The 69496-nt window shown below is 50.5% G+C and overlaps 7 protein-coding genes across 10 annotated transcripts in view; 3 read left to right on the forward strand and 4 right to left on the reverse strand.

Annotated features, from left to right (window-relative positions):
• The first annotated feature begins 1323 nt into the window (after nt 1-1323).
• LOC130123434 (T-cell acute lymphocytic leukemia protein 1-like) lies at nt 1324-7363 on the forward strand. 3 transcript variants are annotated; one of them, XM_056292597.1, is made up of 4 exons: nt 1324-1406; nt 2686-3286; nt 3773-3891; nt 5006-7363. In XM_056292597.1, exons 2-4 carry the CDS (start codon nt 2763-2765, stop codon nt 5533-5535), a joined length of 1173 nt encoding a protein of 390 aa, XP_056148572.1. In that variant the 5' UTR covers nt 1324-1406; nt 2686-2762; the 3' UTR covers nt 5536-7363. The 3 variants fall into 3 exon arrangements, with proteins under 3 accessions (XP_056148572.1, XP_056148571.1, XP_056148573.1); XM_056292596.1 differs by having other exon boundaries at nt 1331-1406; nt 2607-3286; XM_056292598.1 differs by having other exon boundaries at nt 1331-1406; nt 2607-3286; nt 3773-3861.
• A 3764-nt stretch (nt 7364-11127) lies between these two features.
• otol1a (otolin 1a) lies at nt 11128-17202 on the reverse strand. The gene is made up of 4 exons (XM_056293917.1): nt 16764-17202; nt 14255-14344; nt 13151-13222; nt 11128-12011 (listed from the first exon to the last, which is right to left on the reverse strand). Exons 1-4 carry the CDS (start codon nt 17200-17202, stop codon nt 11128-11130), a joined length of 1485 nt encoding a protein of 494 aa, XP_056149892.1.
• Nucleotides 17203-31740: 14538 nt separating this feature from the next.
• Nucleotides 31741-39939, forward strand: ppm1la (protein phosphatase, Mg2+/Mn2+ dependent, 1La). Its single transcript, XM_056292599.1, has 4 exons — nt 31741-32139; nt 36998-37172; nt 38584-38745; nt 39410-39939. The coding sequence occupies exons 1-4, from the start codon at nt 31741-31743 to the stop codon at nt 39763-39765; spliced, it is 1092 nt and encodes a 363-aa protein (XP_056148574.1). The 3' UTR covers nt 39766-39939.
• A 7142-nt stretch (nt 39940-47081) lies between these two features.
• Nucleotides 47082-48357, forward strand: arl14 (ADP-ribosylation factor-like 14). The gene has a single exon (XM_056292606.1). It carries the CDS (start codon nt 47114-47116, stop codon nt 47687-47689), a length of 576 nt encoding a protein of 191 aa, XP_056148581.1. The 5' UTR covers nt 47082-47113; the 3' UTR covers nt 47690-48357.
• Nucleotides 48358-49563: 1206 nt separating this feature from the next.
• On the reverse strand, nt 49564-53686 carry LOC130124464 (uncharacterized). Its single transcript, XM_056293918.1, has 8 exons — nt 53333-53686; nt 53110-53225; nt 52921-53024; nt 52592-52769; nt 52365-52482; nt 52119-52204; nt 51709-51941; nt 49564-50291 (listed from the first exon to the last, which is right to left on the reverse strand). The coding sequence occupies exons 1-8, from the start codon at nt 53684-53686 to the stop codon at nt 49564-49566; spliced, it is 1917 nt and encodes a 638-aa protein (XP_056149893.1).
• A 2817-nt stretch (nt 53687-56503) lies between these two features.
• On the reverse strand, nt 56504-59507 carry LOC130124465 (interleukin-12 subunit alpha-like). Its single transcript, XM_056293919.1, has 7 exons — nt 59489-59507; nt 59232-59389; nt 59045-59131; nt 58432-58473; nt 58023-58139; nt 57517-57561; nt 56504-56662 (listed from the first exon to the last, which is right to left on the reverse strand). The coding sequence occupies exons 1-7, from the start codon at nt 59505-59507 to the stop codon at nt 56504-56506; spliced, it is 627 nt and encodes a 208-aa protein (XP_056149894.1).
• Nucleotides 59508-64990: 5483 nt separating this feature from the next.
• LOC130124141 (schwannomin-interacting protein 1-like) overlaps nt 64991-69496 on the reverse strand; it is a 16095-nt gene continuing 11589 nt past the window's right edge. Inside the window, exons 3-7 of one of the 2 annotated variants that reach the window (XM_056293575.1) lie at nt 68991-69108; nt 68110-68316; nt 66458-66581; nt 66204-66297; nt 64991-65042 (exon numbers count right to left, since the gene is read on the reverse strand). In XM_056293575.1, the coding sequence (XP_056149550.1) occupies nt 64991-65042; nt 66204-66297; nt 66458-66581; nt 68110-68316; nt 68991-69108 (595 nt within the window). The remainder of the gene's footprint in view (nt 65043-66203; nt 66298-66457; nt 66582-68109; nt 68317-68990; nt 69109-69496) is intronic. The other variant, XM_056293576.1, reaches the window with a different exon arrangement.

Below are 69496 nucleotides of genomic sequence, written 5' to 3' on the forward strand. Positions count from 1 at the left end.
TATCTATCTATCTATCTATCTATCTATCTATCTATCTATCTATCTATCTATCTATCTATCTATCTATCTATCTATCTATCTATCTATCTATCTATCTATCTATCTATTTTAGCTAATTTATTTACCGCGCGCGCCTTCCTCTCAGCACAGCCTCATCTATAATTGCATTTATTAGGCAGATCGTGGCGCGCTCTCATTTGGGGGGGGGGGCGTCGAAAACATCCTGTATTATTATTTTTACAAAAGGAAAAGTATCCATATTTGACTGAATTGGTACTGTGTGTTTAGAAACAGAATAATATCTGGGTGTGGAAAATCCGTTATTAGACACTACCTGCGCCGTTTAGCCTATCCAGAATGTGCGCTGATAGCGCGTCACCATTGATCCCCCCCCAGCTCCTTATCTGATGGCGCAGAGCCGATACACGTTTATCTGCCCCGGCCATGTTGCCCCAATGGACCTCCTAGAATGCCACCGTGCCTCCCATTCCCCACCGACCCCACCCCCTCTGACAGGATATCATCCTCTTTTTTTTTAAAATTATTGCTATCATCGTTTTATATATTCATCAATATGCACGTGTCAGTAAATATTTCGTATTGATCTTAAATCCAATATTGAACAGTCGTCCCGGCACATTAAAATTAGAAATATGTCCCGTTTGATTCGGCCATCAGTATCATCATTGGGTCTATTACCGTTTCGTCCTTGGCAATGCAATCAGCAGACGTGCCATCATTATTTTATTGATGAGGATGCTTTGCAGAGAGAGAGAGACGAGAAAAAAAAGAAGTAGGCTACAGCAAACGCGGCCCTTTGTCATCGCCAGTTCTCGTATTTCAGGATAAACAGGCTTATAGCAAGGGCCCCTTGTCGGAATTTTTTTTTTAAAAAGGCCAAAAGCTTAACCTTTGCAATTGTTTCTTTCATCAAGAATTAAAAAACACCTCCACCACAGCTACCTTAACGTCGTTACAGGGCCGTTGCGCGGTGCTTGTTTGCTTCCGTATCGTTTTTTTTTTTTTATGGCTTGCCCTCCACGAGCCCATATAGCCCACGACAGCCAAATAATAATGAATCATTTCATAAATAATGGGTTTAGGGGCTTATCGGGAATGAAGAGGCCGCTGCCGCGCGCTTATCTCGCCCGGCCACATTGCGGCCTGGTGTTCCGCTCCCCATACTGAGCGAGCGAGCGAGCGCGCGCGCGCTGGATGCGGCGGAGGAATAACTCCAACCTCACTTCCTCAACACGCGCGCGCACGCGCGCGCACGCGCGCACACACACGCACTGTTCCACAACCGGCGATAGAAAAAAGAAAAAAAAAGAGAGCCTCAGACATGGATGACCCACTCACAAAATGGCTCCACTTTACACAGTAACATCAACAACACGGCAGCAGCGGTGAGTACAAAACGCATCATTTTCTCCCCCTCGCTGCCTCCGGGACCGGCGGCGGGGCCGCCGTCTCGTGAGCGGTACCGGTACCGGGGCCGCGTGCAGAACCGTGGCTGTTATTATTCTCATCGCTGTTATTTAGGTTAGGCTTGGGCGTGCAGAATAACGGATGCAAGGCCTGCATGGAAGACATTCCCGGGAGTGGGATTGCGCTCGCGCGTCGCCTTATAGGTGGTCGTTCTTATTATTATTATTATTATTATTCATTTGTAATAACATTATTCGGAATAATCCCCGACCCGGACCCGATGTCGGTCTTTATTTTACACCCTCGGTACAGCGGCTGCCGTGTGATGTGGGCTGTGTCGCCCGCAAGGCCCACGATCGAACAAAACCCGAACCGAAACGGCCGCACGCTCGAACCCGCGGCCAAGCGCTCGTGGCCGGCTCGCGATACAATTGTAGAGATCTGAACCGTCTCGAGCTCGGTTCCCCGAAGGCTCCCGCGGCTCCGGATGAACGAAGGGGTTTCGATACGACCGCGAATGGAAGCGACGCGCCGCCGCGACCTCTCTTAACAAGACGGACCGTTCCGGCCCCTTGAAATAAAAGCGGCCCGAAACTGTCGTTTACTGTTGTTAATTGTGGGTTAAACGAGCGCGTGATGTCGACCTCGTCGCACGAGGCAGACGTCGGTTGCGACGCGCGCTCGCGAATTTATCCTGAAGGTCAAAGCGTCAGATGTAGAGGGGAAAAAAAAACAAAAAAAACTTGCAAAACTCTGCATCATTATTATTATTATTTTTTTTCTTTAATTAGCCTAGCTGTACTCCCATGTTTGAATCACTGAGCTGCAATGTCGACAGTGCAAACGCTCGTCCGGTCTAATTTGCGGGCTAATTGTACCATACACACAGCCCACATGCACGTGCGGGTCCCGTGTCGGTCTCCCTGGGGCTGGTCGGTGGTCTGAATTTGCACGAAATATCATTGAACGCTGCACGGGCTGCTGCACGGGCTGCACGGGCCCGTGCAGATGTCTCTGTCGGGAGTTTGCACGGTAATTTAACGTTCATTTGCAGAATAATGTCGTTGTGCTATTTCTTCTCGGGAAATGTTGGAAAAACGCATACGCACCCGGCACACCAAGTATTTTTTTCTTTAAGCTTATTTTTTCTCTCTCTCTTGTCTCTCCTCATTTTGAAGAATATTTGACCATTGAATGCAGCTATCAGTTCAAACGATTGACTAATTGAGCAACAAAAAAAAACAAACCCCTCCATAGGACATATGGACTTGAGTGTGTGGTGAGAAAGAAAGAAAGAGAGAGAAAGGAAGAAAGAGAGAAAGGAAGAAAAAAAAATGATGGAAAAACGGCAGCCCGACGGGAGTCCCGACGCCGAGTCCGGTCCTCGAAAGAAGAAGGACTCCATCTCCAGACTGAACGGATGCAATAAAGACGAGGAGCAGGAGGGGGGAGAGGAGGAGGAGGAGGAGGAGGAGGAGGAGGAGGACGACGACTCGGGGGAGGCGGGGAACCTCGCCGGGGAGGGGGCGAAGGAGACGGATGACGTTCCTCTGCAGAACTTGAGCAACGGGGCCGTCAGCATCAACGGCGTTGCCAGGGAAACTGCCTCTCTCGACGCCCTTGACCTGAAAAGGGAAGTGCCCGTGATCGAGCTCTCCAGGAGAGACGCTATAAAAGCGGCGGAGCGGAGGACGGAGAGCCATTTGGTGCCCATCACGGAGCTCCGCCGCCCTCCCGTGCCGCTGCCGCTGCCGCACCGAGACGACGCTCGAATGGTCCAGCTGAGCCCGAACGCGTTCCCTCTGCCGGCGCGAGCGATGCTGTACAACCTGGCGCAACCTCTCGCTGCCATCAACAGGTAAAAGTGGGACAATTCATTTTTTTCCAACCTCCCCCCTCCCCTCCCCCCCCCAAAAAAATGGTTTAATGAGTAATCTTGTCGGTGTCTGTTTTGCCCTCCCCCCTCTTAATTACAATTAGAAATGAATGACGTACAGTTGACCACTGACAATATAGGAAAGCGTGGCTGAAGGTGCCAAATGGTGGTTTCGACACCGTAATTGACGCCGACATGTTGTAGCTTAATCCTGCCGTGCAATTTGGGTGAGTGTGGGTTGATGAGTAAGAGATAGGACGATGCAAGTATGCGAATGGGTCGTCCTATATGGGATTTTTTGTGTGCCTATTTTAGTGTGAGTGTGTGTCCATGAGAGGGAGGGAGAGGTATGAGTGTGCAATTGTGTGCGTGCGCGCGCGCGCGCGTGTGTGCGTGTGACAGAAATAAGGCATGGCTGAGTTCGTATTATTTACCTGTAAACCATCTGTTTGTCTCTTGTCGGCACAGTCTCGGAGGCGAGTCGGAGCAGTACGGCATGTACCCCAGCAACAGGGTAAAGCGCCGCCCGGCGCCTTACGAGGTTGAACTCGACGAGGGTAGGCGCATTTTAGATCTTTATAAGTATGGTAAGACGCACTTCTGCTGTGTCCTCCTTCTGCCAATGACAGTTCCCCCACCCCCACCCACCCCCCTGAATCTCCTCTCCCGCTCCCCATTGTCATCACATCACAACCATCCACCGATGAACCTCGTACTGTGTTGTCATTTCGAACCAGTGTCCTAGAAGACGGCTCTAAAAACAACAACAACAACCCCCGCGCCCGTGGGAATAAATTCGTGATGGGTTTGGGGGCGTACGTATGAGTGGTACCTCGACAGGAGGTACTAATGCAAAGCTGAACATCAAATACTTGCACCTGCATCCCCCCCTTTGAAGGAGGTTCTTTTCTATCATATTTGGGGTTTAGACGATTTCAAACATCCTTTCCATACTGCCCACTCACTGCCACATGTAAGGATGGAGGGTGGGGGGGGGGTGGTGGTGGTGCGGGGTGGGGGGTGCTGCTGCTGCATCCATGCCAAGGTTTTACTGCAGAGTGGGCTGAAGGATTAACATAGACTGGGTGTGTTCCAAGGGCGACAATAGCCTGGAATACACCACCGTTGAGGCATGGGGGGGTAATGCTTTCCTAGCTACTTGCACTTGAGCGTCTCTGACATACCTATGTGTGGAGGAAACGGATTTGAAATACCTAGCGAGCTCCCTCGCCCGATCCTGCGAGCAAACGGTAAAACCGGGACGTTCCGAACTTCTCGGGTCTCTGACAACAACTCTCACAGGCGACAGAGATGGCGCGCCACGCTCCACACATGCTGTTGCATGTTATGCAGGAATGGCCTTTAGTTCCTGTGGCCATATTTAGGTACCTTCCACCCTGCAAGCAAACCTCCCCCCCTCTCCTTATCCCTGTCTGTGTGTTTTGTTAATGAAAGACGTTACACTAAATACTACTGTACCCCCCCCCCACAGCAAAGTCTTAAAGTTTGTTAAGTTTTATTTTGCATCTAAAAGCCAACTCCCCTCACAGAGTACGCTCCTCTCGCCGCCGCTGTCACATCTGCATCCCTCATCCCTTACCGCTCCACTTCTGAGATTGTTTCCTTACCTCCCCGTATCTCCTCTTGTTAAACTCTTGTCACCTTTTCTCTATCTCACCCCCCCTCCCCCTCCCTCCTCAGCTGGACAGCCGAAGATCGTGCGCCGGATCTTCACAAACAGTCGCGAACGTTGGCGACAGCAGAATGTAAACGGGGCGTTCGCGGAGCTCCGTAAACTCATCCCCACGCACCCCCCTGACAAAAAGCTGAGCAAGAACGAGATCCTGCGGCTGGCCATGAAGTACATCAGCTTCCTCTCCAACCTCCTGGAGGACCAGGATGGAGGCCGCAACGTCGGCGGCGCCGGCGACGGGGAAACGGGGCTGCTGGTCGGCGTCGGGGCGCACGAGGGAGGACCCCAAGGCGGGCCACATCAGGACACGGTGGTCAGTTTGGCAAGGGACGATCTTCTGGAGACCATGTCACCGGGGTCCAGTTGTGGGAGTCTACCCGACGGAGATGGGGAGGGAAGCCCTGAAAGCTTTATGGAGGACCAGGACTCCCCTCCGGCTCCGAGGACTCTGCCGGCCACACGCGGACCCCCACTTCATCTGAGCGCCAGAGACCTGAGGCGCAATGGACGGCCATTAGACGGCCCTAACCGCCGATGATGCCGACGCCGGTGACACAGACGGCAACGGAACAACACAAAACACTTATGAAATGCAAGTGAGGCGGAGCGGGGGAATGGCGTTTGAGACGCTCACTGCGTTATTAGCGTTGAGTCTGCGGCGTTTGAGCGGAGGTTCAGATTCTACGTAGCAAAATAGCGAGGGAAGGAGCGCGCACCCCTGCCGTGACACTCCATCTGACCAGCGTATCGGCGGATGTAACTTGGTGTGATTCGGAAAGCTGATCCGAGAACAGACTTGTAAATTCTGCATGTCTCCTGTCTTTGACTGGCCTGCGGATCAGAACTCCCAATATTCTACGATAAGAATAGTTGATGTAATAAAAAAAAAACTAACTAAAAAAAACAAAACAACAACAACAACCACAACAGGCAAATATCAGAAAACAAAACAAGATGAGTTTCAACATTTTAATAACCAATGCAACGGTGCTGCTTTTACCATTACTATGAGGTGTCGCAAGGAGAGACCATCACGTTCATCTATCCTGAAAATGTCACGAGCCTCTTCTGTGGTTTTCCTTTTTTTTTCTCGTTTTGATATTCGATATGATCTGAAATCAGTTCTAGAGATCTCGAGACATACTCCCAACTCGATTACAGCTCAGAAATCTCACGCAACCCCACCACACAGAACCGGTCTGAAGGCCGCCGGTGGTAAGAACTGTGCTACTGAGTCGTAACCGTTCGGTATTTACGTACTGTAAATAACATTATAACCCCACCACACCGAGTATTAACAGCGGGCCGAGGTCAAGCAACGTGGTTAGGACGGTGCGCTTGTCTAAGGGCCTTCTTGCAAACGAAAGGAGGGGAAAGGGGACCAGCTGATAGAAACTCAAAATGTTAACTAGCCAACCATCCTCTTTTTTTTTTCTTTTTTTTTTTTTGCATCTTTAGTGGTACCACGGTGTTTACTTCTGTTATGCTTTGGTGATGAAAAAAAAAACAAAAAAACAAAAAAACCCCACACCAAACAAGGCTACAGACAGTCAGACGAGATTTCACAGCCTGAAGGCAAAATATAACATTCTGAATTTGCTGCGGAGGTACATGACATGCAGTGTTTCTTAGAGTGTACATGATGTGGGTCATCTGAGACGATGAAATGACTCATGCAGTCCTTTTTTTGTTTTGTTTTTGATGTTTTTTTCTTTTAATATGAATGTCTATGTTTCAGTGTTTTTTTTCAAATTTTTTAATGTAATGCAGTTGTAGTCTAGTAAGGTACACAAATAAAGCCCTTCATTAGCCAACTTAATAACTTAATACATTCATGCGCGCTCACATGCTCATATGCACGCACGCACACACACACACATACATGCAAACGCACACGTGCATGTGCACACACACATACATGCAAACACACCTGCAAGTGTGCACACGTACATGCAGTACACACACGCATGTGCACACACACATACGTGCAAACACACATGCAAGTGTGCACACACATACATACACACATGCTTGCAAACACGCGCGTGTGCACACCTACACACACACGCACACACACACCTGCACGTGCACACACACACACACAGTGTTAATATCATAAGGACACCAGCAGTTTTTTGAAAGAGACGGTCAAGATATTGCTCACTGTTTGTTGGTTATTCTGCCTTTTCAGCAGGACTTCGTAGCCTATATTGGTACATTTGTTCACTATGGTATTTTATGAATTGAAGTAAAGGGACATTGTTTGGTAATAACACCTTTGTTGTATGATAGATGTATCTATAAATATATCCAATGTTCAGTCAATGGATTTTATACAAAAAAAAAACCCACCCGAATAAAAGGCACAAGAGGAAAAAGACGTTGTATTTGGGTCTCACTCGAGCATGCCGCGGTTCCGATTTAATTAAACGGGCTCTTCTGCTGCATCACGGATCGTTTTAATAATTTTACATAATCCTATTCAAACGTTACGCAATCGAGACAACCCGAACTGAAGCGGACGGCGAGATGCCGCGCGGACGACCCCCCCCACCCCCACCCCCCCCTTCCTCATCTGCGCACACGGCGGCCGACGACACGAGCTCCCATGAAATCCCCCCCCCCCCTCCAGTCGGAGGCTGAAATCCTCACTTCCCCCGAACAAGTGACGACTTCCTGTCGAGGTTGGTATTGCTCGGTGACCTACAGGATATCCTGCCATTGTGCGACGGGCCTCGGCGAGACCTCCGCGGCACTCGGCTGCTCGCCGCGGGCCTGCGCGCCCGGCGGCCATTTAACACGCGCCCGGCTCTCCCTGTAAACCCACTCCGGCAACCTTCTGCTCACTCTCGTCTCTCGGCCAAGCATATGGACCGGACTTTCCGGAACTCGTGCTTGTGAATTTCTTAAAAAAAAAAGAAAAAGTAAACGCTTCCCCAAAGAGCATTTACAACCCCCCCCGATCCAGATGTTGAGGGACCTCTCTCCCCCCGCCCCCCGCGCTCCGGGCCGTGCGCGAGACTTCGCGGCGAGCGAGGCTCGTCGGGTTCAAATGCACGCCAAACATTTACCTGCCTCTGTAACTCCCCCCCTCCCCCTCCCCCTCCCCCCCAAATAAAGACACCGCGGTCTCACAAATCAAGGCGGATGCAGCGAGTGTGTACGACGGATTGAAGGGACAGAAAGGAGAAGTGTGTATGCGAGGACGCGTGTTCGATGTGCCTCGGTGTGCCTTTGAATGTGTGTGTGTATCCGTGCACATCTGCACGTTGCATGCATTTGTGTGCACGTGCACGAGCTCGCACGTGTGTGCGCATGTGTACGAGCGTGCACGCACGTGTTTATCAGCTCAGTGCAGATGGGTGGCAGAGTGGCTCTTGCAGCCAAATGATTCAGTATGCTAATGAGTTGTTATCTGCGCTGCTGCAGGAACAATATACTGTCTCTCTCACAGTGGGGATCCAGCCTGCTGGGAGCAGATTACACTGCACACAACGCCAAGGTAGTTATTTATATTTTCACACAGAGTAGTGCAAAACACATAAATGCACACACACACACACACACACATGCCCATGCACGCACAACACACACATGCAAATAAACAAACAAAAACCACACACGGCTCTCTTGTCAAACACACACTCGTGCGCACACACACACGCCGACAGTAGCACACGTATAGTGTGTGAATTTGAGGTACAGGGGACAACTTTCTCCCCTCACCAGCAGATGGAGACGTCATTCGAGGGGGGGGCCCTCTTGTGTAATAGGCCTCAACGCTGTGTACGTCAACTTCACCGCTGTTCAGACGGAGTAAGGACCATCTAACATTAACCCGAGCGTTTCACTCGAAGATCCCCCCGGCTGGTCGTGCATACGGCGCGGCGGGTGAACTCGCCAGTTTTAACGGGACGTTTTCCATTTCTGAAAACGTGCTCGGAAACTTGCGTCGCTGTCCAAACGGCGACGCAGATTCCGGGGGAAAGAAACGCTGAAGTGTCGTCTCGTGTGAAATGAAATCAAGTCGTGCACTTTTGGATTAATGAAGCCGGGGCCTGAATCAACCTGCTGGTACCAGTATGCTGGCATTTTGCTAACTCACAGCAAAGTCTGGCGCAGGGGCGTCCAACTCCAGGCCCCGAGGGCCGCGGCGTCTGCAGGGATTTGCTGCAACCGTGCACTACACCAGCTGATTTCACTAATTAGCTCACCTCCTGGCTCAAGGAGGGGGAGGAACTAGTCTAATCAGGCGGTGTAGTGCACGGTTGCAACAGATACCTGCAGACACGGCGGCCCTCGAGGCCTGGAGTTTGACGCCCCTGGTCTAGTCCATCCATCCATCCGCTATCCGAACCGCTTACCCTGCTCTCAGGGTCACGGGGATGCTGGAGCCAATCCCAGCAGTCACTGGCCAGCGGGCGGGGAGACACCCTGGACAGGCCGCCAGACCATCACAGGGCCAACACACACACACATTCACACCTAGGGACAATTTAGTACGGCCGAGTCACCTGACCTACATGTCTTTGGACTGTGGGAGGAAACCGGACCCCCGGAGGAAACCCACACAGACACGGGGAGAACGTGCAAACTCCACACAGAGGACGACCCGGGACGACCCAGCAAGGTTGGACTACCCCGGGGCTCGAACCCAGGCCCTTCTTGCTGTGAGGCGACCGCGCTAACCACTGCGCCACTAGTCTAGTCCACATTGGGGGGGGGGGGGGGAGTAGATTCGCCATGTTGTAAACTGGGCTCGTAACATCCACTTGACGTCACATGTAAATGAGTGTGTGCTCAGAGGGATAATGAAACATTCGCGCACCCTGGCGGGTCGACGAGCTACCGCTCAATCAAATTACTCTTAAACTGGCTAATGCGATGATGATAAATGGCATCGGCGATGAGACTCGAGTTAAGGTCCAAGTTCGTCTCTCTTGTGTTTCCTCAGGGTGCGTATATTGTGCCGGCGGCGTATTTCTCGGGGGACCGTCGCCATTTGTACCTCTCACATCTCCTTTCACCGTCTTATCTGCAGGAGCTTGATTCCCTGACACCGCTATCAATCTGCCGCGGTGTCTGTGGGGACGAGTCCCTAATATCTCCCTCATTCCTCGCAGGTAATTGGGAAGTATGAATAGGGGGGGGGTTGCCCTCTTTCTCTACTGAGCTTTTTGATGGAGGGTTCCAGGATTTTATCGTATTTACGTTCCGGGTCAGGGGTCATGAATATCACTGTTGAGCAAGCTCAGAGACTGCAGCCAAAGTGGGCCACGAGAGCTCCGGGGCATTTTGCATGCTGCAATGGTGTCAGTGCTATTCTCCATTGGGATAGAGGACATCTTGCTGTTCCCCCGCCCCCCCCCCCCATCACCACATGGCCAAGATCATGCTGAATGTTGTTTCAGGTATTGGACATATTCTTCAACGAGAACGTCACCTTTTCGGGGAGCCTGTTGTCCGTCTTGATTTTTGCCTTACTTCCTCGTCGACCCTTTTTCATCACTGTTCTTCCCTCCGCTGATCAATTACACTACCGCCTCCTGGTCTTGCTGTCTAATGTGAATGTTGCCTTCTGAGTAATGACTTCTATAAATAATTAATGAGGGACAGGCTCAAACCTTCCCCCGTGCCAGTCGCTTGATCGCTGCAAAACACAAGCTTGCTCTGCCCTCTAGTGTCAATTGAGTGTAATGACTTTTTTTTATTTTTCTTCCTGAACACAAGTGCAAAAGAAATTCAAATTATTATGTTATTTTTTTTTCAAAACTAAATACAGGCCACGTGCTGTTTCTGCGGTGGTTACTGCGTTGTATTTATAACAGTGACACTTACAGTAGCGACCCCAAATACACCCGACTCCAAGGTAGTGCATTGCCAGTACTTTTTATTGCATCGATAGAAAGTGTCAAAGTGTTGCGTGAGGTGGTGTAATCTTACTCATGTTTTAATGAGGCTAGTAAAGCACTTGATTAGCAGAAAGCAGCAAGCAGGAACACAAGCGGCAGCGAGTAGGTATCGAGCGGCTCGGGTGGTGCAAATAGTCTGAAGGTGGGGGCGTAGGGTCTACGGGAGGTCAAAAGAGCAACGCTAATTCCGTTATCGAACATCTCGGTTGCAAATCGTGTCATACAGAAGGCATTTCCTTGTTATTGGGGTAAAGCAAGAAGCCGGAGAACGTGCTGTCGTCCTCGCTGCTGGAGTAAACGCCATTCCAATCCCTCAGTGTCTCCAGCCACACCTGGTCACCTGCGCTCAGCTGCAGCAGGGCGAGGTTGGACGCCTGATCGATATCTTGGCCATACAGCGAATCGCGTGTACGCAGCTTCCGTGTCCCGTTAACAACCAGGGCGGCCCGCAGAGGCCGATTTCGTACGGTGATGTGGTAAGTGAACACATACACCCCTGTGTGGGTAACGTTGAACTTGCTGAGAGTTGGGTCCCAGTGGCCCTCCCCGTTGTAAAAGATCTTATCGAACCTCACGGGCACGCCAGGTGGAGGGAAGGACCTGCTGGGGAACAGCCCCACGCTGAAGGCAGAGGAGACCTGCATTGCCTTCTCACCGGGCGAGCCTTTGGGGCCTCTTGGCCCCCGTCCACCTTTAGGACCTCTCTCTCCCTTCAGCCCTAGCATGCCTCTCCCTCCGGGAACACCCGAGGGTCCTCTGGCCCCAGTCTCCCCCTTTGCCCCTGGAGGCCCTGGCTCCCCATCTGGTCCCTGTGCACCGTCAGTTCCATTCATTCCTGGGGGGCCTGCATCTCCTCTTCGACCAGAGAGCCCTTGCTTACCCACATCCCCTCTCTCCCCTTTCTCACCTGGTGGACAATCCCCCCTCTCTCCTTTTTCACCCTTCTGACCCTTTGTTCCAGCTAGCCCAGGGGTCCCTGTTGGCCCCTCGATCCCTGGGCTGCCTCTTATCCCATTCTGACCTGGCTCTCCTTTGTTTCCCATGTCCCCTTTTAAACCAGGCAGTCCAGGTTCACCCTTCTCTCCTTTGGGACCTAAGTCACCTGTGTGGAGAAGTGTAATTCACTTGGAAAATGATCCTTTGAATATTTGGTCAACAAAACCATGCATATTTCAAATGACAACACCTAACTCAGCACACAAGCAAACGCAGCTCTTAATCAGATTGAGTTTAGCTACGACTGATTTTTGAACACCACCTCCTCTTAAAGGGAAACGATAATGATTTTCATTATTTCATTTTCATCATTATTCTCGTCGATGTTGTAAAACGCACACTCCAATCGTCCGCTAGTGACATCACTGCCGCATAATCGGTGAATGCGAAAACCTTTTACACCGCCTAACTCCCTGGTTTGCTGACAGCCCGCACTGTATAAGAAAATGTGAAGGACTACACTACGCAACACAGCTGTATGTGGCGTTCTGATGCATGCTCAATAATCCGGGTGAGAAAATCAAAGAAGGTTGAATCAGCTCATCTGGACACAGCGTTTACTGTCGGATACGTTTCATCGCTCCACTAAGTGACCTCTGCAGGTGTCCCCACCCTTATAAACAACACGCATGCACAGCAACCGGAACCAACGACCATATGCAAATACGGGTGTGACCAATAACTGGAGCTTCAAAGGCCATGTGAACTATTTACCGAGGACTTGGGAAACTCTAGTTAATGGTCACACCCATATTTGCATATGAAGCTGGTCATTGGTTCCGGTCGTTATGGAACCGTGTTGTTCATAAGGGTGGGGACACCTGCAGTCAGCTTAGACTGAAGAGGTCACGTAGTGGAGCGATGAAACATTTGTCAATAAACGCGGTGTCCAGATGAGCTGATTCAACCTTCTTTGGTAGACGTATGTAGCGTTGTTATTCGATTTCACATTTTTGTTATAGAGCTTTAAGTAGGGTTGATATTTGTCATTCGTTATACAATAAAGCCTATAAGCAAAGCAGGAAGTCATTTTTCATGCTCACGAATTGTCCAATAGTGACGTTACTGGCGGATGCAATATCAGCAACGTCTCAGAGACACGGAGAAGACGGGTCAGTATCATGGCTGCAAACAGTGTTATCCCTACAATATCCACACACACACACTATATATAAAGTTGAAAACAGAGGTTATTTCCCTTTAACATCAAATGTAGCTGGCCAGCTTTGGTAGAACATTTCATACCTTTTTCTCCCTGTTTCCCATCAGCACCAGGAGTACCAGGGAAACCCATAGGTCCTCGTTCACCGTTTTCACCTGTTCAATATTAAACATGCGAGTGACATAAGGGGGCATTTATAGATTTTCTGTCACCAAGGAGGCATTATCATTTCATTGTAGGTGGTGCAATTCCATACAAATAACATTCAAGTATAATTCTTATTGACGGCCAAGTAAGGCACATACTAGGAATTTGTCTTGGTGGGAAGCTCAGCATAAAGTTTCAAATCAGGAAAAAAATAAAAACTAGGCATGTCACCCTTTGGAAGAGTATCCACATATCAGTACCTAAATACAGTCGGGTGGCAAATGAAAGGAAAAACCAACATAAAGTGTCTTAGTAAGGTGTTGGGCCACGAGGAGCCTCCAGAACAGCTTCAGTGCTCCTTGTCATAGATTCTACAAGTGTCTGAGCTCTACTGGAGTGATGGAGCACCGTTCTTCCAAAAGATATTCCCTCATTTGCTGTTTTGATGATGGTGGTGGCCAGCGCTGTCTAACATGTCGGTCCAAAACCTCCCACAGGTGTTCAATTGAGTTGAGATCTGGTGGCTGTGAAGGCCATAGCATATGATTTACATCATTTTCATCCTCATCAAACCACTCAGTGACTCCTCGTGCCCTGTGGATGGGGGCATTGTCATCCTGGAAGAGACCACTCCCATCAGGATATAAATGTCTCATCATAGGATAAAGGTGATCACTCAGAATAACTTTGTATTGATTTACAGTGACCCTTCCCTCTAGGGGGACAAGCGGACCCAAACCATGCCATGAAAATGCCCCCCCCTCCCACACACAGCATAACAGAGACCCAGGACCCCCTCACTGTAGGGGTCAAGCGTTCAGGTTTTTCCTTTCATCTGTCCCCTAAATATGTTATTTGGCAAGTAAGGATTTCAGAGATAATATGAAGTATTAGGTGAAATCTCTATATATGATAGCTCACATTTTCAGTATTGTACTATTAATTAAGAAACACATTTATGTTCACAAATTCATAAACAAACATATTTAAGAATCACTCACAGCAGCCCAACATCACCATCCAGTAGAACCCAATTTTACCTGTGTCGCCATTGAGTCCATTGGCTCCATGGAGCCCTGGTATACCTGGAGGACCCCTGAGGCCGGGCTCCCCCTTTACCCCTGGTACCCCTGGAATACAAAGAAGGGATCAGGAAACGGTAAAAATTGTGACCAGGGTCATTCAAAGGAGCATTTAGGCATTTTTGAGGTCTATCCCTATTTTATACACTACATACAGTGCTGCTTGAAAGTATGTGAACCCCTTGAGCAGTTTAGATGTTTCTGTTGTTTTACCATGATTTTCTTATTTTATCATCACCAGTTTTTATGTATGAAATGTCAGATATATGTTTATCAATTTCATGTACTTGTTTAGTGGGACTTGTTTAAGTACCCCAAAAACTACATGAAACATGGAATTAGTCTATGTGCAAAAGTAAGTGAACCCCCAGCTGCATTGGTTAAGTCAAGCAGGTAACAGACTGTGGTGAAACACATTTGGGTGCTTAATTAATCATTTAAGCAGACCAATGAAATGAGACATCCTTGGGAAAGGGTTTGGCCTGCACTAATTAAAAGAGAGAGGAAATCAACCAAACCACTGTGGTCCCATACAAATCAACAATGCCGAGAGCAAAGGAGATATCCGAGGACACGAAGAAGAGGGTAGTGACAGCCCATCAGTCTGGGGAGGGCTATAAGACCATCTCCAAAAGATTCCAGCTCCATCCATCCACTGTAAGACAAATAATTTACAAATGGAGGGCCTTCAACATGACAGCAACTCTGCCTAGAAGTGGACGCCCATCAAAACTATCACCCAGAAGCACCAGAAAACTAATAAATCAGGTAAAGGCCAACCCACACATCACCTCTAGAGAGTTGCAGACCTCTCTGGTAGCATCTGGGACAAATGTGCATGCATCTACAATCAGACGGAAATTGAATAGCCATGACATTCATGGGAGGGTTGCTAGAAGGAAGCCTCTGCTCTCAAAAAAGAACAAAGCTGCCCATTTCAACTTTGCCAGAGAGCACTTGGACAAACCAGAGACCTTCTGGGAGTCCATTCTCTGGACAGACGAGTCCAAAATAGAATTATTTGGTCACAATCAAAACCAACATGTTTGGAGAAAAGCCAACACTGCATATGAAGAAAAGAACCTCCTCCCAACAGTGAAGCATGGTGGTGGATTGGGGAAGGTCTGGGGCTGCTTTTCTGCTTCTGGACCTGGACGACTCCATATTATCCAAGGAACCATGAATTCTCCAGCATATCAACAAATTCTTGACCAGAATCTCCTGGCATCAGTCAGGGAGTTGACGCTGGGACGAAAATGGATTATGCAAAAAGACAATTACCCAAAGCATTCCAGCAAAACTACAAAGGAATGGCTTCAGAGAAAGAGGATTCGTACTCTGGATTGGCCCAGTCAAAGTCTGGACCTTAATCCAATTGAAATGTTGTGGCGAGACCTGAAGAAGTTGGCACATACCAGATGTCTCTCCAACCTCTCTCAACTGGCGGAGTTCTGCAAGGAGGAGTGGGCAAAAATCCCCGTAAGCAGATGCGAGTGACTGGTTAGTGGTTACAGAAGACGTTTGGTTGAAGTAATGGCTGCAAAAGCAGGAGCCACAAGCTACTAATACAAGGGTTCACATACTTCTGCACATGTTAAATTTTCAGTTTTTGTGAAATAAACCACCTGTGTTGAATTAAATAATGAAAATATATCTTTTTTGTGTGTGTGTGTCCATTATTTGGAAGGTGTGCTTTACAAATTGGGATTTGGATGTATGTGTAATAAGCTTATCTTAATGTTTTTTTACAAAAACATTGACCATGTCTGGAGGGTTCACAAACTTTCAAGCAGCACTGTAGGTGGGTTTCATTTTCACAGTCATCAATCGTTTTCCTCACACTGGGCATGCCGTAGCTCTCTCTAGATTGCCATCTATGGTTCAATGCAATTAATGGGAGATAAATCCACCATCCAGCCAAAGCTAACGTGACGCTACAGCAGTCTATAACAGCAAATTTGAGTGGTCATTCTAAAAATTTACAGTTTTGCTCAGTTCCTGCCCTGCAGCTGCTTGGAACACAGCCATAGCAGAAGCCACTCCGCTGCGGCACAGCAAACGCTAAGAGGGAATTTGGCAATAATATGACTGTAAATGTCTACTCAAATTCACTGTGATAGGCTGCTGTGGCATTATGCTAGCTTTGGCTGAATCATGCAGTGTTTTATTGCACTGAAAGAGGATTGTATATTTGTCCCCCATTAATTGCACTGAACTCCACAGTATAAGGCAAGCTGGAGCTGGAAGAAAAAAAATGATGGATGACAGTGAAAATAAAACCTACCAATGTACTGAATGAGTAGTGGGTATAAAACTGGGATTGACTTCAAAAATTCTGAATCATTCCTTTAAGAGGAGACACTTCACACTGATTGATGTAATATGGCACTTCAAAATATAACTATCTCATAGAGCTCCAGTCCTTTCAGCATATCAGCAATTACATACTTGAGGGGTCATTCTTTACCTGGAGGGCCCTTCTCTCCTGGCGATCCAGGCAGTCCTCTCTCTCCCATGGGCCCTAGAGGTCCCCGTTCTGGCGGACAGCACTCACAGAAGTTGAAGAAGCATCCGTTGTAGTCCAGAGTGTAATTTCCACCGTTAACCCCGGGGGGAGGCATGGCCTCTGTGTGGAACTCGGTGGGGTATGTGTCACTGGAGTATGTGGTGCTGTCTGTGGTCGACGAGGAGTAAGCGTCCGTCGTGATGTCAGTGGTCTGCCCTATAGGCATGCCAGTGGAAGGGGCTGGTGTTGGCTCTCCGAATCTGTCGCTGCTCCCAGCTTGAGGAGGTTTCTTTGTTCTCTGGGGTTTGGGCCAGCGTGTGGTTCTGGCACCAGAAGTCAGGGTGGTCATCAGGACCGCAAGGAAAGTGGTCAATAGGAGGACAAGGCGAAGAGACAGCATGCTGATGGCTTTGGGCACAGGGGATCTGTGAGAGAGGGGACTGGTTTTTAGCAAAGAAACAGAAAAAAGGATGAAGTCTGGAAGACAAAATGATTACACTCAGCTACATAGTGCAGTTGCATCAAAAATTGATTTCTCCACATTGCAAATTAAGCATTTTGAACCGCAAGTGTGTCTATCGCCTTATTACAGCCGGCCCCTGCAACAGAAACACTGAATAATGAAAAATCTTACTTCAGAAATGCAGTGCAAAATGTCGACCAATGGAGGTAAAATTGAAAAAATTGACCGGTGTCGCTTACCTGCTGATGTGGATGATGCTAATGATTTACTCATTCCCCTGCATTTGGTTGCAGATACATCCTACCCCCTTCTCCTTATATTGCCCCTGGTAGTCCAACATCCCCCCTCCCTATAGCGCCAATGAGAGAACAAAGGAAATAAAACACTGGGGGTCAGGATTAGGTAGGCAGGTTCCAAACATATTGAATGACTCCTGAGGGATATGAAAATGAAAGACTTAAGGCAGGTCGCACACAAGACTTTCTTCTTCGGGATATGGGGTATGATTTCAGGGCCACTAGAGCACAAACTGAGCTGAGATGCCGCTTCGCACCCATGAGCGCTTTGTGCACAGACAAAAGCAATTGAGAGGCTACACACAAGAGAAACACAGAAACATCTACAATACATGCTACATGTGTACAAATAGACACAAACACTCACAGACTGAAGTGTTCTGTACTGTACTGTACTGTAAGTGACAGATAACATCTCATAAGAGCTCCGTGTGTATTACCTTGTGTTGCCCACACCAATTGGCACCACCTCAAAGCAGAAAATGCTCCACCACAAACCCACTGAGAAGGATCTATGTCCCAAAAACAGACTCCACGGCAACATTGATCTTCCCATTTCACCGCCTTGATCTAAACAAATCGAAAGAATCAAGGGAACCCAACAGACCCCATGGAGACCCAGCACCACTGAACTTCACGTGTCTGGAAACACGCTGAGGATAGGATATCGACCTTTGACTTTAACAATGGTCTGGACCCCCTTTGGATCAATGTCTTCAGTTACACATACACACGCGGGCGCGCACACACACCCACACGCATGCACACACACACACACTCACACCCACACGCATGCGCACACACACACACACACACACACACACACACACACACACACACACACGAGCAGGTTAAGAAAGACAAGAAACAAATATATCGGTTAACAACAGAAGGACTCCGACACATTCAGGCCCTGTAAACAAGGTATTGGAGAATAATACACCAGAGTGCAGGTTCAGATATAACGGAATTAAAGCAAAGAATGCTTAAAATACATGAATTTCTTCAACATCACAGTTTAGTAGTTTGAGGAAATAGTGTGTGACAAGACTTTATCCTTCTTAACACGCCTGGCGTTATCCTTCATGTACTGCCCTCGCAGCAAAACTAGACAGCCAGTTAACATCCAGAAGTCCTCCAATAAACACAAAAGGCTTGACCTTTCTTTTAATTTAATTTAAGTCTTGTTTCCTCTTTTGGCTTTTTGCTTTTGTTTTGTATAACTGAAACATTATAGAATTAAGAAAAGAAATCGGTACGCAAACATCAACATAGTCATATTGACTGTAAGTATTGTAGCGTGCACGGATGAGTAGACACGTTAGCACTTGGCTAACGGGACCCTTTGATCGACTGGTTAACGTTGTGGCCTGTGGTGCAGGAGACTCGTGGGGGGGGGGGGCAACCGTCGCCACAGCCGGAACGCAAACCCCTGTGTCCTGCACCACAGGCGACAACGTTAACCAGTCGACTTAAGGGTCCGACCCGTTAGCCAAGGGCTAACGTGTCTACTCGTCCCTGCACGCTGCAGTATTATACACATTAATACACAATTCCTACCAAAATATAAAGCAGCAATGTACTGTATAAAAACACGAACTACAAATCAAAAAACCATTAGTGAACAGAGCTAACTACCGCTAACTAGCTAGGGCATGCTAACTAGCTAGGGCACGCTAACTAGTATAACCGGTTATTTTCTTGCCCGGTGCGGGATTCGATACGGACTTTATTGCACCACAAGGCGACGTCACTAACCGCTCGGCTAAAAGGTCAGACCCGTTAGCTAGGGGCTAACGTGTCTTAGTAGTTTACACTAGCAGAGCGCATGTTTACCAAAAACGATAACAAGTTTCTAACATGACATTCCTTAAGAAATAGTGTCTGACAATTATTTACGTACGTTACCTACAGACAAACGGTCTCCAAGGCAGAAGCGTGTCGTAAATACATTCACCGCCGTCTGGCCTGTCTGTGCTGCGCTGAAGAGAGGCTAAGCTAGCGGAAGATACGGAGCGGAGCAACACGTTCCCACAAGCCCCTGCGCCGTAGGCGCCAAAATAGTCCGCCCGTAATGTTCGCCAAACCGACCGGTTATTTAACTAACTTACCGACCTAATTTATTTAAATTACTGTAAACTATTAATAAGACACGTTAGCCCCTAGCTAACGGGTCTGACCCTTTAGCCGAGCGGTTAGTGACGTCGCCTTGTGGTGCGGTACACCCCGTATCGAATCCCTCACCGGGCAAAAAAAAAAAAACCGGTTGAGGTGGACACGTATTGGGGACAGAATTCAACCCAGGAACTAAGGGTTAAGTCATGGTTGCCCTGGCAGGTTAACGCAGGGTTAAGTTATGGTTGTCCAGCCAGTTTTCTGATTATTCTTGCTGTAATATTTGCTAGTAATATTTGATTTGCTAATGTCCCTTACGGCTTTCCGTAGCGCCACAACAAAGTCACGTGATGTACGTAACAACGTCAGTCGGAATCCGGTCGATGAATAAACACCCAGCACGAGAGAAGTCGTCCTTGCTTTATTAATGTTATAAGTTAACATAGCCAGAGGGCACAGATCATTACATGGTGTCAGAGTAGCGGAGTTTAAATACCCAATATGGATTCGTACGGCGTTCCAGCTCCACGGATGGACTGGGAATCGGCGAACTTACCTGAAGCATGGAGACGATTTCGGCAAACAACGGAGCTAATGTTCAAGGGCCCCCTGCGCGGGAAGAACGAAGAGGAGAAATGCAGCTACCTCCTGCTCTGGATAGGGGAAAAAGGGCGCGATGTGCACAACACTTGGACACTCAGCGGAGAACAAGCCAAGAAGCTAGAAACGTACTACGATAAGTACACTGAGTACATCACCCCCAAAGCAAACCCGATTTATGCCAGATATAAATTTCATGAAAAGATGCAGGGAGAGAGTGAATCCTTCGAACGATTTGTAACTGAGCTAAAGCTCCTAGTCAAAGACTGTGGCTACCCAAATGCCGACGAGATGGTCAGGGACCGCATCGTGTTTGCCACCAACTCACCCAGAGTGAGAGAAAAGCTACTTAGCCAGGGAGCTGAGCTAACGCTAGAAAAGGCCATAGATGTAGCCCGCTCACACGAGCTAGCAAAGCAACAGCTAAAGTCTATGGGCCAGGGCAGCACACATGAAACGGTGCACGCAATAGGCAGAAAGACTTACAAACCGAACGCACCCAAAGCAGCTAACGCTAACTTCAGACAAAGGGAGGGTAACGTTAGCACCGCCGCTAGGGCGTGTAGCTATTGTGGAGGGCTACACGGCGCTAAAGCCACTTGCCCAGCTAAGGGTAAACAATGCATTAAATGCAAGAAGCTCAATCATTTTGCTAAAGTATGCAAGTCTAGCTCCCAGGGACAGACAAAGTACTACCGCGGCACAGTACATGCCGTCGGAGAGAACCCAGAAGAGTACACCACTGACAGAGAGCAGGAAGAACTGTACTTCGACAACATTACAGTGGAGAGCACCGCTGTGGGAGAACAGACAGAGCTGTACATAGACTGCATCTCAATAGAGAACAACGGAAAAAGCAACGAGCAGGCTTACGTAGAGGTTGGAATTGGCACACCTCCACAGAAGGTAAAGTTTAAACTAGACACTGGGGCACAGGCCAATACTATTCCCACCAACCTGTTCCAGGCGCTGTTCAAAAATGTGACACTGAAACCAGCAATACACAGACTCACTGAATATGGAGGAGGCGCGCTGAGCGTGAAAGGCACATGCAAACTCAAATGTAAGTACAGAGACAATGCAATTATGCTGGACTTTTACGTCATTGACACAAACGCCCCACCAGTCATGGCAATGAAAACATGCCGTGACCTAAACTTGGTAAAAATAGTGATGGCTGTGAGCGAGGAAAACAATGTCACATCACAGAGCATAATGGATGAGTATGCAGATGTTTTCCAAGGAATAGGAGAGTTCCCAGGCGAGTGCACCTTCCGCGTCACACCAGATGCAACGCCGGTCGTCTGCCCGCCACGCAGAATCCCCATCGCCCTACGCAGCAAACTGAGGGACGAGCTTGACAGCATGGAGAAAGGCGGCATAATCTGTAAGGTAACAGAACCCACAGAATGGGTGAACGCACTCGTCATTGTTGAGAAGCCAAAGACAGGCAAACTTAGAGTGTGTTTAGACCCCAGAGCTCTTAACAAAGTGATACAACGACCTCACTACCCCCTCCCCACGCTGGAGGACGCCACCACAAAGCTTGCTGGAGCTGAGTACTTTAGCGTGTTAGACGCGCGGTCAGGCTATTGGGCCATCAAACTGAGCACTGAATCCTCAATGTTGACGACATTTAACACAGTGTTTGGCAGGTATCGTTTCCTCAGACTGCCATTCGGAATCGTGTCCGCTCAAGACGAGTTCCAGAGACGCGTGGATGAAACATATGAAGGATTGGACGGTGTGACGGCCATAGTGGACGATATACTAGTGTTCGGCAAGACTAAAGAGGAACATGACCAGCGTCTCAGAGCGATGCTGAAGCGCACAAGGGAGCGAGGGGTGAGGCTCAACCCCGACAAGTGTCACATATGCGTGTCCGAGGTAAGCTACTTCGGCCACACGCTCTCACACGAAGGCATCAAACCAGACCCACACAAGGTGAAGGCGGTCAAGGACATGCAACCCCCACAGAACAAAGCAGAGCTGGAGACAGTCCTCGGCATGATCAACTACCTCGCCAGATTTGCTCCACACCTCTCACAGATAAACTCACCCCTCAGACAGCTTCTGAAACAGGACAGTGAGTTTGTGTGGGATGCAGTCCACGACAAGGCGTTCCAAGAGATGAAGAATCTCATTACACAGCACCCAGGTCCAGTACTCTCATATTTCGACCCGCAGAAAGAGCTGCGACTCCAAGTGGATGCATCCAAAAGTGGCCTTGGGGCTGTCATGCTCCAAGATGGCAAACCAATTGCCTATGCGTCCAAGTCACTCAACAGCACTGAAGAAAACTACGCACAGATAGAGAAGGAGCTCTACGCTGTGGTCTTCGGCTGCAAGAGGTTCCACGAGTACATGTATGGACGAAAAGTAATTGTGGAGTCAGACCACAAGCCTCTGGAGGCAATACTAAAAAAGCCACTGGCAGCAGCACCACCCCGGCTGCAACGGATGATCCTGGCGCTCCAAAAATACGACATCCAAATCATCCACCGCCCCGGTAAGGACATACCGGTGGCCGACACACTGTCACGCAAGTCAATAGAACACCACGACAGTGACCTACAGGAAGGGATGGAGGCCCAAGTGCACACAGTCCTCAGCAACATCCCTGTGAGCGACACAAGACTCACAGAAATCAAGCAGGAAACAGCGCAAGATCCACAGCTCACCGCACTCAGACGAGCCACACTCACTGGCTGGCCAGACACAAAGAAAAAGTGCCCGCCCAGCATCCAGGAATACTGGAACCACAGAGCAGAAATCTCAGAAATGGACGGTATCCTGTTCAAAGGTGAGAGAATCATTGTCCCCCAAAAGCTTCGCAAGGACATGATACAGCGCATCCATGCCAGCCACCTTGGCGTGGAAAAAAGCAAATGCCGAGCAAGAGACTTACTGTTCTGGCCTGGCATGGGGAAACAGATCGAGGATGCGGTAGCAGACTGCAGCATATGCCAAGAACGGCGCAGCGCAAATGCAAAGGAACCAATGATGTCACACGCCATACCCGAGCGGCCGTGGCAAGTGATAGGCACAGACCTATTCACATGGAACTCACAGGACTTCATAGTCACTGTGGACTACTACTCCAGATTCTTCGAGCTAGAGAGACTTTACAGCTGCACCTCATCTGCCGTCATCATGAAGCTGAAAGCAGCAATGGCTCGACACGGAATCCCCGAGACTATCATCAGCGACAACGGTCCGTGCTACAGCTCTGGTGAGTTCCGCAACTTCTCACAGACATGGGGTTTCTCACACACCACCACAAGCCCCCACTACCCACAGAGCAACGGCCTCTCCGAGAAGACTGTCCAGACGGCCAAACGCATCCTGGACAAAGCCAAAGCTGAGAACAAAGACCCCTACATGAGCTTACTGGAGTATCGCAACACACCGGTGGACAACCTGAAATCACCGGCACAGCTACTGATGAGTCGGAGGCTGCGGTCCATTCTCCCATCAACAGCAAAACACCTGCAGCCACAGATCGCCAGTCAGGAGGATGTTCACAAAAGGAGAGAGGTATGTCAACAGCGCCAGCAGGCATACTACAACCGAACAGCCAAACCTCTGCCCCACCTGCCCGCAGGCACACCAATCCGCTTCCGGCAGGAGGATGGATCCTGGAGACCTGCAACTGTGGAAAGACCAGCGAACACAGAGAGGAGCTACCACATCCAAACCAAAGAAGGTCAGATCTACCAACGCAACCGTCAACACCTGCGACAAAGCAGAGTGAACACTCACACTACACACACACACACTTCACAGCAGACTGTTACCAGCGCTAACAACAACACACAAGCCCATCAGCAAGAGCATGCTGAACCTCCAGACACGAACAATCAGCGACAACCAGACACACAGCCTGATTACACCACGAGGTCAGGTCGCACGATCAAACCAAGACAAATCCTTGACTTATGAATGTTAAAAAAAGATAATTTTACACCAACCTGTACTATACCTGCTATGTTTTGAAAAGAAATATTTACAGCGTTCACTTACCTTGTGTACCTACCTGCTGTTTGCAGTTACCAGTAATGAAATGAAAAAAAAAGATGAAATGTTATTACGGTGTCACATTTAGACAGTGAAGGAAATGTTTTACACTACTTTGTTGCAGTCCAGTTATATAAGAGTTCCACTTTCATATTCTTTCTTATTAAGATTGTATTCGCTTATAAACGTGCTCAACGTGGTCTGTATCTCTGCAGAGAAAGCAGCACTTTTCAGAAAAAGGGAGATGTAATATTTGCTAGTAATATTTGATTTGCTAATGTCCCTTACGGCTTTCCGTAGCGCCACAACAAAGTCACGTGATGTACGTAACAACGTCAGTCGGAATCCGGTCGATGAATAAACACCCAGCACGAGAGAAGTCGTCCTTGCTTTATTAATGTTATAAGTTAACATAGCCAGAGGGCACAGATCATTACACTTGCCACCTCCGCTCAGTCGAGCTGTGGTTTTGTTCTCTCTCTGATTTACCGTGGATTAAAGAAAGTTGCCTACACGGCTAAAGTGTGAACCTACGGTCTTCTCCGTTCCTTCGGCTCTACACTGGTGACCCCGACGTCGGTTTTCGGATAAGTTTTCTGAAACCACACACATTATGGCTACGAACGCCGTTGCAATTAAACTGCCGGAGTTTTGGGAGTCTTCCTCGGCTACATGGTTCGCGCAGGCTGAGGCACAGTTCGCTCTCAGAGACATAACAGCAGACGAGACCAGGTGCTACTACGTAGTGGCAGCGCTGGGGGGCGCTACGGCTTCCAGGATAAGCGGTTTCATAACCAACCCACCGGCCGATGGTAAATACGCCGCACTTAAACATCTCCTCCTTGAAACTTTTGAACTGTCAACAACGGAGAGAGCACGTCGCCTCTTCGCAATTCAGGGCTTGGGAGATGGCAAACCATCGGAGCTAATGAGCAGGATGTTAAACCTACTGGGTCAAGAAAAGCCATGTTTCCTGTTTATGGAGCTGTTTCTGCGCAACATGCCGCCCCACGTCCAGACTGCGCTCGCTAACTCCACCATCACTGATCCCCGTGAGCTGGCAAAGGAGGCTGACCGATTCTTCGTCGCTACACAACGTTCCTCCCATGCCGGGGTGCTGGCTCCTACCTTCACTGGCCCCCCGCCGACATCGCGGGCGTGGCCCGACGGTGGCGCCACAGCATCAGACCGCTACAAGCCCTCTGGACTCTGTATGTACCACGCTCGATTTGGTGCGAAAGCTAAACGGTGCCGTTCCCCCTGCAACTACAGGCCGACGGGAAACGAGAGGGCCAACACTCAGTAGTGGCCATGAGTGTTGGCGATACGAGCAGGCTACTCTTCATCCTCGACACCATCTCCGGTCGGCGATTTCTTTGTGACACGGGCGCACAGAGAAGCGTGCTCCCTGCTACTGACGTCGACATCATGGGCGGGGAGCGGGGCCCCCAGTTGGCGACGGCTGACGGCAGCCCTATCCACACCTACGGCGTGCGGTCTGTAGAACTGTGTTTTGGTGGACAACGTTTCACGTGGGAGTTCGTCATGGCCAATGTAACGCTTCCCCTCCTCGGAGCTGATTTTTTGTGCGCTTACGGTTTGCTAGTGGACATTCAGAACAGCCGTCTGGTCGACGCCTTAACCTTCTCCTCCTTCGCATGTACGCGGGGGGAAGCAGCCTATGCAGGTCTAGCCAACTCTCTCTCAGAGGCAGACAAGTTCAACCGCCTCCTCGCTGAGTTCCCTGACCTCACCCAGCCTACCTTCTCTGCACCCACCGCTAAGCATGGGGTGGAGCATCACATTGCTACGAAGGGGCCCCCGGTCTACGCCAGAGCCAGGCGTCTCGACCCCGCCAAACTCGCCATTGCCAAGTCTGAGTTCGAGCACCTGGAACGCATGGGGATCATCCGCCGCTCTGACAGCCCGTGGGCGTCCCCACTCCACATCGTCGCTAAGCCTGATGGAGGTTGGCGCCCATGCGGGGATTACCGCCGACTAAATGACGCCACCACGCCCGACCGCTATCCTGTCCCGCATATCCAGGACTTTTCTGCAAACCTGTCTGGCAAATGCGTCTTCTCAAAAGTCGACCTGGTCCGTGGTTATCATCAAGTTCCCGTGCACCCCTCAGACATCCCCAAGACAGCGGTGACTACCCCATTCGGCCTATTTGAATTCCTACGAATGCCATTTGGACTCAAAAACGCGGCCCAGTCCTTTCAGCGGCTGATGGATTCAGTGCTCCGTGGCCTTCCTTTCATCTTCGTCTATTTGGACGACATACTCATCGCCAGCGCCTCCGAGGAAGAACACCTGTCCCATCTTCATGCCTTCTTCACACGCCTCAGCCAGCATGGGCTGATCGTCAACCCGGCGAAGTGCCGGTTCGGGCTGACAGCCATTGATTTCCTCGGGCACCGCATCACTGGGGACGGGGCAGTCCCCCTGCCCTCAAAGGTGGAAGCGGTGGCGGCCTTTCCGCGCCCCCAAACAGCTCGTGCGCTCAGGGAGTTCATCGGGATGGTGACATTCTACCACCGCTTCATTCCCCGAGCCGCCTTTATCATCCGGCCACTGTACGAGGCGCTGAAAGGCATGTCCCCCAACCAGGCGGTCGACTGGACAGCAGAGCGGGACCGTGCGTTCACCGAGACTAAAGCTGCGCTCTCCCAGGCTACCCTGCTAGCGCATCCTTCACCTACAGCGCCTATTTCCATAACCACGGATGCATCGGACTATGCTGTTGGTGCGGTTCACGAACAGTGGGTGGGGGGGGCTTGGCAGCCTTTGGCCTTTTTCAGTCGCCAGCTTACACCCCGAGAGCGCAAGTATAGTACTTTTGACAGGGAACTCCTCGGTCTCTGGCTCGCCGTCCGGCATTTCCGTTTCCTGCTAGAGGGCCGCGAGTTTACTGCGTACGTGGACCACAAGCCCCTCACGTTTGCCATGTCCAAGACGGCCGAGCCATGGTCCGCTCGCCAGCAGCGACAACTCTCCTACATTTCGGAATTCACTACCGACATCCAGCACGTCGCTGGTAAGTCTAACCAGGTAGCTGACTGCCTCTCTAGGGCAGTGATTGGAGCGGTCCACCTAGGCCTTGACTATGCACAGATGGCTGCTGACCAGGCCACGGACCCGAGCATCCTCCGTCTCCGGGCCTCCGACACGGGGCTCCGCCTGCAGGACGTTCCTTTCAGCGACACAGGTGTCACCCTCCTGTGTGACGTCTCCACAGGACGGCCCAGGCCCATCGTCCCGCACAGCTGGAGACGCCCCGTATTTGAAGCTGTGCACGGCCTCTCTCATCCAGGCGGTAAGCCATCCGTGCGCCTGACCTCTGCTAAGTTTGTGTGGGAGGGACTTAAGAGAGACGTGAAAGCGTGGGCCGACTCGTGTGTTGCCTGTCAGCGGGCTAAGATACACCGCCACATTAAGGCGCCCCTGGAACGCTTCGCAGTGCCGGAGAGACGATTTGACCATGTCCACGTCGACCTGGTTGGTCCCCTACCCCCCTCCCATGGGTTCACGTACCTCTTCACTGTGGTGGACAGGACTACACGCTGGCCTGAAGCTGTTCCCCTGGCATCCACGACGTCTGCTGATGTGGCCCGGGCTTTTATTGGGTCGTGGGTCTCACGTTTCGGTACGCCTTCTGACCTTTCATCTGACCGCGGGCCACAGTTTACCTCAGAGCTATGGAATGCTGTGGGTGAGGCTCTGGGCGTCAAGCTTCACCGCACTACCGCCTACCACCCTCAGGCGAACGGCCTATGTGAGCGCTTCCACCGGTCCATGAAGGCTGCGCTTCGGGCTACTCTCAAGGACTGCAACTGGGTCGACAAGCTCCCATGGGTCATGCTGGGCCTGCGGACCGCCCCGAAGGAAGACCTACAAGCCTCCTCTGCGGAGCTGGTGTACGGCACGCCGCTGCGAGTCCCAGGCGATTTCATGCCCAACGCAACGCGTCCCTGGTCAGCTGTGGACCAACGAGCCTCCTTGCTGGACGGGGTCAGAGCTTTCACACCCGTCCCTACCGCCCAACACGGCGCTCCGGTGTCCCAGGTGCCCCCAGGTCTGCAGTCAGCGGACTACGTGTTCATTCGTCACGACGCACACCGCCCCCCTCTGCAACCCCCTTATGACGGCCCCTTCCGCGTCCTGGAACGGGGAACTAAGCACCTGGTGGTGGATTTTGGGGGCACGGCCGAGCATGTTTCAGTGGACCGAGTTAAACCCGCACACCTGGACTTGACGCAGCCGTTGGAGTTAGCCCAACCTCCTCGTCGCGGTCGTCCCCCGGCTCCGCCTCCTCCCCCCGTGGAGGCCCGAGCTGCCTCTTCTGCTCCTCAGGCCGACCTCCACAGGCCCGCGTCAATGCCTCCCAGAGACACTCCGGCCCCTGTTATCCGGAGCCGCCGCGGACGGCCTGTCGTCCCCCCGCGCCTGCCTGACTTCGATTACTAGGGCGAATTCTGGGGGGGGGCTCATGTGGTGGACACGTATTGGGGACAGAATTCAACCCAGGAACTAAGGGTTAAGTCATGGTTGCCCTGGCAGGTTAACGCAGGGTTAAGTTATGGTTGTCCAGCCAGTTTTCTGGTTATTCTTGCCACCTCCGCTCAGTCGAGCTGTGGTGAGGTTGTCTCTCTGATTTACCGTGGATTAAAGAAAGTTGCCTACACGGCTAAAGTGTGAACCTACGGTCTTCTCCGTTCCTTCGGCTCTACACGGTTACATTACTAACTTAACTTTAAAGGCGGCATACTTTGCGTATGTGTTTTACCGGTAGTATACAATTGCATTTTATTTTAGGAATTTATTTCATGTCATACTTTGATGTAATAACTTGTTGATTTCTGAGTTTGGGTCTGGTTTGATAACTTGATTTCCGTACGACTCGTTGGGTATGAGTGTGTGTGTGTGTTTTGTGTGTTTTTTTTGGAGGGGGGGGGTTCCCCCTTTTTCTCCCCAAGTGTACTCGGCCCCTCTCTTCCAAGCCATCCCGGTCGCTGCTCTCCACCCCCTCTGCCGATCCGGGGAGGGCTGCAGACTACCACACGCCTCCTCCCATACACGTGGAGTCGCCAGCCGCTTCTTTTCACCTGACAGTGAGAGATTTCGCCAGGGGAACGTAGCGCGTGGGAGGATCACGCTATTTACCCCCTCCCACCCGAACAGGTGTAGAGACCAGGACACATACCCACATCCGGCCTCCCACCCGCAGACTCCCGACTAAGCCGGAGGTAACGCGGGGATTCGAACCAGCGATCCCCGTGTTGGTAGGCAACGGAATAACCCGCCAAGCCACCCGGTCGCCGCCGTGGGTTTTTGTTTTGTTTTGTTTTGTTTTGTTTTGTTTTGTTTTGGGTTTTTTTTTAGATTCTGTACAAGGGCCTCATTGTATGAGTAGTGTTTTCTATTCTAATCTGGTTTACTCAGCCATCCAAGATACGTGTTAATGGCTTTACTGCGCTGTCTCAGTTTGAGGTCATATCCTGTTTGCAATGTCAATTTACTGCATATACAGTTGTTTGTTTTGCTTTTGGATTAAAGAAAGAAAAAAGAAAGAAATGTAAACTACTAATAAGACACGTTAGCCCCTAGCTAACGGGTCTGATCCTTTAGCCGAGCGGTTAGTGATGTCGCCATGTGGTGCAGTACACCTCGTATCGAATCCCTCACCGGGCAAAAAAAAAAAAAACCGGTTACAGAAAGAAAGAAAAAGAAAGAAAGAACAAATAAAATGGTATGAAATTAAACACAGTGTAAATCTCACCAAGTCATGCATATGATCTTTGTAAACACAGTGTGAAATATGTACACACACTAGCTCCAGGCCCTTATGCAAAATCAGTAAAATGTTCGTTAAGATAAGATGAAATAAGATGAGATGAGATAAGACAAGATTAGATAAGATAAGATGAGATGAGATGAGACCACAAGACAAGACAAGACCAGATAAGATAAGATAAAATGAGATTATGAGACGAGACGCGATAAGAAGACACTTTATGAATCTGCACTGGGGAAAGTTGAGTGTTGTGGCAGGTGAAAACAGAAGAAGAAGAAAAAAACAGAACAGGTCCAGCACTTATAAGAATAAAAACTTGAAAATAAGAGATAAAATAAGACTATGAACGACCAAAAAAACAAATATCTACATGCACACAAACAAACAAACAAACAAACAAACAAACAAACAAACAAACAAACAAACAAACAGTGTTGTGCAATGTGCAGGAATACGGGTAAAACAGTGTGTCCTTGTTAGCAATATCTCTCAGTGAAGCAGCTGCGCATGTGTGACGAGCTGTTTAAACCTACTGAGCCCCCTGCAAGTCCCCATGCAGGGCACATACAGACGCTCATATTCAGCATGTAATACTCATTAGAGCCACCAGGGGGCAAATTCGTGCACTGCTTGGTTTGGTTTTCTTTTATGCACTGGCAATGACTCGTCACCATCTTACGTGTGTGTGTGTGTGTGTGTGTGTGTGTGTGTGTGTGTGTGTGTGTGTGCTAGGTCCGTATCATGTTCTCTTCTATACTCCGCAGTCCTTTGAGGGAGCGGCGTGCGCTATAACCTATTATCGCGACGGCAAGGGAAAACGTGGCTATGTTGTGCTGCTTTATATAACACGTAACTTAAACGTGACGTTGTAATAACAACAGCTCCTGTCATCTTGTGTTTCACGACCATTCGAGCCTCCATCGGGAGCCAGTCTGCGGCTGCGCACTGAGCAGCGCCGGCGGCCACACTTGGAAGACGGCCGCGCGGAGGAAAATAACCGTGTTGGTGCGGAGCGACGTCGCAACAGCCACGTTTCCCGGCGAGGGGAGAAAAGGGGGTTCAGCGGAAAACAGGCCACCGACCATCCCCATCAAAAGCAACGTCGACCAGCCCCCACGTCACTTTGCGGGTGGGTCTAAACTCCCCCCCGCGCGCGCGCGCGCGCACGCACGCGCGATCCGCCTGCGTCTACAACGAACCGTTCGCGATCGTCTCTCCTCCGCAAATCCTCTCGCAGCCGTTGGTTGGAGGCGCGACGCTGACGCGTATTACGATATCGCGGCTCCCGAGACGGGGCCCGGATCAATGAAGGGGGGGTGGGGGGGGTGGAGAGAGGGGGGGGGAGAGCCTGTCCGCCTTTGTGCAGCACTTCATCGTCCCGGTGTCTGGCATCCGTCCGTGCAACGGTGCCCGCGGAGCGCGGAGAAAGCAGCCAGTGCAGGCCTGCGCTAACCAATGTAAGATGTTTCGATGCACATTTCTGTGGCGGTGGGACAATGTAGAATTGCTCCTTTGAGCGGATGGAGTGAATTGCACGAAGAGAGAGAGAGAGAGAGAGAGAGAGAGAGAGAGAGAGCGAGCGAGCGAGAGAGAGAGGGGGGGGAGAGAGAGAGAGAGAGAGAGAGACGGACTGCAGTTTTGTTGCGTGTGATGATAGGAGACACAATGACGCTGTTGTCTCTCTTGGGTCGAATCATGCGTTATTTCCTCCTCAGGCCGGAGACACTGTTTCTGTTGTGCATAAGCCTGGCGCTGTGGAGTTATTTCTTTCACACCGACGAGGTGAAAACCATCGTCAAGTCCAGCCGGGATGCCGTGAAGATGGTGAAGGGGAAGGTGGCGGAGATGATGCAGAACGACCGCCTCGGCGGCCTCAGCGTGCTGGACGCGGAGTTCTCCAAGACCTGGGAGTTCAAGAACAACAACGTGGCCGTTTACTCCATACAAGGGCGGCGGGATCACATGGAGGACCGCTTCGAGGTGCTCACCGACATCGCCAACAAGAGCCACCCGTCCATATTTGGGATATTTGACGGTCACGGTGGAGAGGTAAACCGGCGGGCGGGTGGGTGGGGGGGGATTAGTATGAGGCCCGTCGGCACGTGCACTAGCTATCCTGCACGATGAATTATGGCATGCACTTGCGCAAAAAAATGAAAAAATAAAAAAATAAATGGGTAGTCACCATCCACCGTCACTTTGATTTATTGCAGGCAGAGCTGCATGTGGACTTGCCTGTGCTAACGGGGGGAAGAGGGGGGGAGGCGTTTTGTCTCTTCTACATGGCCATATTGAAGTTTGAATAAAGTGAACCTACGTTTGTGTTTCAAATCCTCAAAATGCCGCACGATGCTGCATACAGATGCGTGAAGCCACGACAACCTACGTGTTGATTAGTGCTTCGTTTCAAATGCACGAATTGCCCCATCCCCTGCAGCATCGGGGTATTTAGTGAGCACACCTTTGCTCCTGGTCACGGAGATGAAAAGAGCGCACTCCCCCACAAAGAGCAAGCCCATCCTTTGTGTGCGTGCATGTGTGTGCGCGTGTGCACGTGCGTGTGCACGTGTGAAGGTTTTGTCTTTCTTCCTTCCACTCCCCTTGTCAAGGGTCACTGAATTCTCATGGCTGCTCGCAGACCACGTGTCCCGGGGACCATCTGTCGCAACCCCACTGTCGCCAGTGGTTCCAGTCTGCCTCGAGCACTCAAACCAAACCAACCAGAGAAACACACGGGCTGCACTATAGAGTCAGTGTTGGCTTAAGGGTTCGGTTTATGGGGGGGGGGGGGGGGGGTTCAAATGCCGCTCTGGCCGGGTTGTGATCGAGAGCATCTCCTGGAAATCTCAGAATTTGCCTTTTACGTTCGCGCGACCAGATCGCAACCCCGTGAAGACTCAAACAAAGGACGACGATCAGAGGGAGCAGGAGGTCATGCGTGTTAAAGACACGGGTCCTCCCAGGCAGGACCCGGATGTGGGCCACTTCAGGCAGCGATGCGGCCTTCTTGAGGCCCTGACAAAATGGATGTGAGCCTGAAGTGGCCCACATGTATAATAGCAAATATGGCCCAAATGTGCCAGATCACATGTGGGCCTTTTTTGGCAAAGACGCGGTGCTCTGGGCAACATGTGATGTGGATGTGCCCCTGAAGTGGCCCGGGTGGTAAATGGTGAATATGGCCCAAATATCACAAAACAAATATGGAGCCACCTTTGGCAAATATGCGGCACAAGCGGCATTGCTATGGCTTGGTTCTGGCCCAGATCTGGCAAACAGGAGCGGACCTCCCAAGTGCCGTCATTCCACGTGGCATGTGGGCCGGAGGAAAGAAAGATGAAAGTCGGGTGTGGGACGGGTCCAGGTCCGGGTCCGGGCCATAGCAATTTTGCTATCTGGGGTTTTACTGTCTCACACTGTGTGCACATACATACATTTCAATACATGATCCATGGCACACACACACACACACACACACACACACGCACACACACACACACCAAAAGAAAGGCTGTTTAATTGGTTTGGAGTTTGGTCGTGGCGGATGTTGTATTTGGTGACAGATAGAGACCTCCTTGTCTATTCCTGTCCCATGATCAAATATTTAACCTTCCTGCCCCGGCACCCCTCTCCAGATCTCTCTCTCTCGCTCTCTCTGTCTGTCTGTCTGTCTGTCTGTCTGTCTGTCTGTCTGTCTGTCTGTCTGTCTCTCTCCCTCTCTCTGTCTCGCTCTGTCTGTTTCTCTCTCTCTCGCTCTCTCTGTCTGTCTGTCTGTCTGTCTGTCTGTCTGTCTGTCTGTCTATCTCTCTCTCTCCCTCTGTCTCTCTGTGTCTCTCTCTGTCTGTCTGTCTGTCTGTCTGTCTGTCTGTCTGTCTGTCTGTCTGTCTTTCTGTCTGTCTGTCTCTCTCCCTCTCTCTGTCTCGCTCTGTCTGTTTCTCTCTCTCTCTCTCGCTCGCTCTCTCTGTCTGTCTGTCTGTCTGTCTGTCTGTCTGTCTGTCTCTCTCCCTCTCTCTGTCTGTCTGTCTGTCTGTCTGTCTGTCTGTCTGTCTGTCTGTCTATCTCTCTCTCCCTCTGTCTCTCTGTGTCTCTGTCTGTCTGTCTGTCTGTCTGTCTGTCTGTCTGTCTGTCTGTCTGTCTGTCTGTCTCTCTCCCTCTCTCTGTCTCGCTCTGTCTGTTTCTCTCTCTCTCGCTCTGTCTGTCTGTCTGTCTGTCTGTCTGTCTGTCTGTCTGTCTGTCTGTCTGTCTATCTCTCTCTCTCTCCCTCTGTCTCTCTGTGTCTCTGTCTGTCTGTCTGTCTGTCTGTCTGTCTGTCTGTCTGTCTGTCTGTCTCTCTCCCTCTCTCTGTCTCGCTCTCGTTCTCGCTCTGTCTGTTTCTCTCTCGCTTGCTCTTGCTCTGTCTGTCTGTCTGTCTGTCTGTCTCTCTGTATCTGCCTCTCTCTATCTGACCGTCTGTCTGTCTGTTTGTCTATTTCTTTCCGTCGCTCTCCCTCTCTCTGTCTGTCTCTCTCTCTTTCTGTCTCTCTCGCTCACTCTCTGTCTGTTTGTCTGTCTCTCTCTTTCTGTCTCTCCCCCTCCCCCTCTCTGTCTCTCTCTCTTTCTGTTGTTCTCCCTCTCTGTTTGTCTGTCTGTCTCTGTCTGTCTGTCTGTCTTTCTCTCTCTCTCTGCCTGTCTGGCCTCTGTATGAATGTTGAATATGTGTTTCCTTGTTTGTTTTTTTTTTGTTTTTTTTTTGCATTCCTTCGACCTTTCCATTTATATATGTTGCACCAGTGCCGTGACCCTGCAGGCCGGGTCAGTCTGACCCTGACATCATCCGGCATTCTTACCAGGAATAAACACGTGCACAAATCCAGAAATCCTCTTGTTGCACTTTGAAAGGCAAACCACTGCCCGCCGATTATTCGGCCTGTACGTTACAGCTGAATTATGTCGGGGCATACCGGTAGGGTCAGATCACCCTACATGTTCAGGTCCCCTCTGGGGCAGCCGAGGCATGTGGCCCATAACCTTGTGGGAAAAGTACTGCAAGTGCGAATGTCCAAATACTTTATTTGTTGGTGCAGTTTTTTTTTCTCTGCCGTTTGGCACAACTGCGGGCCTGTGCGCCCACCTGCATCCGCCCCGCTCTGGAAGCGAAGCCGCCAAGCCAAATACGGACATTAGAGAAGCCTGTCCCTGGCCGAGCGGCGCCTTCTGGCCCTCAAAAGATGCAAGGCATTTTCCCCCGGGCTTCCACGGGGGCAGCTAGCTAGCCGTAAACGTTGTAAATAAACCGGCCTGTCCTGACTTTTTGTGGACAGACGCTTTTGCTGCAGAAGCAGGACTTTGAGCAGTTTGTGTAACTTTCCACCCCCTCCTCACAGGCTCCCGCCGCCTCGCCGGGTAAAGGGGCCCTTCCTAACCGCCGACTGAAAAGAGGAGTGTTCGGGAGCCTGACCGTGCACCGTCTCCTCCGATAGTCTCCCACTGACAAACCCGGGACGATAAGATATAGGTTCGGTCTTCCGTTATGAGGGCGGAAACGTCCCCCCGTGAGAGTGGCAGGAAATCCACACGCGATGCTTTCTCGTTGATTAAGGTGCACCGAGTGCCTCCGTCTCCAATTAGGCAAATGGACGAGCGAGCAGCCTCGTACGGGGGGAGAGCGATGGAGGGCGGCAGACGGGGGGAGATTGTTCACGCTGATGACTCATTGGGGCTTTTGTAAATCTCTCATATCGCACGTCCACGTCACGCTTCCTGTCCGCGTGTCGTCCCCTGTTTAATCCGCTTTAATGATCGGCGTCTCGGGTTCAAGTTGTGTTTCGATAAACTTGGTGGCTGAACTGGTGGAAACACCCATCCATCCATCCATCCATCCACCCATCCATCCATCCATCCATCCACCCATCCATCCATCCATCCATCCATCCATCCATCCATCCATCCATCCATCCATCCATCCATCCAGCCATCCATCCATCCATTATCCAAGCTGCTCATCCTGCTCTCAGGGTGGCGGGGGGAGGCTGGAGCCTATCCCAGCAGTCATTGGGCGGCAGGTGGGGGAGACACCCCGGACAGGCCGCCAGTCCATCACAGGGCCGACACACACACACCTAGGGACGATTCAGTACGGCCGATTCACCTGACCCGCATGTCTTTGGACTGTGGGAGGAAGCCCACGCAGACACGATCGATGATAATTTCAACCATTTATGTCGATGTTTCACGTCCGCAATCAGCATTGCTGCACATTAGATCATGTTTTCAAATCCTTTTTTTGGGGGGGTGGGGTGGGGTAAAACTCTTCAGCTCCATAATATGCACAAGCCTTGAAGCGAGACCTCTGCTCTAGCACGTCAGCCTTTACATCTTCTTCGTCTCTTCTGGGAAATCTCGGGCCCGAACGCAACAGTTATTGCGAAGGCGCTGCGGAGAGATGCCTCGTGATTATGTTTGGACAGCGGGTCAGGAGACAGGACGTGTGGAACAGAGAGGACGCCTTTTGTCCACATATTGCAACGCTCGCATTTTAGGAGTCCGGGCGGTGAAACCCCCCCCCCCAAAAAAAGAGCAAGGGGCTGGAGAGTTGGAGAGGAAATACTATTAATAATAATAATAATAATAATAATAATAATAATAATAATAGAGATAACGTATTATTCCTGGTAAAAAAGTGCTGAACACTCAATTAAAGATATATATTTTTTAAAAAAACCTTCCCTGTGTAATAATGTCAGACAACATAATGCAACTCAGGGGGGCAAACTGCAAAGATGGCCAACACCGTCTATTTCAGCATCTACATATATATATATAAAAAAGAAGAAGAAGAAAACACTTATCTCACCATGTTTTAAATGGTGTTCTTTGTCACCCCCCCCATCAATCCTCCCCCTCATCCCCCCCCCCGTCCCTCTTCCAGGCTGCAGCTGACTATGTGAAAGCCCACCTGCCAGACTCCCTCAAGCAGCAGCTGCAGGCCTTTGAGAGAGAGAAGCGAGAGGGCGCTCTGTCCTACGCCAGCATCCTGGAACAGCGCATCCTGTCCGTGGACCGCGACATGCTGGACAAGCTCTCCGCCAACCACGATGAAGCAGGTCAGGGTTGGAGGGCGGGGTCGGAGGAGGCGCGGGGAGGAATCGGAGCAGGAGATGTCGGGGGAGGGGGGGAGGGAGGGCTGTCGTCGTTCATGTCGAGAAGGGCACGGTCACACACGCGCCCGTTCACTTCCGTTCTAAAACGTTCACTTCCGTTCTAAAACGTTCACTTCCGGGGGGCGTAGTAAAGTAGCGTCGTCCCCTCGCGTGGGGTTCAACGTCCAGTTCTTTTTTTTTTCCCCCATTGCCTTGCTCAGGGGCACAGGCAGGAGTATTAACCCTAACATGCAGACACGGGGAGAACGTGCGAACTCCACACAGAAAGGGACGGCCCGGGGTTCGAACCCACGACCTTCCTGCTGTGAGGCAACAGCGCTGACCACTGGGCCACCGTGATATTCACCCCCCTTTACTCGCATACAGTGGAAGTGAACAGGGGGCAAATGCATGTGTGACCGTGGGCCTTAGTGAGGAAACTCTTTCGTCATGTAGCCCCCCCCCCTTCTGAGAGTCCTGTGGAGCAGCCTTGGCGAACAGCTCCTTTCTCGACTTTACTGGGTATCGTCAAGTGGCTCCAGGATGCAAACATCTTGGCTACCATTAGCCCACCGGGGGAGTCGTTCATTAAAGGTGGGCAGCGATGTGCAAGATGCTCTGTGAGAGGTCAGCTTAGCAGGATGTGGGCTCTCTAGCGTCGCGACTTAAAGGGAAAATCCGGTAATTTTTTTCAAGCCCCTGTATTTTCCTATCGTTAGGAGTCCAACTCGAGCGATGGGTGGCGGGATCTTTTACATTGATCCGCTCTTGAGCAAGCTTAGCATCAGGCGACTGCTGTGCTCCGAAGCTGCGAGGGTAATCTTTTTGGGGGCAACGGTGCAAAACCAAAAACACCTTCGATCTCGAAAAGGCAAATCCCAGTGCAGTCAGTCGGCACCGTGCTGGACCTCTTTACATGTTCGGTTTCGTGCTCCTCTTCTCCCTGCTCCTCGCTTCCACCGCTGGTGACTTCCTGCAAAAAAACCCCACTCCTTGCAGGAATACAGAGCGAGGCTTCTGCTGTGGATTAGAAATGGACTGATATTTATACAATTCCCTGACACACATCGTGACTGAGACTCCTTCACAGCATTCCGGGCCTGGCAGTGCTAAGAAAGAGCCCTTTTAGTCTGATATATACCGGCAGCCAGAAATATGTCTTGCACTCTCTCCTCTGCTCCATTACGTTGGACGGTCCAGATGGTGAACTCCCTCCATCTGGCACCCCGAGCCGGGCACAGGAAACCCCCAAAAGTCTCAGTATTTTCAGGGCGTAATCGTATCTTGGCCTGTAACGCTATTCACTTAATGACCTTCATCCATCATTCACCATCACCCTGCTTATCTATTGCCCCCTTTTCTCCCCCCTCCCCAGGCACGACCTGTCTGGTCGCCCTGTTATCGGACAGAGAGCTGACGGTGGCCAATGTCGGGGACTCGCGTGGCGTTTTGTGTGACAAAGATGGCAACGCTGTCGCGTTGTCGCACGACCACAAGCCGTATCAGCTTAAAGAGCGCAAGAGGATCAAGAGGGCTGGTAAGTGGCAGTGACAACAACACTAGAAGTAAGAGTTATCCTGGACGTGCTTCACTGTACTGAACATTGTAAGTCTTCAGGTGTCCTTCGGCGGTAGGTTTTAGAATGACGTCATGCTTTGGTTCGTCCCACAGTGATGAGGCTGCCTCGCGGGTTTCTCCAGGTGAACCTGACCAAAGCTTATTGTTTGTCATTACCAATAGAAACAATGTATTTGGCGGCGCAGCGGTTAGCGCGGTCGCCTCACGGCAAGAAGGGTCGTGGGTTCGAGCCCCGGGGTTGTCCAACCTTGGGGGTCGTCCTCTGTGGGGAGTTTGCATGTTCTCCCCGTGTCTGCGTGGGTTTCCTCCCACAGTCCAAAGACATGCAGGTCAGGTGAATCGGCCATACTAAATTGTCCCTAGGTGTGAATGTGTGTGGGCCCTGTGATGGCCTGGCGGCCTGTCCAGGGTGTCTCCCCGCCTGCCGTCCAGTGACTGCTGGGATAGGCTCCAGCATCCCTGCGACCCCGAAAGCAGGATAAGCGGTTTGGACAATGGATGGATGGACCAGTGTACTTGCTGAATTGTATAGTTCCAAAAGATTTGTTTTGGTCATTTATAGATCACAAGATGGCGGATAGTAATAAGTGAATGACGTTTTTTTTAAATATGTCCACTCTTAGGAGGGTTCATCAGTTTTAACGGATCCTGGAGAGTCCAGGGTATCCTGGCCATGTCCCGTTCGCTAGGCGACTACCCACTGAAGAACCTCAACGTAGTCATCCCCGACCCTGACATCATGACCTTCGACCTCGACAAACTCCAGCCGGAGTTTATGATCCTGGCATCGGACGGTCTGTGGGACGCCTTCAGCAACGAAGAGGCGGTGAGGTTTGTCCGCGAGCGTCTCGACGAGCCGCACTACGGCGCCAAGAGCATCGTCCTCCAGTCCTTCTACCGCGGCTGCCCCGATAACATAACCGTCATGGTGGTGAAGTTCAAGAGTGGGGCAGGGGGGAGCAGCAAGGCAGGGGAGTAGACCGGAGTGAAGGCGAGAGCTCACACAGGGATCGTTGGTACTTTCTGCAGCGGTAGAGATGCTGTCTCCCTCTACTGGACGGAGCGGCGAACAGCAAGTCGAACACCACGAGAGCATTGGAAATTGCAGAAGACCGGACACTGAGTGCTCTCTTATGGATGCTCTGACAAACGAAAACACACACACACACACACACACACACACACACACACACACACACACACACACACATGCTTGAAGTTGAAGTTTTGTTTTGAATGAAAAAAAAAAGGTTGAAGGTCAGACAGGGGAAAAATGCAGATCGGATATCTGTCTGTTTGCACAGTCATGAAAATTGAATGCATACACATCTTATCACAAACAGTGGACACACACACACACACACACACACACACACACACACACACACACACACACCAAGCCTCTAATCAGACACCAAGCATTCCCCTTTTATCGCCAAGGGGTTTTTATCTGAACCAGCACCTGTCTGACTGTGACATATTGATCATGTACTGTTTACTATATGGTGCGGCTCCACTGCGACTCCTCACAAGAAAAGAAAAACAAACAACAACAAAAAAAACCAACAAAAAAACCCAAAAAACAAAAACAAACAAATATAACTTCATTGAGATTGTGACTGGGAAAAAAAAAACTTGAAAATAAAATAAAATCAGAATCCAGTAAATCAAAATCTTAATATCTGCATATTAACAAAAAGAATGCACACACACACACACACACACACACACATGCACAGAGTCCTGAAAAACCAAAAAAAACTACAAAAAACAAAAACAAAAAAAAACAACAATGCACTTTTGAGACTTTTATTTTTCTGGAATGACTAATTCTTACATATCAGCCAATGTAGACACTGTATATCCTCAGTAGTGGGGGGTGGGGGTGGGGGTCATGTATATAATGTATGTATCGCCTGATTATTTAGCTCATCTCGTCAGCATCGATAATGGGGCTGAATAGCTTTTCCAGAACCACGTGGTTTTATGCCACCTGTACCAGGGCACGTGCTTCGGCTTGTCCATGCTCATGAACGACGTGCACAGTGCGCGCGCCAGTAGATGCTGCTGGGCTGCCTTCTTACCGGAGCGCGCACAGAAGCACGAGCTGCGGTTTACGCGCTGACTCTGAGATGACGCCTCGTGCACAGACGCAACGGGAATGCTGTTTGCTAGTAACGCGACATGCCTGTGACGTAACACAACCGGACAGAGTCATGACCGACAACACAACCGGACTGAGTCATGAGCGACAATACAACCGGACTGAGACATGGCCGACAACACAACCGGACTGAGACATGGCCGACAACACAACCGGACTGAGACATGGCCGATAGTACAATCGGACAGAGTCATGACCGACAATACAACCGGACTGAGACATGGCCGACAGTACAACCGGACTGAGACATGGCCGATAGTACAATCGGACTGAGTCATGGCCGATAGTACAACCGGACAGAGTCATGACCGACAATACAACCGGACTGAGACATGGCCGATGGTACAACCGGACTGAGACATGGCCGATAGTACAATCGGACTGAGTCATGGCCGATAGTACAACCGGACAGAGTCATGACCGACAATACAACCGGACTGAGTCATGACCGACAGTACAACCGGACTGAGTCATGACCGACAATACAACCGGACTGAGACATGGCCGATGGTACAACCGGACAGAGTCATGACCGATAGTACAACCGGACAGTCATGACCGACAATACAACCGGACAGAGTCATGGCCGATAGTACAACCGGACAGAGTCATGACCGATAGTACAACCGGACAGTCATGACCGACAATACAACCGGACAGAGTCATGGCCGATAGTACAACCGGACAGAGTCATGACCGATAGTACAACCGGACAGAGTCATGACCGATAGTACAACCGGACAGAGTCATGACCGACAACACAACCGGACAGAGTCATGGCCGATAGTACAACCGGACAAAGTCATGACCGACAACACAACCGGACAGAGTCATGGCCGATAGTACAACCGGACAGAGTCATGACCGACAACACAACCGGACAGAGTCATGGCCGATAGTACAACCGGACAGAGTCATGACCGACAACACAACCGGACAGAGTCATGGCCGATAGTACAACCGGACAGAGTCATGGCCGATAGTACAACCGGACAGAGTCATGGCCGATAGTACAACCGGACAGAGTCATGACCGACAACACAACCGGACAGAGTCATGGCCGATAGTACAACCGGACAGAGTCATGACCGATAGTACAACCGGACAGTCATGACCGACAACACAACCGAACAGAGTCATGACCGACAACACAACCGGACAGAGCCATGGCCGACAATACAACCGGACAGTCATGACCGACAACACAACCGGACTGAGTCATGACCGACAACACAACCGGACAGAGTCATGACCGACAATACAACCGGACTGAGTCATGACCGACAACACAACCGGACTGAGTCATGACCGACAACACAACCGGACAGAGTCATGACCGACAATACTTGACGGACGACTGTCTTGCATTCATATACTTCATTTGACCGACAGGGTCCCATGATATTTCAGTCAGCGGAAGGAAGACACTGTCCTCCACCAAAAAACGACCCCATAGGTCGTTTGTACAAGCAGCGTCGTCTTGTTTCGTTCCCAAACCAACAGCCCGAGCAACACGGCGCTGCTCCAACCAATCATCGCCGTAACTCACCTGTCAATCCGGAAACACGTTTCCTTAAAGAGACCATAACCTATTATGGCGCCTTATGTCAACAGAGTCCGCGACATAGTGTAACCTGCATGGATAACTAGACACGTTGGCCGCTGGCTGGCGGGTCTGACCCTTTAGTCGAGCGGTTAGCGATGTCTCCCACGGTGCGGGCGACGCGGGTTCGCGTCCCGGCCGCGGCAGTTCCCGTGGTTGCCCCCCGAATTCGCTGCGATGCGTTACTTTCCCGGTAACAATAAGCGATCTCCTTCCATAAGCTCTCGCGAGAACGAAGACTGATACAAGAAAAGTTCAATGTGACATAGCGGTTGTAATGTCCACGCTAGCTGACTTTCTAACTTTTGGCTAACGTCAAGTCACCTCTTATAACGTTATTCATAGGTAAACATACTGCAAAGAGCAATCTTGGTTACCACACTAGACGGCGAAACAACACAACAACGCACTGACTACATATTCGATTGTTCTCAAATTGTTTGAAAAACCCACAATGCGCAGAGGCGAAAAGTATCTGTGACGTATCGCCTTCCGCCGGTAGGGGGCGCTAATTTAGGAACCGCTGCTGCGGGTCGTATTAGCGGACAAACGACCTATGTGGTCATGTGGGTTGGAGGACTTGTTGGGAAAGTAGTGACAGGCCTTCTTTTTTTTTTTAAATTTAGCAGTTTACCTTAATGCCTTATTTATTGTTTCTGGGTCAGGTCGCCCCATTCTGTTGAATAATGTTCCTCTGTACGTACATCAGCACCGGTTTACAATGAACTACAATAAAATCTCTCTGATTTCAAGCCCGGACCATACCTGGAACATTTCGCGTGATGGTCATTGTGTAAATTGGCCAAACACATGATTATGTAAACTTATGAGTATTAAAATGATATCATATTCCACGTGAAATGCATTGTAATTGTTTTGATGTTGCTGGTGATGTGTTTCGGTCTTCTGTCTATCGTCCAGTTCGCACGTTTCTGCGTGGTAACTTTCAGCTGTTTGTCGAGCTCAGGCCTTGTGTATCTGCACGACGTGCCAAAGGCTGCAGGTTTATTTATACGCCATGAAACATTACCAAACACACCCTGGCCATAACCCGCCTTTCTCAAATGCCATTCGGCCTTAGTCAGAGCCTCGATTTTCGAGACCTGGGCCAACAATGACCCAGTGTATGAAACCCAGATAGGCTCCAGATGTGGGCCACGTCAGGCAATGATGCAGCACTGATGGCCTTCTTCTGGCCCTGACAAAATGGATGTGAGCCTGAAGTGGCCCCATAGCAAATATGGCCCAAACATGACAAATCAAATGTGGGCCTTTTTTGGCAAAGATGCGGTGCTCTCGGCAGCATGTGATCTGGATGTGACCCTGAAGTGCCCCGTGTGGTGAATGGTCAAATATCACAAAACAAATATGGGCCACCTTTGGCAAATATGTTGCACATGCGGCATTGCTATGGCTTGGTTCTGGCTCAGACCTGGGAAACAGGAGCGGTCCGCCCAAGTGCCGTCATTCCACGCGGTATGTGGGCCGGGTGAACGTGTCGGTGTGGGACGGGTCCGGGCCCACAGCAACTTTGCTATCTGGGATGGTAAGTTTCAGCTTTTTGTCGAGCTCAGGCCTTGTGCATCTGCACGGCGTGCTGTCAACCTGCCAAAGCCTGCAGGTTTATTTATACGCCATGAAACATTACGAAACACACCGTGACCATATCCCGCCTTTCTGGAATGCCATTCAGTTTTAGTCAGCTAAGATGCTCCTCGATTTTCGAGACCCGGGCCAAAAATGACCCAACACATGAAACTGGAGTGGCTGCTGGTTTTCTCTCGAGCACAAGTTTGCACAAATGTGGGTCTCTTCTGCAGAAAGGCAACGCTGTGAGGTTTGCTCTGGCAGTGTCAGATTAAACCCAAGGTATTGCTCAGATGGGAGTTGCAGAAGCTCAAAACACGGTGCAAACCGGATCTTATCTTTGCTGAAACAGAAACCATCATTTGGGCAGAAATAACTTACTTTGAGCCTATGGCGCTATACTGCCATAGTATGTCGTCACAAATTTGATCATGCCGTACAACGACATGGCAACTCTACATTGTTCTGTCAATGGATAGGGGGGGGGGTCTACATTTCATCTAGACAAGAACAGAACATGCCCTAACAAAGGAAATGACCTTTTCAACCGACTGAAATCTTTAAAAAAAATGTTTTTACATCGTCAGTTACGGTAATAATCTCCCAAATCACTGAACAACAAAACTACAAAAAAAAGAGAAGAAGCGTGACGTCACCGGCGGACCACAAATAGCACCCTGTGCCGTAACTGCGCGCCGACGTAAGCGAAGCGCCGCAGCGTTACTGGCAGAGGAGGCCGTTTGGGGCCGCGAGGGTCGCTCGCGTCCCACCTCGCCTGGTCACCGGTGACGGCCCGTGCCAGCTGGGGCGCCTCAGAATAGCACGCGCATAATAAAACACCCGCCTGCGCCAAATGTCGCGCATCCGTGCGCGTCACGCTGCACGCAGCTTTACAGGAATCCCCCCCTCCTCCTCCCCCCGCCCCCCTGCCCCCTCCTCCGGCGCGTGGACATATTTAAAACAAACGCACGAGCGATACGTGCACTGCTCGTTGAGACCGCTCGCGAAGTGGTCTAGACGGGGCGGACTTTATCCGGGGGAGTTCGAGATGGGCCTGCACGGCTCCAAGTCATCCGCGGCGCTCCTGCAGCGGTGCGGCGCGCCGGAGAAACGCGGCTCGTTGTACCAGAAGAGGAGCGAATCCTCCGCGCACGCCGCCGCCCCCGCCGCCGCTGTGCGCGCCCCGCCCGCGGGCGTCGGTCGCTCGTCCGGCCGGGCGCCGAAGAGGGCGACGCCTCGTGCCCGCCGTCCCGGCGGCCGCCGCTGGGACACCGCGGGGCTGGTCTACGTGATGGACAACCCGACGGGCGGCGTGTGGGTGAAGCCGAGAGAGAAGTGGGAGCGATCCTGAGAAACCCCCTCCTCGGACGGATCTCCTTGTCGAGGGGGGGGGGGTGGTTTACGTTTCGTGCGTCCTCAATAAGGCGCCGACCCGAGCCGGGGCGTCGACACGCCGGATTTTGAAGCGGCTCGCGCGGGGGGATCGGGGTGGACCCCAACGGCGTCGGATGACGTCAGTGAACTGGATCGGAAGTAGTGGCTTTATTTCAAATGATCCTCTGCACGAGTCGTTGATTCACTTTGTATTACTCCCGACGAAGAGGGGAGGGGCGACGCGAAGCCGTGCCAGAGGAGAACTGGTTTTCGTTTACCCGGTTACGAACGGGTTGATCTGTTCCCATGACAACGCGAGACCCATTTGAAGGCCAGCACTAACTGTAGCGCGGGCCAAAGGATGCAGGGGGGGGGCTTTCACTGTTCTCTGCAGGTTTCAACTAAACTAAACACACACACACACACACACACACACACACACACACACACACACAACTCTTGTAACCAGAGTTTTGAAGATTTAAAGTGGGTCATTTTTGCACCGCAGTCAAAAAGGGGCTGTGAAGGATGAAGCAGGGGGGCTGGTGCCTCCCTTGTTGTTGACAGGTTTCAGTGTTTCTGAGTCCTGATTTGCACATTTTTTTGAGGGGGGGGAGGAGGAGGCGGGGGGGGGTCGTCACATGCAAAATGTTTATCAATCTGTGTCTTGAAGTGAACGTGTCAGAGTCAGTGTGTCTTTGGTATTATCCTGCACAAAGGAGGCCAACATTGATTCAAAGAGCACAAGTTTTACTTCTTTCTTTCTTTCTTTCTTTCTCTGGGCGTTTAAAGCCTCGGTGTCTTTAATTACTGTGAACCACGTGGTCGTCGTTACCACGCGCTGTGGCCTGCAACACTGCAGCTAACAATGAGGTGTTCTGCTTGGGGGGTACATACTGTATATGTAAAACTGTATAATCGTCCAGCCGCTGACGGCGTGAATAAAACTCCCCGAATGTGTTAAGAGTCCTTTCTTCTTCTTCTTCTCTTTGAGGCTATTAATTGCAGAGCCTATGCAAAAGGCGGAACAAGGTTCTGCCTCTGAGCAGCGTGGGTGCTTTGCATGGCCAGGTGTGTAAACAACGAGTAAAACGACGATTATGCACAGATAAACAAGCCCCGGGGGCACTTGAACGCAGTGAAATACGCAGCATTGATCAGCGCGCCGCAACGAGTGGTGTCACGTGTCGTGCTTACTTTGCCTTAAACAACCGACACAATGTAACCACCCGAAATAAACGACAAACAAACGAAAGTTGCAACAAGTCAAGCCGCGCGTGTCCTACATACCGTGGGCGCTGCTGAAGCGGAAGCCCCGCAGTGGGTGGCGCACACCGGGGGGGGGGGAGCGCCCGTGTTTGAGCGACGTCAGTGAGCAGCGAGCCCCGGCCGCTGGGCACACGGCCGTTACGTAATGACTATAATAATTAACGCGTTTAACGCTCTTATCTGCTCACACGCCATTAGGAGCATCCGCCTTGTAAACTTTGGCCCCGGATGGGCGCATGCCAAGTGTGTGTTTCTACTTTCCACACGTAGGCCCAAGAACAACCCCCCCCTCTTTTTTTTTTTTTATCCGACTTTGTGCCATTGCATGCGATGGGCACGCGGGGATCCAAGCAGCCGGAGGAGGTCCGGGTTCTCCTGCTGGGCCTGGACAACGCCGGCAAATCCACCCTGCTGTACAAAGCCAAGTACGACTCGCGCGTGACGACCGTCCCCACCGTCGGCTTCAACGTGGAGATGATGGAGAGCCGGCGGGACGCGCCGCTGACGGTGTGGGACGTGGGCGGCCAGCGCGGCATGCGGCGGCACTGGAGGAGTTTCTACCAGGACACGGCGGCCGTGGCGTTCGTGGTGGACAGCTCGGACCCGCGGCGCCTGGACGAGGCCCGCCGGGCGCTGGAGCGCGTCCTGGCCAGCGACCAGCTGCGGGGCCGCCCGCTGCTCGTCCTCGCCAACAAGCAGGACGTCGACGGCGCGCTGACCGTCACCGAGCTGACGGAGCGCCTGAAGCTGAGGAAGGTGTGCGCCGGGCGCGACTGGTTCGTGCAGCCCTGCTCGGCCGCGACGGGCTTCGGCCTCAGGGAGGGGTTCGAACGGGTGACCCGCCTGCTCAGCTCAGACTCGCATATAGTGAGGAACACGCTGCGCCTCCTTCCCACGCCGAAGTAGAGGGGGGGGACCCCCCCTACCCTGCGGGTCGTGCTCGGAGGGTGTACGACCTATGCGGTCGTACGGGTTGGAGGACTTGGAGAGAGTAAACCATCTACGTCGGTGGCTCGAGGGGGGAGGGGGGGTCGTTTTGTTGAGTGCTTAATTTAAATGGAAATAGCTGCTAATTTAAGAAGGACGGTAATCACCGGGGTTGGTGAGTTAACATGTGGGTAAACCTAGGATCTGCATTCAGTGACCGTCACTCCAGAAGCCCTTCAGCGCGTGCCCGGGGCCGCTTCCGCGTCTGCACAGACACGCGGCGGGCGGGTGAGTCATGGCGCCAACCTTTCAACTTCCGGCCGGTGGTATGAAAATGAAGGACGCAGTGGCTGGGTAATGGCTGTGCGCGGGTAATCGACTTGCACGTCGGTCGACTCTTGAGTGTCAGCGCCATGACGCGCTGGGATGAGAACACGTGTCAGAAAAGCGTCCACGTATAATTTATTCAAATCCAGGGTTTTGGCAAATCGTCAGTCTTGATTTCTTTCTTTGGTATTGCTATCAATATTGTAATTTTGTTTCGGCATCGGACGTACGTTTTTTTTCTTGGAGGGAAATAAAAGCCTAAATGTTACAGCGTGGTGGAATTTGGACTTGCACCGCTCTCTTTTCTTCCCAGACAGCATCCGGGTGCGGGCCGCGTCAGGCGATGATGCGGCACTGATGGCCTCCTTCCGGCCCTGACAACATGGATGTGAGCCTGAAGTGGTCCGTGTGGTGAATGGTGAATATGGCCCAAATATCACAAAACAAATATGGGCCACCTTTGGCAAATATGTGGCACATGCGGCATGGCTATGGCTTGGTTCTGGCCCAAACAGGAGCGGACCGCCCAAGTGCCGTCATTCCACGCGGCATGTAGACCGGATGAAGTGCCGGGTGTGGGACGGGACCGGACCACAGCAATTTCGCTATCTGGGATCAGTTTTGGCTCCACTTAAATTGTACCCCCCCCCTCCTTAAGGACTTGGACTGGACTCACCTGGTGTGGTCTTAACCACATGGTTGAGGGACAGTGCCAGAAGGGCAAGTCTTCACCTATATTGTCCCGGGTCAGATGTTGCACAGACTCCCTAAAAATTCAGATGAAATAAAGGCATGCAAATACGAGCAAAACGTGTCACGTCTCATTTGCAAATGTTAATGTTTATGTAAATACAGGAAGTGTACATGACAGTGCAACACCAAGCAGCGGTCGACGAGGAAAAACAGCTGCAGCGGGTTCAGTACAGAAATACTTGGAAACTGGATTTACTACATGAGATATTTCCAATACATCTGGCCCAGACCTCACACTGCGCAGTGATCAAGTCAACCTTCATCCCCATAACTCCGATTTAAATCCGACACAGTCTCGCTCGGGTCTCGGCTCACGTGGTCTTCCCGCTCGAGCTTTGCTGCAAACCGAGATATTAAACCACCAAATGGGCTATACTGAAATTACCGTGCGATCTATGGTGTGGAAAGCCCATTATTGATGAAAAAAATGACCAAATAAGAGGATACGAAGCTGATTCTCGTGCAGCATGCAAGGGTCGGGTGGGTCGTTCGACCTCCCACCAACGAAAAGGTCCAAAATGTCCAAAGTGTATCAGTGAAACCAAGCAGCAGTTGGGGAAAAAAAGCAGAAACAAGCTGACAGACGCCACTATGCGTCTTTAAGCTTAGTACATCCAGTGTTTGGCACTACTAAACTACGAGGAGGGCATTCATAGCAGGTCGTATTGGACAAGGGATCCCGCGCTCGGAAGAAAAAGGTCCACATTTTTGCGAAAGAAGAAAATAATAAAAAAAAGGGGACATATTTGAGGCCCTCTACAGGCCGGACTCTGTCACTGCAGTGCGGTGTCCGACCGACCTCTGCACGGTTCCCTCACCGACTCCTCGTACGTTGGCAGGTGTTTGCATTCATCGTATGTGGGCAGCTGGGCAAAACCCGGGGCAGGACCCGGGGCCGAGGCCGGATCCGGATCCGTGCGGCTCCGCGACGCGGGGCCGTCGGCGATAAGCAGCTCCTGCGATACCGCGGCGGCGGGCTGATGATGGCCACCGTGAGGTGTGGCGCGTCCGGAATTGCGCAGCTGTCGCCTCGACTTGGCGCACACCATGCGCTGCACGAAATAGCCCACGGCGAACAGGAGGAGCAGGATGAGCACCCCGGAGATCTTGCGGGTGACCATGGCGATGTTGTAGTAAGCCGTGTACACGATCTGCTTGCAGCACGCCACGTCGGTGGAGTTGTTGTCCTGCGCGCAGCAGACGTGGTCGTCCCGGCAAAGCGCCCGCCCGCACTTTCGCACCGAGTAAACGGCGTTGTTGGCCAACACGCAGGCGACGAGCGCCAGCGTTCCACACTTGACGGTCACCATGGCTGTGGGCTGCGAGAGAGGAGCCGCTATTCCGTCGACGTTAGGTCGCACGAGGGACGCTCGTCCCATCCGCGTGCGCTTGGGCAGCGGCGCCTTTACGCACTGAGCCGTCCGCCGCGGCCGGGCCGTGCGAGGAGCAACATGTCCGCAAAGACCTCGCCGGAGAAACACGTTCACCTTACCCTCGCCATCTATAGGCAATTTACGCGCATTGAATATTCATACGGCTGATGCACTCAAACTCCCCTCCCCCCCAACGTACCAAATGAGTCTTTAAGTCGTACGAATATGTTGGTAAACCAATTATATATACGATTGCATCGCGTAAAGACCATACCTCCTAAGGGCACTTCAGCGTTCCCGTGGTCGATTAAGCACTTAGTGGTGGTGGTGGGGGGGGGGGGGAATTGCTGCCGCCTAATGGAAAAGCTCGCCCAGCAGTGTGTCCCCCCCCCCCTCCTCACCCCAACACACACACACATGCGTTACGTCCTCCGGTAGGAAAGTAAACAGGCGGCGCCCGAGAAATCGATCCGTCGTGTCGGAAACTCACAACACAGAAGTGATTAATCACGACAGCGGGAAAATGGCAAAAAGGAAAAAAAAATGTTGAAGGGGGGGGGTATGAGGCAAGCCGTCCGTGGTGCTGAAATACACCCCCCCCCTCCCAAATGCACGTATGCGCCCTGGTGAAGCTGATTTAGGGTTCCCTTCGTAAGAAAACCAGACTAAGAGACGAGTGTATTCGCTACACAAGCTGCAAAGCAACCGACTGGCCAACAAAAGAAGAGAAAAAGGGGCAACAGGAAGGGGTGAGCTCCTTAGCCGGCACCATGACACCCCGACAGGGAGCGATAATGTGGATGCACTGCCAAAGCAGGCTGCGGGTGGTAATGGAGCGAGGGAGTGCTCCGGCAGTTAAGATGCCTGCCTCTTTGGTTTTTAAATGGCCGCCATCAGGACGTCGCGCAGACGAGCCCCCGCGGGCGTGCAGAGAGTGGTGGAGCTGAGGTCAAACGAGCGGATGCTCAGCAGCCGGAATGTGCAAATGCATGGCAAAAAACGGCCTCGAGCCACTAAAACGCTGCGAAGCCGGATGTGAGCCTATAAGACCCAAGCACGCCTCGCAGTCTGCGGAAGCAGGGGGCAACAATAAAACCATGACATGGTGTAAAACGTTTATTAGACAACACGGTTTGTAACGCATCCTGCAAGTGGAATTACACACAACACACTTCCGACACGGCTGGACAAAAAAAAAAAAAATCTCAGGACAGAGCAACAAAGGTTGAGTGGGTGAAATAAATTTACTTGCTGCGCCACTCAACACACTTTGTCTGGGCTGTCCTGTTGCATTATTCACAGCGTTGCGTTCGCGTTTCTAGTCTGGAGGACAGCGGACAATGTGTCAGGTTGGTCCATTTGTACCGGCTCCACTGGGGACTCCTCGGTACTTGGGTTCAGAGCGTCCCCGTTGCCATACGGGAGGGCAGGATGACCAGCGGGCCCAAGTGGGCGGTCCTGGAAAACTCTGAAAAAAAGGACCAAGATTCGGGTTATTTGCACCGACCATATCAAAAGCGGCTCCAAATCAGCTGCGATACCCACCTGGAGCCCTCTTCACACCAGTGGGGGAGACGGACGGTGAATGGTTGTTGGGCTGTGTTCGGTGTGCGCGCGGGCGGAAACGGAAGTAGGAGGCCGGCTCTTGGTTGGGAACTTTGCCGTTTGAGGCCGGTATGGTAATGGCAGGACGAGCTGTGACGTATTTGGACTCTCCCAGTCGCTTTGGGTCACCACAGGTTCGGCATACCTCATCGTCCCCATCTACCGACTGCCATCTAAGTGGGGGGGGGGGAGGGAGTGGCCAAGTTACTGGCAGGGTCATCGTGACTTCAGGATGAGCACACATTGGCATTTATCAATGCAATAAACTGCTGCCCAAGTAGATAAGATGGCTCTGGACTGCACAGTGTGGTCTGAAAGGTCAAAGCTGCCTCACTAAAAAAAATCCTCACCTGTTATCAATGAAGGAGCACGCTCGGCTCGGAGAGTCGACTGCTTGCATGAGCGAGACAGCCTTTACGGTGCAGGCCACGTAGATCTGAGGGGGAAAGTGCAAGAATTACGTTTATATAGGCACATATATTCAACGCCCTTGGTCAGGCTTGATGACGTTGCATGGACAAAACTACGTATCAAAAGAGACCCCCGCTTCCTTGATTAGAAAGGCGGGCTCCTGGGCGACAGCAGAGACCACTGACCACATTAGAAGGCTCCTGGTAAAACCTGAACGCGTCCAGCTGGAACTGCAGCGTGTGCTCGTGGACTCTCGGCAGGAAACGGGAGCGGGATCTCGTCAAATAGGCATCGACGAGACACCTGGTGGGATGACGTTGGGAGTGTATACTTGGAAATCAAAGCTTTCTTCGAAACGAAACTGACGATTTCTACAAAATTAAGCCGAATGCGTGTGAATGCGAGCGCTCACCCATTATCTTTAATAAATTCGTATTTCAAGGCAGCGTCTGGGTTGGGGGTCGCTGTTGCAACACAATGGTCTACGTAGACTCGTAGGGGCATGTGGTGGCCCATCACCAGCGACACCTCCAAGTGAATGGGGTCACCCAGGAAGTACACAGGAGACCCCCTCTCAAAGTGCCAGTCATCTAGGCAGACAAGGACACCACACAATTGAGGAAGGCAACCCATCGACCTTGGCTTCTTTGGCATACAACAGGGCAATGACAGATCTTCGCAGCTGCCTGAAAACAACTTGGAAGACTTATGAAAAAAATAACACCACCAGTATTGCAATACCAGTCATTAACTGCAGGTTGAAGTCTATTTGATCCTTAGCCTGGGCGATGGAAGAAAAAGGGAGCCATGTGGGGTGCACAGCAATGCCATCCATAGCGTACCTCCTTTAATAAAAAAAAAAATCAGTTTCAAGGTAGTGTTTGTTATACATTTGTCGTAGAGGATAGAGGGAAATTCACTCTACGTTACCTTTCATAGTGGCATTCCACCGGAATAGACGCCCCATCCAGTCGAAGTACACCATCAGATGAAGGTTCAGGGGTGTAGATCACCACGTTTGAATAGATAAGCTTCTCTACTGTGGACTGAAAAAAAGTGAAATATTAGCTACATCGTGGCTCACGTGTGCAAACCACAACAAATGAGAGAAACACCTACTAAGCCAAGACATCAACAGACCCATAACACTTACTGACAGTCTAGTTCCACAGTCTCCCAAGTGGATGTGGATGGTGAACTGTGCCTCTCCGGATGGAAATGCTCCACACGCACCTCCCATGCCTTCTGAGGGCGAACCCAAGTGCAAAAACCTGCCGTCGACGTGAATGCCCGTGTCGAACAGGTCAGCCTGCACCACCACCTCCATCGAGTCCTCGTGGCACACCACCACGACAGACTTTTGCTCCACAGGAAGCCCCTCGATAGACTCGGACTCCTGCGAGTTCCCCACGTTGGCGCTCCAGGGGTAGGCGAACTGGCATCGCATGAGCCCGCAAAGGTTGAACAAGGCCAGGGTCAGCCACGGAGCACGCTGCAGAAGGTCCATGCCGAGGCTTTGCGAAACTAACTCGTGAGAGTGCTGGCTCCGCACCCACTGAAATTATCGTGACGCATGCCAATCATCTAAAGGACTTTCAATTCAGCGCGGACCAATCACTGAGCAGGCGCAGCCCAGTCACAGCTGGATCTAAATGGGGTTGATTGGCGAGGTCGTTTGCCATTTGAATGCAACTACATTCCCAGGGTTTGTGCTGAAAAGGCTCATGGTCGTACAATCAATTATGCACCTGACTCAGTCTGCGGTGCTTTCCTATATCCATCTATCTATAGATCCCGACGCCCAACATGAACTTGGGCTTGCCACCGGGTGGGAATGCAACTTAGAAAAAGGAAGTAACTGGGCCGTCAACCTACACGATTCAGATAGAAATGAACATTTTGCTTGTGCAGTCAGTGTACAAATACACATTTCATACAGCCAACAACCATAGCTCAAATAAATACAGTCCAGTAGAAAAAATGTGAGGCCCAGCACCCAAATCGGTGTACTGAGCGGGGAATATGGCCTATTTGTCTGGGCGTGTGACCCTGTTGAACTTGTTTCAGACAAGACGAAGAGGCGATAATAAAGCCAAAGAGGCTGCTACACCCAAAATCGCATACTATGCACTACACAACGAATATGTGTCTGTATAAGTCATATATGAACATCGTCCAACATACTTTTGTGTGAATAAACAGCTGCGGCTACGTATCTTTTCAGACCCACCGCTCGGCGCGTAATTATTACGTCACTTCCTGAGAGCGTCTTGCCGGTAGGAGACGCGTAACCGTGGTAACCTGTGCAAACTTCGCCTCTGCTGGCGTCTTGTAAAGGAGACCTCTCTTATATTAATAGTAATGTAAACTAATAATACGGGTCTGACCCTTTAGCCGAGCGGTTAGCGACGTCGCCTTGTGGTGCAGTACATCCCGTATCGAGTCCCGCACCGGGCAAGAAAATAACCGGTTACATTGGTGGCAGCGGTGGGATCCGGAAGTCTGCAGATCCTCAGAAGTCTCTTCGAGCACGGGAATAACAAAGGTGGGTGGGTTTCCTCCGGGCGCTCCGGTTTTCTCCCACCATCAAAGACATGTACGTTAGGTTGATACTCCTGTCTGTGCCCCTGACCGAGGCAATAGGAAGAACTAACTGGAGTTGGTCCTCAGGTGCTGCACAGCGGCTGCCCACTGCTCCCAGCTACACAGCTAGGATGGGTTAAATGCAGAGAATTAATTTCATTGTATGCATGTACAATGACAAATGACCTATGTATTCTGTTCTATTATATATATATATATATATACATACACACACACACACACCCATAATAAATATGTATATTATGGGTTTGTGTGTGTGTGTGTGTGTGTGTGTGGGCCCTGTGATGGCCTGGCGGCCTGTCCAGGGTGTCTTCCCCGCCTGCCGTCCATTGACTGCTGTAATAGGCTCAAGCATCCCCGCGACCCTGAGAGCAGGATAAGCGGTTAAGGCAATGGATGGATGGATATATATATATATTAAGATAGATGTAGAAAAAAACTTTAATTCATAGCAGTACAAGCCTGCTTTGTGCGTCCCGTACTCATCAGCTTGGCAGCTGACAGTGATATACAGCTCATATATATACAGTGATGGCTGGTGGTGATATTGGGTGGGTGGGCTAACAACGCTGCATCAACAGCAGCATCACATCCGAGATACCAAGTTACAGCAACGACACTATTGTTATATAGCAAGTGTGCTGTACAACAACACTATAGAGAAGTACCCACAAGAATGGCCTGATGCCGAAAACTCTCTCTGTATCTGTCTTTCTCTCTCTCTCTCTCTCTCTCTCTCTCTCTCTCTCTCTCTCTCTCTCTCTCTCTCTCTCTCTCTCTCTCTCAAACACACACATTCCACTGCCCCACCCCCCGCCGATCTGGGAGGGCTGCAGACTACCACAGGCCTCCTCCGATACATGTGGAGTCGCCAGCCACTTCTTTTCGCCTGACAGTGAGGAGTTTCACCAGGGGGACGTAGCACGTGGGAGGATCATGCTATTCCCCCCAGTCCCCCCCCCCGAACAGGCACCCCAACTGACCAGAGGAGGCGCTAGTGCAGCGACCAGGATACATACCTACATCCACCGTCTCACCCGCAGACACAGCCAATTGTGTCTGTAGGGACGCCCGAATAAGCTGGAAGTAACACGCGGATTCGAACCGGCGAACCACGTGTTGGTAGGCAACGGAATAGACCGCTATGTTACCCGGACACACGTTTTTTTTTAACCTGTCTAGTTTTCCTCATCAGAATCGGGATGTAGTTTACGATCCCTATTTTTGTTTTTCAGCATGGAGATGTAGCCCTGTCAGACTGGAACTGTGATTTAAGGCTGTACAAATAAACTTGACCTGACCTGACATGTTTGCTATAGCTAAGCCAAGAGAAGAAATTCAAGTTCAAATCAGAATAAATAAATTTACAGAGAGTCTGTTAACGCAGGAAAAAACATGTATTTCACACATTTTCATACAGGATCATATGACTGACAAAATAAATAGTTGGGGTGGAACAATAATTAGTCCTTAATAAATAGGTAAAATAAATAGCGTCTGGTCTATAAAGATAACATTAAATCAACCTCATGATATGAAAACCACACTCGAATTGACACAGTAACAAATGAATAAATACATACAAAAGTATAAATTAGTAAAATGTGCTAGTGTTTCCTGTTACACCTGATTTACAGTTGACAACTGTGCACTTTGTGGTAACATGGACACATAATTTCTCTATTCCACAGAATTGTTCTGAATGGCTTTGAGAAACCAATCAGTCGTCCTGCATTACAGCGTGCTTCATTTTTTCCTGTTCTTCAGACTGCATATATTCAATGACTCTGTTGATCGTGACGGCACGGACCTGGAAACCCCTCAGCACTTTGCAACGATAAACTCTTTTCTCAAAGGTGTTTAGATGGTCAAGAGTAGCCTGCAAAGTAATAGCGATACATATACAATGAATGGTTGATTCAGTTCAGTGGCGGCTGGTGCTAAAAATTTTGGGGGGGGGGTGCGCAATTTCCCTACCTTGGCACAGCACACCTGACAGCTGCTTTAATGTCCACACAGTCACAGAGTTATTAAGAAGGACAATGTAGCCTATAGATTTGATCAGGGTTCGTAGACGGTGGATGATTGACAGTCGAGACGAGGCGTGGTGGTGGGTGTGAACATGATTGACCACCACGAGAATTGTCCAATCACATTAGATCACAAAACATTAAAACAATACCAATTTGCTGCCAATAAAAGTGGGAGTGTCAGGGGCGCGCAGAACTGTGCCCCATAGAAAATCTGAAGAAACAGATCAGACAGCAGCCTCAGGTCACCTGCTGGCTAAAAGTTTGAGGGCTTACATGAGGTATGGTTTGGCCGGCGCCCCTCACCCAGGAAGTATATGTATTCAGACAGAAATCAACCAAACACCATTTGGACCCAATACTTAATGGCTGCTGACAGGCGCTCACAGACTGAAAAACAATTTTATACCATAATTATTTGTGTAATACAACTAAATTATATTTAACATGTTTAAGTAGATTTTCATCTCTTGATATTTAAAAGGGGGCGGCACCCCAGCGCCCTGTACTGGCCAGCCTCCACTGGTTCAGTTACAATTGCCCTACCAAAAATATAGATCATTCAATTCAATAGCTTCATCTCTTACCCAGAACATAATGTTGCATATTGGGAGTTTTATCTTGGGAGTACCGGGTCATACTTTATTTGGTATCTGATGTACCCTTCTATCTAGATTAAGTTGTAACTGAATCGATCACTTACCTCCTTAAATTGCCCATGTTTGGACAAAGACCGTGGGAAGCAGTTCTGTTGGGAACAAAAGATTATTATTATTATTATTTTGGTTTGTTTTTGCATTTTATGTGTTGAGCTGATGCTCTTATGCAGAGTGATTTACAATGAATTCAACAACTTCTTCAAAGACAATCCCCCAAGTCACATCGCTGGTTGTGTACAAACTGGTTATTGTAAGGGACTAGACCTCATAAAGAGAGACCAGTTTGGCCTTTTAATCGGCTCGGCCACTGTTAACTACTTTTCATGTGCTGATACTTTGGATAGTGTGAGACATATGAAAAAGATGATGCTAAGAATATGTGCAGCTTCCATGTCATCAATTATGTGCAGAAAATGGATTGTTGTTGGTTCCACAATGGCTGGTTAATGGCTGGCGTCGAGTCGTATTGAATGAATTGGTTTAGCTCCACCGTAGACTGCGTCACTTTGTAAAACGCGTGACATGAAATCATCTTGTGATCTTTTGGTACCTCCATGAGCTCTTGGAGGCTGAGCAGAACAGCGGGGCTGAGCGATTGCTTTTGGTGAGTCTCCAGAGTTTTGCTGTAGTAAAGGAGATCTTTCCCAATGTTCATCATGCATGACTCCTAGATGGCAAAACAACCACACTAGTCAAGGATTAGGATGAAGGTGTGAAATGTTGGCAAGGTTTCCTCCCCATTTCTGGCAATGTTTACAAACTTTGCCAGAAAGTCTGAGAGGATTAATTGGTTTAATCGGTCAGTCAGTCAGTCAGTCAGTCAGTCAATCAATCAATCAATTCATTCGTTCATTCATTTTGCACAATTTTGGCATGAAATATTACACTTTCACCAGCCAAAGAAATTTTTTTCTGACAGATATTTTAGGGAAAATATCAGAGGACAAAAATGCACATACCCGATCAAACTCCAGTGCCTTGACTCCAGAACATGTCGATTCCTAACAGACAGGTAGACGGAGGTCAATTTAGAATAGTAGGTGTATATATTTACTAAAAGCAATGTTTTTATAGCATCATCATCTTCATCATCATCAGCAGCAGCTCTAAACCCATACTGGGTCAGGGGCCTCGGTCCCCACATAGCCCAAGTCATGCACATCATCGAGCTATAATGGATAACATAATGGATTAATGGATTCTTCATGTTCATATTATTAAGCCACGTATAATTAAGCGATGCTGTATTCTGATATTCAAACTCACGATATCATAAAACTAAAGCATCTAGGGGCATTGTAATGTTTTTAGTCAATCAAAAAGACATGCATGTAAGGGTTAATACTCCTGTCTGTGCCCCTGAGCAAGGCAATGGGAAGAACTAACTGGAGTTGGTCCCTGGGTGCTGCACGGCGGCTGCCCAAGGCTACGCAGCTAGCATGGGTTAAATGCAGAGAGTAAATTTCATTTGTATGTATGTAAAAATGACTAATAAAGAGTATTCTATTCTATTCTTTAGGTATGGGGTAAGTTGGGATGCAGGGAGATTCATTTAGCATTTTTTCCACAGACCCTTGGCGCACACGCTGCCGCCGTCTCGGTCTCCGTGTAAAGCTCCATGTTGTGCTCCATGCAGTCGAATCCTTTGAATAGGCGGTTCTGTCACACGGAAACAAACAAGCAACGGTTGTTAATCCACAACAAAGTGGTATCTGCTTACTATATCAATTCACTTTTATCGAATCTAACATAGGCCGACCTGTGCGAGGGCTTCGGTGATATTCCAAAGAAGGAGCCGTGCATGAAAAGCGCAGCTGTTGGTTATGGGGCCATTCGGCACCGACTGTACCGGCAAAGAGCGGCCGATGTGCAAAATAGGACAAGTGAGCAGGAGAAGCTGTAGTGCAGGAGTGAAGTCTGTTGAGGAGGGACAAACACTTCCATGCAATGAATCAGTCTAAAGCGTTTTGACGGAAACACATCAGGTCATTATTAAGATGGCAGAGGGGTACTTACAAAGCTTGAGGTCGGACATCCTGAATGAAAAGTGTTGCTCGTAATCCTCTGTGTTATCTGACTGGCTTCAGATGGCTTCAGTGTTTTATAGTGTGGAGTCCAAACAGGGGCTTTCCTCCTTACACAGTATTTTGAAACATAGATTGAAAGCAAGTCAACAAATTGTGATTTCCTTTTTTGGATTTACCGGAATCAACATGACCTGGAATTAACATGGGTGCAGATGAGTGATTTGAAACGTGTTTGCGATGGATTATAGGCTTAATAAGAAGTGCCTGCCAGCCCACGAGGAGGCCCATGAGGAGGCTCCCTTTTTCTGTTGTTTTGGGAGTGACCAATGTCCACAAAAGGATATTTATTCAGTGCATTAGATCGTCTTTCTGCATTGTCAAGTCAATTGTATTTGTATAGCCCAATATCACAAATTTACAAATTTGCCTCCGTTTACAGCAACACAACATCCTGTCCTTAGACCCTCTCATAGGATAAGAAACTACTACTACTACTTTCGGCTGCTCCCGTTAGGGGTCCCCACAGCGGATCATCCGTAATTTATGATCCGCATATTTGATTTGGCAAAGATTTTATGCCGGATGCCTTTCCTGACGCAACCCTCCCCATTTGTCCGGGCTTGGGACCGGCACTAATCCTCAGTAGCTGGGTTTCATAGGATAAGAAACAATACCCTAAAAAAAACCCTTTAACAGGGAGAAACAATTGTGCTGGTATCCCAGTTCAGTTTCAGATTTAATGAACACTGAGTACGTTGACCTATATTGGGAATTTATCTTGGTTGGATGCTTCTGGACGAGAGACGCGGGCAAAAACTAAATGTTGTTGTAGTAACAAAACAAACATATCCAGTAAACTAAGAATGTCTAACTTTAAGCAAGAACTGGTATGGACAGCTATCTTAATATCTAATTTGCAGCTAATTGAAGGATATGTAGTAGGTAACTTTCAGCACATTGGGCTGCATGAAAGAGTGATTGGTATTTTCTTTTATATAATAGTACACTGTAAAAATCTTTAGATGTTTGATTTTGCACTTGTAGATGACATATTATGCTAATAAGAATGTCAATCAGGCACTCACTTTCCTCGGCTAATACCATCAGTGAAGGCTGATGCCATCAGTATATCAAACACTGCCACATATGCTACAGTAGATACTAACATCCTGTATTTATGCAATAATGTCAACTCATTCTACTACAGAACACACAGAAACCCGTTGTCCCGTGTAGAGTTCGGCTGGACCATTTGTCCCGTTAGCCGCCAGCTGGCTAATTTCTGCTGGAAGGAGTGAGTAACAATCCGGTAACCACCACTGTCACCACACCGTCTAGAAAACCTGGTCAGCCTAATTCATCTATTTTTTTGTCTCACACACATATTAGATAGTGTGGTTTCTACATCAAAAAGGGGAGTGGAGCTATAGTTAGCTCTCGTCAGGCCGAGGCGAGAGCCCATTTTGGAGCACACTTGACTCTCAATATCATCTAGTACTACTACTACTGCTACTATTACTACTACTACTTTTGGCTGCTCCCGTTAGGGGTCACCACAGCGGATCATCCGTTTCCATCTCTTCCTGTCTTCCGCGTCTTCCTCTGTCACACCAGCCCCCTGCATGTCCTCCCTCACCACATCCATAAACCTCCTCTTTGGCCTTCCTCTTTTCCTCTTCTCTGTCATACTCAGTCATACTCTTAATAGGGGCGCCAAATCCCCGGTGGCACCCCTGCTCGTTCCTAATCCCGTCCTCCTTCGTCACCCCCAGTGAAAATCTCAGCATCTTCAACTCTGCCACCTCCAGCTCCTCCTCCTGCCGTCTTTTCATCAGTGCCACTGTCTCCAAACCACACAACATAGCTGGTCTCACAACCATCTTGTAAACCTTCCCTTTAACTCTTGCTGCTACCCTTCTGTCGCAAATCACTCCTGACACTCTTCTCCACCCACTCCACTCTGCCTGCACTCTCTTCTTCCCCTCTCTTCCGCGCTCCCCGTTACTTTGAACAGTTGACCCCAAGTATTTAAACTCATACGCCCTCATCACCTCCACTCCTTGCATCCTCATCATTCCACTGTCCTCCCTCTCGTTCATATTCCATCTCTGACTCCAGTATAAGAAACCAATATGAATAACCAGCTATCTTTCGTTTTAGCCGTACCCTCTTCAAACCCCTATCATCCCTTTAATTGTTACGTAATATATTTAAATCTTTGCAAAGTAGTGGACTATATGGGCACAGTTCACTATAATTGGTAGACACGGGCCCTTTAAGAAAGGGTTTCCGTGCTGAGACGGTGGCGCGAGGACTAGGTGATGACTTTAATTGTTATTAGATATGTACTGAATCTCTGCAACCCCAAATTAATAAACGTATCCCTTATAGTCCCACTGGTCTCTAATTATAACTATTGCATTCTATCCTTATTGTCAAGTTTTATGTGAAAACACCTTTTAACTGTAATACTGAACAATAATAAAAACAACCCCACAACTGGAAATTTAGTTTCCTCTTAGCTGTGAAGTCTCGTACTTTTACAAATACCGTTGTTCTTTTTGACTAAATGTGTCATCCCACCCACGACGTCATCGGTAGTCATGATGACAGGTAGGTGGCTGTCTGGTTAACCATGTAGTTTCATCGTCATCGGCCAGAAAGCCTACACGAGGATTGTCCCTCTAGCTCGCGGTGTGTGTGTGTTCCCAAGAACTTGTCTGTGTTTTTGAGATTGCAAGAAAACTCAACACGCCCGGCCCAGTTCGAGTTAACAATACGACGGAGGTGAATGATTATCAGTTAGGCAGTTCTCAGGTTTTCCTTTGTCTAAATGCTTGATAAAGACATTATGTAGCAATATTCCACGAGAGGATGATAAAGATCAAGACATTATGTAGCAATATTCCATGACAGAGCATCGCTCCTTAAATGGGAAATGATTCCCATTTCACGTATATTTCAATTTGACAGCCCAGCGAAGAACAAAGCAACAGGATGTGTGTGTGTGTGTGTGTGTGTGTGTGTGTGTGTGTGTGTGTGTGTGTGTGTGTGTGTGTGTGTGTGTGTGTTCTGAAGGGGTGACGTCTGTCATGCTGTCATGTTGGTCTCTTGAAACAAACGAGTTATTTATGGAGGCAGAGAGTCGGTGTTGGTGTTGTGTCGGTGCCCTTGTGTTTTTCTTTTTCCTTTCCCTTAAATAGTTGTTGGACAGTAGCTATATCACATTAGGTTGGCAGCAGCCATACCGACGTGTAGGGGCAGCATGGCTCAGGAGGTAGAGCGGCACGGCTAGTAATCGGAAGGTCACTGGCTCGATCCCCGGAGGGCCTGTCAAAGTGTCCTTGAGCAAGACACTGAGGCCTTAACTGCTCCTGATGAGCAGGTTGGCGCCATCAGTGTGTGAATGTGTGTGTGAAAGGGAGAATTTGAGGGGTACGCTGTCAAGCACTTGGAGTAGGGGCTAGAATAGAGGAGCGGCGTATAAGACAGAAGCTAAGCAGGTGTGGGCTTGGCAAGTACTCGGATGGGAGACCTCCCGGGAACACAGACTTGCTGCTGGAAGTGGTGTTGGTGGGCCAGTAGGGGGCAGTCTTCCCTCCGGCCCTAATAGAAAAAATCCCGATGCCCCAGTGCGGTGATGGGGGTCACTGTGCTGTAGGAGACGCCGTCCTCCGGATGAGGCGTTAAACCGAGGTCCTGACTCACTGTGGTCGTTAAAGATCCCACGGCACCTATCGCAAAGAGTAGTGATCCCCCCGGTGTCCTGGCAAAATCTCCAACCTGTCTCTCCATCTGGCCATCTAATCACCTGCCTGTGTAATTAGCTCACTGATCCCCCCTCCACCCTCCACCTCAAGCTGCAAAATGGCCTGCCGTGCATCACCCGGGTGGGTGCTACACATTGGTGGTGGTTGAAGCGAGTTTTCCCCTTGACTGTGAAGCGCTTTGGGTATCAAGCGAAAGCGCTATATAAATGTAATCCATTATTATTATTATTATTATTATTATAAAGTAAGGGCTCTTTGAGCTCCAAAACCTTAACCCATCAAGAAAAGAAAGAAAGAAAAAAAAGACTCCGTTATCAGATTTGAAACATTTATTATTTGATATTTGCTCACAAAACCTTATACAATACATTTACTGAGGAATAAAGTACTCAGAGAGTCTGAAATAGAAAAAGAAAAATCTCATCGGGCGAGTAATAAACGACATTCTTAAAAAGCCGAGAACGAGAGTGGCAACACCGCCGAATCCCGGCCGGACGACGCGGCGCGTCACTCGCCCATCTGATAAAAGAATCTCGTCCGTCTTTTTTCTTTTTTCTTTTTTTTTTCTCCATAAAATCCATAAACCTCTCCATAGTTAAAATAGTACACTGGTAAGGTCCAGACTGTTAATACTAATATATGCATTCTTCTTACAGTGACGGTTGCCCCCCCTTTTTTGCGGTGTATAAATAAGCGACTGAGGTTTAGCGAGGTTTATATTGCACAAACATTTAGGGGGGGGGAGGGGGGAGGGAGCTGCGTTGGTTAAACAATACAATCTGGACCAGCGTTGGTGTTTGCCATGCGCCCTCCCAACCCGGACACAAGTGACGTCCGTGCCGTTCGATTCAATCTCTCGCCGCGCGGATAGAACGGGGGGGGGCGGATACGGATCAGCAGGCCCTCACACATCTGCACGCGTGGCTAACCCGGTAAAGCGGCGAGTACGTTACATTAAAAGCGTGGGGAACTCGTGCGCCAGCGCCTCCTCGCCGATGTCCATTCCTGCGTCCCGGTGATCCGCGCGAGGGCTTGCACGGTGCACCTAGTGCGGCGTCTTATCGCAACACTGTAGCGGGAAGCGCAGAGCTGGCTAGGAAGTGGCTATCTTACAGTACGGACTACCGTAGAGACAAAAGACGGTCTCGGTGTTGTGGTCCCCGATCAGCTGTGGTCCCTCTGTAGCACCATTGTCACCCGCTCGGACGGCTGAACGACACGTTGTGCGAGCTCTCCTCTCCTCTCTCTCTCTCACAGAGAGTAGTGCCATGCGCGAGGTAACTCGGGAGGAGGCGCGAAGCTACGCGGCGAAGGATCCCCGATGATGCGAAACGTGGCATACCCTGTGTCGACGCCGGGCAAGCGCGGGAAAGCCTGCGCTAAACTGCGGCCTCGGCTGATCACTCTGCCGCTGTTAAATGTCACGTTGTTGCACGGTTGCGGGCCCGTCCTCCGACAACGTCCAGTCTGTGCTGGGCGAACGTGTGGTAGGTGTGTGTGTGTGTGTGTGTGTGTGGCAGTGGGGGGCGGTGGGTGGGTGGGTGGGTGGGGGGGGTATATATTCAAAGTCAGTCGGTGCAAACGCGGATGGAATCTCTCTAGATGCTAGACAGTGACGACAGTTGATGACGTGAGAGGGTGGCCAGCAGGCAGGCAGGTGGGCGGGCGGGCAGGCTCAGGCAGGCAGGCGGGCGGGGCGGGCGGGTGGGTGGGTGGGTGGTCTATTTAGAGACGGCTTTCTCAGCCAAATGTCTTTGTTGACTGTGAGCATGCCTGTCACAACGAAAACAAGCACAAGATTAGATTTGATTCAACAAAATGCACGACTTCAAAATGGGGTTTACCGATCTGAGTCATAGTTTAGGATATAAAATACGCTTCAGGAACTGGTGTGGCAGACATGACCCGATTGGTGAATACAGGAAAGGTGTAAAGACGGGGTCAGAGAGGGAGAGACAGAATCAGGGAAAAGACTAATTTCGCTAATGGGAATTGGGGTTTTTTTTGGGGGGGGGGCAAAAATCCCCCCCCTTTTCTGCCTATTTGTATCCGGCCAATTACCTCACTCTTCCGAGCCGTCCTGGTCGCTGCTCCACCCCCTCTGCCGATCCGGGGAGGGCTGCAGACTACTACCACGTGCCTCCTCCGATACAAGTGGCGTCGCCAGCCGCTTCTTTTCACCTGACAGTGAGGAGTTTCACCAGGCGGACGTAGCGTGTGGGAGGGTCACGCTATTCTCCCCAGTCCCCCCTCCCAAACAGGTGCCCCGACCGACCAGAGGAGGCACTAGTGCAGCGACCAGGACACATACCCACATCCGGCTTCCCGATTTGGCTCTGTGCATAACTGTAGTCCACTGACTTCCGGTTTCTACCGCGGCGGTCACACCAGTTTCCTGTTTGTTGGCGTGTGCTTATTGACGACGGCATACTTTCCACAATGCCTGCAAGACTTGCCGCGCATAAATGTCAACGACATGCACAGGACTGGCGACAAACGTTCCCCTGCACCTATACCAGCAAATGTGGGGGAGTTTCAAGTTGTACATATCAAGTCACGTCCACAATTACGAGGGCGAGTGTCCTCATCCTCATAATGTGCACGTCGTGGACATTTATCCACGGTAAGTCTCGGAGGCATCGCGAAAAACATGCCACGGTCGATAGCAGGCGCCAACAAACAGGAAACTGGCATGACCGCCGCGGTAGAAACCGGAAGTCAGTGGAGTACCGTTATGCACAGAGTGTCTGTAGGGATGCCCGGCCGAGCTGGAAGAAACACGGGGATTCGAACCGCCCATTCCCGCGTCGGTAGGCAACGGAACAGACCGCCACGCCGCCCGGACACCCCGCTGATGGGAAATTTCGTTCAAAAAGTACATTTTTTTTTCCTTCCTGGCAACAGCTATAGGGAGGGAGAGAGCGAAAGGATCACCTGGTGAGGTCCTCTATGTCCACCAGCATGGCGTCCTGCTCTACGTGAAGCTCGTCCCTTATTAGCAGGAGCTGCACCAGCTCCTCGTTCAGACCTGCCACACAAACACAGCAGCTAGATAACAGGCGCGACACGTGTATAAATAAATGTGTTGATCTGCCGGCGGCTGACTCGACAGGTGTTGTTAGGGTGTGGTAGGCCATTTTCACGGTGCGACATGCCCACCTCTGCTGTGTGTCTGCGGGTCAGCTTACTCTGTATCTGTGAGTGCAAGTCATTGGTGATGACTTGCAGTTGCCCCAGACTCATGTCCCTCATGTCTCCCCTCCTCAGATTCCTCTTCATTAACCCCTCGCTGATGTGGGGCAAGTGGGGCAACTGTGGACAGGAGCACACACACGCACGCACACAAAAACAAATGGTAAATCCCGTCTTTACCCCGTCTTTACCCCGTCTTTACCCCGTCTTTACCCCGTCTTTGCTTTTGGTTAAAAATGTGTTGGGAAAATGCCCTGATGCACTGTCTCTGAGGGTAGCCTCCCTTATAAGAATGAAAACAAACACGTTCTTTTTAGATGTTCATGAGCAATAGGGGGATTCCTTAAGGTGTCCATCACACACACACACACACACACACACACACACACACACACACACACACACACCTTCCAACAAATGTACAAATTCTGTGTGAAAGTAACCTGCATGTGACCTTTTCTCCACCAGACCATACAAGTCATGTTTCTGGCCAGTAGTCCGCTGGTCATATTAACATGGATTTACAATCTCTCCCCGTCCCCGAGGTGAAAGACCATGACTCTAGTTTTTGCCGTTGCAAATCGCTCCCTGACATGGCTGGCCCGAGTGGTCGAATGTGGAATTAACATAAAGCGCCTTAGTAAGGGGCTGGGCCACCAGGAGCCTCCAGAACAGCCTCAGCGCTCCTTGTCACGGCTCCTTACAAGTCTCTGAACACTACTGGAGGGATGGACGCCGGTTCTCCCAGAAGATATTCCCTCATTTGGTGTTTGGATGGTGGTGGTGGACAGCGCTGGCCAACACGTCGGCCCAAAATCTCCCATAGCTGTTCAATTGGGTTGAGATCTGGTGACTGTGGAGGCCGCGATATTTCCATCTACTCATTATCCAAGCTGCTTGTCCTGCTCTCAGGGTCGTGGGGATGCTGGAGCCTATCCCAGCAGCCGGTGGGCGGCAGGCGGGGAGACACCCTGGACAGGCCGCCGGGCCGTCACGGGGCCGACACACATACAGACACGGTCACACCTAGGGGCGATGTAGTGCGGCCGATTCCCCTGACCTGCATGTCTTTGGGCTGTGGGAGGAAACCGGAGCAGCCGGAGGAAACCCACGCAGACACGGGGAGAACGTGCAAACTCCACACAGAGGACGACCCGGGACGACCCCCAAGGTTGGCCTACCCCGGGGCTCGAACCCAGGACCTTTTCGCTGTGAGGCGACCGCGCTAACCACTGCGCCACCGTGCCGCCCGGCCATAACGTATGATTTACATCATTTTCATCCTTGTCAAACCACTCAGTGACACGCCCCCCCCCCCTCGTGCCCTGTGGGTGGGGGCATTGTCATCCTGGAAGAGACCACTCCCATCAGGATAGAAATGTCTCATCATAGGATAAAGCTGATCGCTCAGAATAACTTTGTATTGATTTGCAGTGACAACTTCCCTCTAAGGGGGCAAGTGGACCCGAACCATGCCAGGAAAATGCCCCCCCCCCCACAGCATAACAGAGCCCCCGGACCCCCTCAATGTAGGGGTCAAGCATTCAGGCTTTTCCTTTCATTTGTCACCCATCTGTATATGTAGACCTGTGTGTGTGTGTGTGTGTGTTCATATATATCATAACAACCCCTCCTCTCTCTTACTAACCAAGTCTGCTACTGGTGAGCGCCTGTGGAATTGAATTTGCCTCTCCACCTCCACCTGCATGCGGGCCATGGGTCGTGCCAGTGCCAACGCCACGCGGGCCTCCTCCTGAAGCCTCCGCTGGACCCTCCAGAACCCGCCGCAGTCATCCAGCGGATCGGAGTCCTCCTCCGCAGTGTCTCGATCCGATAAGGACGAGCTCTGCTTACTCTGCAGAGGAAGTACCACAAGGGGTGTGCTTAACCACACAAGAGTCAGTGTGCAAAAAGTACAAGTGAAAATAGGAATTTACTTATCGTTGATCTTTTCTGGGGGGGGGGACTTTTTCTCTCCCCAGTTGCACCCGGCCAATTACCCCACCCCTTCCAAGCCGCCCCGGTTGCTGCTCCACCGCCTCTACCGAGCCAGGGGAGGCCTGCAGACTACCATGTCTCCTCCGCCAGCCGCTTCTTTTCACCTGACAGTGAGGAGTTTCACCAGGGGGACGTAGCGTACGGGGTCGCGCTATTCCCTCCAGTTCCCCCTCCCCTGAACAGGCACCCCTACCGACCAGAGGAGGCGCTAGTGCAGCGACCAGGACACATAGCCACATCCGGCTGCCCGCCCGCAGACACGGCCAATTGTGTCCTGCGGAGGTAACGCGGGGATTCGAACCGCCGATCTCCGTGTTGGTAGGTAATGGGACAGACCGCTACACTACCCGGAAGCCCCGTATTCATTTATTTATTCGGTCATTTTTTCATATCCAGTTACACAAAAATACAGAAGTGGATACGTGCATACACACACACACACACACACACACACACACACACACACACACACACACACACACACACACACACACACACACACACACATAGACTCATTCTAAGGGGGCTTACCATGGGCGACAGAGGAGTGTCCAAACTGGTTTCTGTCCTGCTGTCTTCAGCATCGCTGTCTTTGTCACTGCTGCTGTCATTCACAAAACACACCTGCAGGTTCACGCCGCTCTGCAGCCTGGGAAGAGCAGGACACAAGAGGACGAGAGAGCAGCGTCACAGGCGACCGCGGAAATCTCGGGAGGTCAGGGGACGTGAGAAGCGGGAGGAGATCCACGCGGTGATGGGGACAAAAAAAGGGAGTGGAAGACTTAACACTCGCAAGCCTGATGACATTTTAAACCGAGACAGGGTTGGGTTGGAGCGAGCGCCACCACTCACGTGTGCTCCCGAGAGGTTGAATCACCGCCGGGTCTGTCAGAGTGATGCCAAAGGGCTTCAGCTGGACAGTAAACACATCTAAAACAAAATATACCATATATACCGATATACTGATAACGCACCGTGTGGGAATACGAGTTAAGAGCATGGAAGGTGGTGAATGGGAAGTTAGGGGTACACTTGGA

The sequence above is a fragment of the Lampris incognitus genome, chromosome 14 (assembly GCF_029633865.1).
Source record: "Lampris incognitus isolate fLamInc1 chromosome 14, fLamInc1.hap2, whole genome shotgun sequence".
Classification (NCBI taxonomy): domain Eukaryota; kingdom Metazoa; phylum Chordata; class Actinopteri; order Lampriformes; family Lampridae; genus Lampris; species Lampris incognitus.

Excerpts from the sequence above, each read along its gene's own strand:
- LOC130123434 (XM_056292597.1), top strand. The coding sequence starts at position 2,763 with ATGATGGAAAAACGGCAGCCCGACGGGAGTCCCGACGCCGAGTCCGGT. Across the intron at positions 3,287-3,772 it reads CCTCTCGCTGCCATCAACAG|TCTCGGAGGCGAGTCGGAGC; the intron begins GTAAAAGTGGGA and ends TTGTCGGCACAG. Across the intron at positions 3,892-5,005 it reads TTTAGATCTTTATAAGTATG|CTGGACAGCCGAAGATCGTG; the intron begins GTAAGACGCACT and ends CTCCCTCCTCAG.
- otol1a (XM_056293917.1), bottom strand. The coding sequence starts at position 17,202 with ATGCTGTCTCTTCGCCTTGTCCTCCTATTGACCACTTTCCTTGCGGTC. Across the intron at positions 14,345-16,763 it reads AGGAGAGAAGGGCCCTCCAG|GGGTACCAGGGGTAAAGGGG; the intron begins GTAAAGAATGAC and ends TTTGTATTCCAG. Across the intron at positions 13,223-14,254 it reads TGGACTCAATGGCGACACAG|GTGAAAACGGTGAACGAGGA; the intron begins GTAAAATTGGGT and ends AATATTGAACAG.
- ppm1la (XM_056292599.1), top strand. The coding sequence starts at position 31,741 with ATGATAGGAGACACAATGACGCTGTTGTCTCTCTTGGGTCGAATCATG. Across the intron at positions 32,140-36,997 it reads TTGACGGTCACGGTGGAGAG|GCTGCAGCTGACTATGTGAA; the intron begins GTAAACCGGCGG and ends TCCCTCTTCCAG. Across the intron at positions 37,173-38,583 it reads CGCCAACCACGATGAAGCAG|GCACGACCTGTCTGGTCGCC; the intron begins GTCAGGGTTGGA and ends CCCCCTCCCCAG.
- arl14 (XM_056292606.1), top strand. The coding sequence starts at position 47,114 with ATGGGCACGCGGGGATCCAAGCAGCCGGAGGAGGTCCGGGTTCTCCTG.
- LOC130124464 (XM_056293918.1), bottom strand. The coding sequence starts at position 53,686 with ATGGACCTTCTGCAGCGTGCTCCGTGGCTGACCCTGGCCTTGTTCAAC. Across the intron at positions 53,025-53,109 it reads GTGGAATGCCACTATGAAAG|GAGGTACGCTATGGATGGCA; the intron begins GTAACGTAGAGT and ends TTTTTATTAAAG. Across the intron at positions 51,942-52,118 it reads TGCTCCTTCATTGATAACAG|ATGGCAGTCGGTAGATGGGG; the intron begins GTGAGGATTTTT and ends CCCCCCACTTAG.
- LOC130124465 (XM_056293919.1), bottom strand. Across the intron at positions 59,132-59,231 it reads TCACCGAAGCCCTCGCACAG|AACCGCCTATTCAAAGGATT; the intron begins GTCGGCCTATGT and ends TCCGTGTGACAG. Across the intron at positions 58,140-58,431 it reads AGGCACTGGAGTTTGATCGG|GAGTCATGCATGATGAACAT; the intron begins GTATGTGCATTT and ends TTTGCCATCTAG.